We start from the raw sequence: 72,089 nt of genomic DNA, 5'->3' as shown, positions 1-72,089 counted from the left end.
GATGAATAATAAGGGTCCTGCTCTACCTATATGGTGATCAGTCTGTCGGCCGTCCATCTGTCCATTCGAGATCTCTTGTCCGGAGCATATTTTCTGTCCCATTGGCCTAATCTGGCGCATACTTCACCTATGGAGTAACGGCCAAATCGTCTCCTGTGAGACTTTGAGTCTGACATCATCATGATTATTTCGTGCAGTCCGTGATTTTTCTTAGGTAGTTGTAGGTCTCGACCAATCGATAAACGGGGCGTGTAGATTTTAGTCTGGCTGTTTCCAGAGAGCTATGGATTAATTATAAATTTCCGTAAGAAATAAAGGGAATAATATTTGGTAGATGTAAATATTACTTAATAAAAACAACCCGCGTTAGCAGGTTATGTAAATTTTCTCTGTAATGATCGCTACCTTAATTCATAACCCGCATGAATCACCAAAGAAGACATTTTATTGTTTACAGTTACATCTTTCTTTTAAAGAGCATGGTCATGATTTTGGTCAAGTTCTATTTTTCTGTGTTTATTATTTACAATGCTTTAGGAATGCTTTTCTAATAATCAAATAAAATTTGAGAGTTAGTCGTAGAGTTATAAGCAAGATACAGGGCTCACAATTCTTTGTCTCGTGCCTAGTTTTTGTTTTTGTTTACGTAGCGTCAATGTACTAGTAAAAAATCTTTTTTTTGCAAGCTGATTTGTATTCCTTCTTAATCATTTAAGCATAAAGAAACAGTTTCTAACGTTTAACACATTAATTTTATGTCTAAAACTGGAATTTTATCATCAACATTCAAAATGTAAACAAGAGATTTGTTCACATAGCAAAGAATTGTAAGCTCTGTAACTCGCTTAATTATATCTCAGCAAATGGCATTCAAATTTTGATTGCCTGTTGAAAATGCCTTATTGAAGCATTGCAAATATTAAAATCGGAAAAATAATTTTTGACAAAAATCGTGACCATGCCCCTTTAACAAATTAATAGATTGATTGTAAAAATAAATTAAATTAACTGAACTACTGTTAATGTACATCAGTACGTTAGATATAAGAAACAGACAAGTCGTCTCCAATGGGAATTTGAAACTGACACCATCATGATAATTTTGTGCACTCCGTGATTTTTGTAGGTTGCTGTAGGTTTCGACCAATCGATAAAAGGGCGTGTCGGTATCAGTTCTATTAGTTTATATACAGTTATGAATTAAATAAAGTTTCCGTCAGAAATAGAGAGAATCATGCTCGGTAGATTTAAATATATTATCATGATTATGATTCGTGACATTTTTAATTATCTGAATATTGTACAGTTTTTTAACATAAAGTATTTTACATGCTTTTGGTATGCAATCATAATGTTATAAGCATATAATTTATTTGAAATTGACATGTTGTACTACAATTTCAGATTCAAAAGTTATTCTATTGCCGCCGGTGTCTTTTATATTTTGCAATATTACTCAACGATTTTTAAATTTTTATTTTTTTACGTTTAAAATTATTCATTAAAAATAGGTTCGTACATTATAATATTAAGAGAACATTTCAGTAGGGGAGATAAATAATAAGGGAGGAGTCTATAGCAAATTGGGTCTATAGCTAAGTGGTTAAAGTGTCGGACTGGTGATCCGCAGATCATGAGTTCGGATCCGCCTGGGGCCTTTGTCCACATTTACTAAATTAAATTTCTTAAAATGTAATTTTTGTCCAAAATTACACATCTTTTCGCATACTTGACCCATACGCTTTTTTATTCATTTTGCTAGCTATCATAATCAAGTATTAAATTTACTGCTGATTAGAGAAACTATTTCAAGGTGTAGTAAGCCACCTTAATGTAATTTCAGTTTGATTTTGCAAGATCCGCCAACATAAAGTACATGCAAATCTCGCGCGCTTTCGAGATCCGTGCGAGAGCTGGTCCAATATGGCGGCCAGCTGTTGTGGAGTAAAAAAACAAAAACTAAACAATTCAATGCCCTCCTCGATATGTTGTAATGGATCGTCAGTTCATCCGAATGGTTACAAAAATGGGTATTCTGTGGCATGTGTAGACATGTGTATATTTTGTTTCGATGTACTTCACAGTCATCTTCATTGTTATGAACCACCAAAAACCCCGTCTTTCACAAACGAAGCCTTGTAAGTATCTATTCCTGATAACATTATGTAATAATTTTATTGTTAAAAAAGTTATGTTCATTGTGACATCAAAATTTATGTGGGCTTCAAATTTGGATTATGTGAGTTTTTTTAATATGAAAACACATGTGCTTGGAAACAAACAAAGGAAGCGAATGTAAACAAAGGAAATGGATGTTTGTTATGGAGACTGTGGAGGTCCAGTGGATGGACGAGAGGTCATAATTAATAGGGCTTGTGGGCTGTAGTTGATAACCGCAAAGATCAGAGAGAGAGAGAGAGAGAGAGAGAGAGAGAGATTATAGCTGATTCTTCTTATAGAGCTGACTCAATCTGATTCCTTAAAAGTAAAATTAAAAGTTGTCATTTTTACAAGACTTTACATATACTGGTGTATATTTTTGATGATAAAAAGCTGCAGTTGTAAAAAAAAAAAGCACGAAAAAATTCATTAGTTTTTGCATTAGGCATACAAATATTGAATTTACATGATAGTGTAAAAAATCTATTTTAAGGATCATGAACCAACTTTTTGGTCTGAATCACTGATTTTAAAAAAAAAATGAAACTGACAAGTTTCACTCTCGATAGAAATTCAAATTTGCATTTGTTAGTGCAAGGGATGCCAGCATGTAATGTATGAAATTAAATACTCATTGTATGCAGTCACATGAAAAACATATTTAACATTACATGTAAATGCATTAATAAAAGTGTCTGTCAGATTATATGAATCTTACCACTTATCAAAAGTGAGCCATATCTTATTTAAAGTGAATTCAAGTGGGGCAAATTAACTTTATTAAATAAATGAATAGCAACATGATATGACTAACATATTAACTACAGACCAAACTCTTAACATTGTACTCTAAGAGCATTCCCAAAATACTGAGGTGATTCATTCCAGAACTCCTTGGCCTTACTGGCTAATAGAAACCCCACTGTGAAGTGAATTATTATGTTCATATAATATATGACATATAGATTGAATATCATACTTAATATATTAGCTGTATGATGTTTGAAATGTTCATCAAAACTTTTAGTTTAGTATACTTCTGTACACATTTTTAAGATATCAGCTTCAAATTAGCATCAGGTCTGTAGCTCCTGGTCAAAAAGGAAATTTACCGTAGATGGATGACCTGGGAGCTACAGTGCCTCCCATAGTATAAAATTAAACTGCAATTTATGGCGCACAAAAAATTGCAATAGTTTTTGGGAGTTGATTTTAATCAACTCTCCTATGCAGTTACCTGGTAACTAATTTTAAACTTAGTTAATTCTGTGGGAAAAGTTAGTACATGTACCATTGAATTTTTTTGCATTTTACTACTGATACCATCTCTTTACTTGCCTCAGACTTTCTCTGAAACATGCTAATCGACCATGGAAAATGAAGTTTGTTAAATTTATGTTGAGCATTGAGAGTTCCCATTTTGACATGTAAACAAACTGCACCAACTTCACTTAATGGGGCTGGCGATTGTGTTTAAAAGGATATTAGAGACAAGTAAAGTGACAATATCTGTATGAAAAATGTCAAAGGAATTTTTGGGAATTAAGTATTGCACAGAATGTGTTTGAAAATAAGATTAATCAGTCCAAAACTAGCGCAATTTTTTGTGTGCCATTAATTGCAGTTGGGAGGAACTGTAGCTCCCAGTTCGTCCATCCAAATTTTTTTCAGACCGGCAGCTAGCTTCACATATAAACTTACTTTTATGAATATTTATACATTTATTTTATTTTTTTTTGTGTGTGTGCTAAGTGCAGGGTTAATTCTAATATACAAACAGGGATAATCATTCTTATTGTGAATAGATAAAATGGACTGTGGAGAATTTTCTTACTTCAAACAAAGAAGCCCATCGTCTCGTTTCACGATGCATTGATCTTCTTTCATTTTCTATTTTTTTTTTAACAAATGTGGAAAGTAAAAGGTTTATGTAAGCATTATACAAGTAACTTATAAATAAGCTTTTTAAAAAAATGTTCAACACTTTCGAATGTATCCCATTATGACATAATATTATATTTTTAAAATGTGTAACTCAAACTTTCTTCCCCTTTTATAAGTTCCAGGGTTGTTTCTAAAAATTGAAGTAGAAGGAAGAAACAAAAAGTAGAAGGGGGTCTGGAGGTCTAGCGTATATTAGCTAGATTGTGTTTGAAATGCAAAAATAGCTGGGTAATTACGTCACTTTAGGCAGGGGAATTCCCCGCCTCCCGGGTCTTAGAGACAACAGTGCCCTGAGTTCAAACAGTGCAGTCTAGAAAGAGAATGAAATAAGTGGTCAAATCTTGAAAGACTGAAATTTTTACACGAATATGATGCAATGTCTGGCACCAGCAACTGAGGAGAGTTTGGTTGTTGCAGTCTAATTTTATAGAACCTTGAGCTAAAATAATCTCCATCTAGACCCTATACTCCAGTTGCATAATAGGGGCTCGAATATCCTGCACCGACATCTGAAATTCACTGCTCAAAAATTTCTGCATGAAAAAGCTTTTAGCCCTTCATTGACCTATTCAGCAAGAATTTTGAAAGAAGATTACGGTAATAATACCTTGGTATGGTTATTTTTTATGTAGCAGCCTTGATAGTAGATATTTACATGTATTTAAGAAATCATTTTTTTTTTAATCTAGATTGTTTGTGGTAAAGAGCCCCAAGTTATCTATCTATCTGTACTTAATCTTAATTCATCGTAATAGTACCGGTATTTGAAAAAATCATTCATAGCACTATCTTTCAAAGATATCTGGCTGACTTTAAATGTATGTTATGTGTATTTGTTGACATGCATGCTCCACATATATAAATATTCATTTTCAAGAAAGGAAAAAGTACTTTGTAAAGAAATGTTTAAAAAAGTCTTGATTCCAAATAAAGATCAAATAATTATAGATACTATTTGTTGTGTTTATATACAGGATGTGTGTGTGGTTTTTTTTTAATTCTATATAAAATACTGGTAGCTTTAGTTTTCTTAAAATGAATTTTTTTGTTGTATAAGCAGGTTTTTGTTGTGTCCTTGAGACCTAAGTAGCTAAATGTTCATGATAAATCAAGCTGTTTCCTTTTCCTTTATCATGACTTGATAAAAGTAAACAGATACATGTGACATGTATAATGAAATGGATCTTTATTTACCCCCCCCCCCCCCCCCCCACCCAACTTTCCAACACATGGACAACTTGATCCATGTAGTCAAACAACTGCACCTACCCCCTAAAAAAAAATTTACTAGCTAAAATTCGAAGCAGAAAAGCTATTTCTATCTGCTTTACCAACAATATGAATTCTCAGTAATTTCTTGATTGTATCATATGACAAAAACCTTACTTTGTAAAAGTACATAGAATTGATATAAATAACTCCAGCATTGTTAATAGCATGCCACAGGGGGTAAGAGTGAAGTCACCACAGGGGTTATAGACCCCCTGTCTTTGATTGCCAACAAAAAGGACAAGACCAAACCATGCTACATGTATGTGAATACTGAATTGAAGTATGCACGCACTGTACAGTTGTCCTTATGTGTTAGGTATGCCAGAGTTGCAGCCTGTTGTGAAATTATTACATGTGAGATAACTGTTATTACCAGAGAGAGAGAGAGAGAGAGAGAGGGGGGGGGAGAGAGAGAGAGAGCACATTTCATTCAGTAAAATAGAAATAGTATCAATATTAATACCAGCCTCTTTTCAGATTGTAAGCATTTACTGCCCAACAACATTGGAATTGGATTTATGCTGTTTAAACTTGTTTATATTGTTTACCAATTTTTTTTCTTTTTGCAATTAATGTACAAGCTTATCTGAAATCTGAATAATCAGGATGGGGTCTTGTATGGTATTTAGTTAATACACCCATTAGTAGTATTATTTGCGTTTTTGATACTGCACCCCGGACTGCTTTCTGTTTTTCAGTCCTCTGTTCGTGACCTGGAAAATCGGTCACAGCCGTCGTCTGCGAGGTTGCATCGGAACATTCACCTCCACCAATCTCCACAGTGGCCTCAGGGAATACGCAGTCACTAGGTACTGTGTATTATTAATTATTGCATTGCTGAACTTGTATTTGTGTGTGTGTGTATGGACAGCAATTAGTTTGATAGATTCTATTGATAATATCAAACCTGTATGTAGATTATTAATGCAGTCAGTATATTGCCCATTGTATTTACTTGTAACAGGGATATTTTTGATAACACTATTATGGCTACCACTCCTTGTGTGGTTCATATAGTACTCATGTTTGCTTTGTTGTTAAAGATTTTCAGTATTTTGCAATAAGACTTGCCTATAAATTAAACATTGGTAAGATAAAGTACTTGTATTTAAATGGAAACACATTCATGTTTTTTAGCTGCAAGACAAAGTATTTAAATGGATTTTGTTTTTTCTTTATCAGTACTTGAGTACAGTTTATCAACCGATGGATTAGTGAGGTTTATTTTTAAGAATTACGGGGAGAAAAATGCCCGAAATACTTCACATTCAAGTAACTGAATGATTTCCTTGTTATTTCATTGCTTTTAAAGATAGCTTTCACTTGAGTTCCATCACTAAATACTAAAAATTAAGGGAGGAAAAATGTCAAAAGTTATTGAATGCCCATAATTGACTGGTTTCCCTGTGTATTTCAGTGCTATCAAAGATAGCCGCTTCAGTCCCATCACCAAGGATGAGTTCACCAAGCTCCACGTGTCTGTGTCCATTCTGACCAACTTTGAGGACGCCAGAGATTACATGGACTGGGAGGTCAGTGGTATAGCGTCAGGCTGTATTAATTGTGGATACACCAGTTCTGTCCAATATATCTAATAGTGCATGAATGTCTGCTCATTCAAATTTAGTACACATGTACTAATTAGAAAATACTCTGCCCATTTAATCCAGTTTATTAATGTTCATCTACATTCAATTAGCTACAATGATCAATGTGCTCAATTTGTTTAATGTTTCAGTGACTATGCCCTTTCTACATGTATTAATACCATGATAGTCATCCACATTCTTTCCAGTATATAAATGCATGTCTTAATTCATTCTATCAAGCAGATTTTATAAATTATTGAAATGCCCATTTGGCATATCCTTTCTCATAAAAAATTGTCAATCTGATTAAAATCAGATCCTGCATGCTCCCATTTATATGATATATTGCTACAGGAGCATTGAAAATCTGATTTTAATCGGATTGCAAAAACCATAGAATATGTTAATTCTGACCCCAATATTAGTGGTTTAATTTTGTAATTTTTTCAAATTATTTTGAATTAAATTGTAATTAAGACTAACCCTGATGCAGGTGACATCTGATTTGGTTATAACAGTCAAAATTTCAATTTGTAAATTGTACTTTACAGCAATTTGACATTTTCTTGTGTGCATTGAATAATTTCTTAATTGGATTTTGTAGACCTTGGATGAACATGTGTCTATTTTCCACTGCTGTTATACCACATTTGGATTTCAGGAGTAAAGCTGATTAGTGTGATTTTTCTGATATGCTCGTGGGACCATCTATGTGATGCTGCTGGTCTGTTTTTCAGGTTGGGGTTCACGGCATCAGGATAGAATTTCTCAATGAGAAAGGTCATAAGAAGACAGCTACATATCTACCTGAGGTTGCCATAGAGCAAGGTATTGAAGATGGGGTCTATCAGTATTTTTAAAAAAAAATGTATACATGTTTCAAGATGTAAGGGTTATAGCAGCACAATATTACATGTATCTGCTAGTAGCAGCTACATATCATGAATTTACACGTACGTACAAAAATATGCTATAAATTGGCATAATTACCAGCTTTTTCACAATGTCAAAAATTAAAAGGTGTCCTGTAGTGTGATAGCTAGTAAACATCAGAAAAGTTTTTATGTCACATTCATTATATTGTCATTATTTCAGATTACATTGTATAGTTTTAAATGTAAACTGTAAATGTAAAGAAAATAACTTTCCCAAACTGCATGCTGTGTAGATTTAATACCAATGTGATGTCCAAAATGATGGTATTTCTTCACTATTGTTCTCGCCTTTTAGGATGGGACATTATGCAGACAATAGACTCTTTACTACGAAAGGGTGGATTTAAGGGACCAATTGACCACGATGTTAGGAAGTCTCTGAGATTAACTCGTTACCGCAGTGAAAAATTAACCCTAGGATATAACGATTATGTTGCCAATAAGCAAAATGGTCACGCATGATGCCGGTGAATTTTAGGATTCGGGCAGCACCACACCTTGATCACTGCAGAATAAAAGATGCGCAATAGTCGTGTGATTGCAGCATACAAACGGCATACAAGTCAGCATATGGTATTAAAAGAAGATATAAAAAAAAAAATTATACTAGTTTTAAGTCAGTTGTGGATGTACTAGTTGTCTTTCCTTTGTTACAAGATGTAGAGATTTTATGTGCGGTTTGAAAACATGTTTCATGATTTTCACCCAAGAAACTTGGTCTCGCAATGAGACTTTTAATTTAGCACTGTAGTTGTTGTGGAAGTGATATGTATATTTCTGATTTCTTCGTGATTTCTGTGTACATGTACTGATTAATGCTAGCAGGCATACCACGCAACAACTTCTGGGGTACTGCATTATTTAGAATTCTTTTTACGGTAGAATTTGTTGTGAAGTTCGTTTCTCTCAGTATATATTGGAATGTTATATTTAGCAGTGAATGCTTATTTAGGTGACTTGGTGTATGGGTATTTGTGAATTTTTCTCCCACTAGGTCATTTTAATCTTAGAAAACTTAGTTTTATCATACATTTATATCCTAGCCACATGTTAGCTTGTTTGAGATTCAGAATTGTTCGACTAATTTTTCTTCACTTGGTAATGTACATGTACATGCATCACGATTGAAAACTTGTTTGATTTTTTTTATCAGTTTTTTTTTTTTAACTGCTACAATATAGATTGTCTTTTTTACTGAAAACGCCTTTGAAAAAAGATTATTTGTTTACATCAAAAGAACAAAATTTTCCAATATGTAAAACTGGATTTTTATCATTTTATATGTTGGTTTCATTTGAATTGTATCCTGCTCAAAATCCTACTTCCACCTCCTCGTTGGTGAGCAGGGGGCAACAGATATTGAATCTGGTCTAACGGAAGAGGTCATTATTGGAAGGGGGAGTTGTTTATCAAAAATATCATCCTCGAATTTTAGTAATTAAAGAATTTTATTTGACGTGAGCAATTTGATTTATGATTTTTGTTCAGGTCAATAAATCTAAAATGCACAAGCCAATATATAATTGCAATTTTTTAGCAATCTACGATCCTCAGCCATGTTTGATGACTCTAAATTACCGGTATCCAGATATTTTGCCTGCCTTTCATGTAGACAAATTTATTAAGTCTTCTAGTGTTAATATTACGATCAGTTATTCAACGAAATTCTTGGGTTAGTGTTTCAACGGACTTCTACTAGGGTTAGGGGGTTCGAGCCACGAGTTCAACTATACAACATTTTTGTTCAATCTCATTATATCCATCATGGGCAAATTTGCAATAACTTTGTAAAATGCATGGATACCATCAACAAATTTCTTTTTATTTCATTTCATTTATTAAGTTTGAAGGACAAATAACATTTTCATGATGGAAAAAATACTTTCAGGCTGAGGGTCGGAGAACCTTAAAAATAAATGCATGTACTGGTAAACTATTTGATCTTTTGAACAAGATTGAATATTAAAGATTTAATTTTTTTTTTTTTTTGCTTCGTGGAAAATCATAACAATCTTTTGTATTTTTGGTGTTATTGCAAATAATTCATTTTGCAAAACCCGCTTGGTGGTAAAAACAAACAAGGTGGATATAAAGGCCTATCTTTACTTCTCAGGGAGCAGTCATTGTCCAGAGAATTTTTCATTTCAAATTTTAGCCTTAGCTAATTGATATTTTTTAATAAATTAAATGTTACAAATAATGTAATGCAGAGATTTCATTGCCAATTACATATGATTATACCAATATGAAATACTGGGAATTTCAGATATTCTGATGTCAAGAACTTTCAATCACATTCAAAAATAAAGGGAACAGATTTGTTCGTAAAGAAACACTTGATATATGATCAATCAAAGAGAAGTTTGTACTTTATTATATGTCTTTTTCTTTGGAAATTGTAATGTGATTGACATCCATTGTCAAGTATAACAAAATCATAGACAATGTGTGAAGTATGGAGTGTTAAGATATATTTGCATGAAAATGCTTTAATAGGCATAATTTATTCTAAAGTTATATGAAAAACCAAAATTAAGAGTACCGATATGGGCTTGTGTTCGAAATCATACGATTTAGTATTAAAAGCAATACATATTTCTCTCAATTATGCATCTCTGTATTGATGTTAGAACCTTTTGAGTGACTGTAAGAATGTCTGAGCTTGTCTATTTATAAATGATCCAATTTTAACATGTCATTAGTATAAATTGAGAAAGCTGTGCTTGATTGACCAGTAAACTGGACTTTTTGTTTGACAAGATGGGAAATACTATAACCCGATTCCATCCAAAATCAACAGGGGAACATTTCTCCTATGAATTACTTATAAGAACACATGATATTTTGCTGGCTTCAGTATGATGTACTAGCCTAAGGCAAAGCGTACAGAGAGGCCAGCGATTTTATATTTTTAATTGTATTGATTATATGAATATATATATATATATTGTATTGTGTAGTCTTGGTTCAATAAATTCAATAATCAAATTTATTATTGTTTTATACACCCCCTACCAGTGGCTACCAACCCCAATATCACAAATGAGGCTAGCAGTTGTTTTCTAAAGTTGTTAAGTTGTAATCACCATCTTATTATATTATAGAATAATTCAACGAACTTATTAGTCAATGCTTAAATATGTCAGTTAATAAAATTTTTACCCCAAAAAATTTGATTTAAGTGTCAGTAGCAATATGTATATTTTTTCACAGCATTGGTTCATTTATATGGAACATATATATGAATGAATTTCATAGATGATGCAAAAATACATAGTACTAAATTGAAGGAAACGTAGGGATGAAAAAAAATCAGTAATTGCGTTTTAGGTACCTCAATTCTATAGAAATATACGACTAAGTTACATTTAGGTATTGCATGTATTTAAATATCTATTAAATGCAGACATATAAAATGCAAACTTGTAGCTTCGGTTTTTATTTTTGTTTAAAGTGGAGAGTGGGGTGTCAGACCAACCCCAACATCTTTACAAGAAAAATAAAATTAAACGAATTTCAAATTCTCAATTTTTTTTTTTTTTGGGGGGGGGGGGGGGTTGTTGTTGGTGTTGCTTTTGAACATTTACTCTTTGCACCAACTTTCAGTATCATATTTTTTTTTCAATTTTACGAAAAAATAAAAACAGTTTATTTAAAATGGTTATTATCTAATAATAATGTAAATTTAAGTGAAATGTCGGATGACCAAAAAATAAAGGTGACAGCCCCCTGCCCGTTGTTTAGTGCCTTAAATGTAATTATCCATGGGGTACTTCATTCACGTGGAACGTAAATATGTACATGAACGTGCTTTACGCCTGGAGACCCCCTGCAGTGTTTTGTCTATAATTATCATTACATGTAGGATACTGTCGTAATCTCGTGAACTTTGCATCTCAGACTTGTTAATTAATTGCCATGGTTTTCAGACGCTAATAATATTGCATTTTCCCACGTCAACATGCAGTGGCTGATCCGCTCCTCTTCTCACAAACTTTGTCTCTGTAAACAACAATTATAAAAAAAGAATAATTTTTTGTTGCGTTTTTTCTTTATTTTTTTTTTTATGTTAATCTTAATGCAAATCATTTTAAAATAAATTTTTCTTCCCAAATTTAAAAATTTGACACACACGCCAAAACCATCAGAGACGAGTAGATTAATTGCTTGTGATCGAAAAGCCCCCCCTCCTCCCCCCCACCCACCATCATCTTAACCAAGCCACCGTAGAAAAGAGAAAAGGAGTGAACTTTGATCTAAATGAATAATTGTTAATTCATTTTTTAAAGTAAATGCAATTTTTAAAGAATCTTGTTATTGAATTTGAGTACAAAAAATAGTTTTCTGTCTACACTAAATTAGGCAAAAAGTATGAATTTTTTGTTCTTTTTCACTCTGTATTTATTTTTATATATCAATTCATTGAAAATCATTTTTTATTTAAAGAATTGTTAAAAAGTCACCCCTGGCATCTATTTATTTATAATTATATATCTTGTCCTTTTTGTTTGCTTTGAAGAGAATGTAGTGTGAAAGGGAGAGAAAGAGTCTGAAAGTGAGAATGCCAAAAAAATCCTTATGTATTATCTTGTTTATGAAATCATATATGATTGTGAAAATGGGGGGGGGGGGGGGGGGGGGGGGGGGGGTTAAAAAAATCACCCCTGGCATTGACTAACAATAACAGATGGTCGAAATATTTGGGACTTTTCCCTCCATTTATCGAATACTCAAACGTGATCTGTTCTGTCATATTTGACTTTATAAAAAAAACCCATTAATATGACATTACCATAATGATGAAATCAGTATTAATTGTCACATGCAGGCATCTGACGTATATTCTCAAGAAATGTAGCCTTAGATAGGGGTAATTTTTATGAGAAAAATTCATATGCAACGCGGGGTGCTGTAATGTAATCGTATATGGAACGGTTTATATACGTTATACATTACGTGTATATATATATACTGGAAATGTCATCGAAAAGATATAAATGAACCATCAATTGCAACTTCGCAGGCCTTTTTCTGAGCTTGCCGGAAAGGTCCGAGAAGTTGAGATTGAATGAACCATTATTTACACTGGTTACAAACAAATCCTGGTGAAAAAAAATATGTCTTCTTGAAAAATGCGCTGCATGGTGTCTTTGGTCTTGCGAATTTTTTATAGTTGTAGGCTGAAAAATAACAAAAGAGATTTAAACGATAACACAAATTAATTAAAATTTTGAACGATATTATATTTGATGTTATCTGCAATAATATGCATACATTATGTACAAGCATAAAGGTATTGAAATAAAACTTTAAAGAGGTCAGTTCGGTGCCTGTGATTCCAACGAAGAACAATAATGTGTTACTTTGGTATATAAAAATAATTTCATTACAGTCGCGTATCTATAAGGTGTCGGAGGCGGGGGTTCGGACCCCTGGAAAATTGAAATTTATTTTGTAAAAGGCATCGTACCCCTCCCCCTGAAAAACAAAATTATCCCTGGATTTTTTTTTGGATCTGCGCATTAGTTAGCTAATAATTTCAGTGAGATTAGAAATAAAATATATAAAACGTTTACAAAACAAAGTTTTATTCCATGTTTACAAGAATTATATACATGTATAACGTTAGAGATTAAAAAAAGGAAAAGAAAAAAGAATCACAAGGGAATAAAATGCGAACGAATGAACACTGACAATTCTCCTCTCTGAGGTTTAGTCTGCTATAATCTCAGAAAAAAAATCAAGCCACGTTTTCTTATACGCCAAATACTGTGGACACCGCTATGCACCGGATGTTGCGTCAAAACAAAAAGAAAGTGAGCTGAGCTGACTGGGTGACGGCTGAGGAATCGGTGAGCGCTAGATGCAGGGTATGTGTTTTGTTGGGATCTGTACCATGATATGCGTAGACTACACGCACACATTAGATCGACTTCTAGGAACGGGTTTATTTTATGTAAATTTTTTGCTGTTATCTTTGTAAATAATAGCCTCGAGTTGACCCCTTCAGCAGTTTTTTTTTTTCACGGTGCGCTGGCAATGTATAGAGGTGTCATCTAATTAGTGTAATTGGTAATTATTGACTGATTAACACTTTGTTGTGGGTCGATATAGCTTTTATACCCTTTGGTGTCGCCATGTAGAGGGACAATGCTTGTCAAAAAACGGCCGAGAATCGCTTGAGCTTAAAACGAGATAAGACGAGGCAACACGGGTAGGAAATCTATAGCACACATGTATGTGTGTTGTGAATATTGACATGAAAACAGGATTACCACATCACAGGTATTATGGCAATACTAAGGTGTATTTGAGAGAGAGAGAGAGAGAGAGAGGAGAGGAGAGATTTTCTCAAAATTTCTAAATATTACCTCATTATGTTGAATCATTTGTGGACATTTCATACATTGGAAATGTTTGAAAAATAGCTTTACTTCATTTCCTAAACATAACAATTTAGTTTGGAATAACCAATTGAACAGATACAGAGCCTATACTCTGTCCCAAGATATTCTCGATTCACAGTTTGCTTAATTTCTCGATATTTATAAATACCTCAGGGTTTAAAGGATGTTCATACGAAAGATGAAAAATTTCCAAGATGTCTCCAATGAAATTCTCCCTCCAGCTTATCATGTTTTTGTATTGCACCAGACCAGGATGATTATGTTGAAAAATAGTTGTCAGGTATTCTGAGTGGCTTTCGAAAAGAAAAGATGTAAACATTCCCCATTATGAATCTCCATAAGATATCTGTTTTCGTTCCTGTGATTTTTACGAGTGAAAAATGATAATGTGTCAATGAAGATTCAATGTATCTTGGAAATTTTTTCCTTTCACAGATTTCAATTGCACCTCTTTCACGTACATGTATTTTTATTAAAAATTAGACAAATGTGCTGCAAAAATATCTTGGGACAGACTTCAGTAAATTAAGATTTGTCTTTTGTGAATTGATGTTTGCTAAATATGGAGGCATCATTTTCTGTAACTTAACACTATGTTTCAACGAGTTCCTATTGATCACGTAAAATCGTGATATATTCTCATATACTTTAAATTATAGTCCTTCAGAAAAAAAACACCAAATGTTATGGAAATAATGTCTACTGTTACAACTTGCACTCATCCAACCATGTCATAAATAGTGAGTTAATGACATCTTAAAAAAAGCTTATGTTGTTTTAACACTTCTTAATGAAAATCCTGTGTAACTGTATGCTGTAATTTCTAATAATGTTATTTTTTTTTCTAATTTAATAACCTTGTTTTTGCACAACTTTGGCTTGTTCTTATTTTTAATAGGGCTTTTTCTAATACAATGCATTTGATATTTAATTTGTCCATATGATGTATTGACAAAATAAGTATTTCAGAAATACAACATTCATTTTGTGTTTCTGGGTAAATACATGTATATTGATTTTAACAGTTAGTAGATCGTTTCGTGTTCTTGTATTAATTAGTTGTATGCTAAAAAATTATGGTAACTGGGCCCAGAGGCTAGACATACACAATCCACATGTAGAACAATGAGTTCACTGCTGGGGCTTATTTCTGAGTTTCTTCACACAGTGCTCTATCCCCCCCAGTTTGATAGTGATTATATCAGATGATTGACAGGGAGTGAGAAATCCTGTTCACATGTTTCTGATGTAATCTTTTGATTTTGCCTCAAAGTGCTATCATGTTGACATAAACACGGACAAGAATAATATTCACTCTGACTCTAAACACCATATCGGAACATACCAGTAAAAAAAGGTACTGCTCAATCAATTTGAATGCTCAACACATTGGGAGGAGTAGATAAAGAAAAGGAATTTGATGATCAAATAATTCTGTGGAAACTTTAACTATAGGTATATTTGTACTTTCCTAAAATTATTGCTTTCTTTCTATCTAGCATGTTTTTTTTTTTTTTAATTATCCATGCATATATATAGTACACATTCATTCTTGTAATGAAATAAAGAAGGTGAGAATGGAGAATGGATTAAAACTGTGGAAGAACCAAAGGGACTTATTAATTCCCTGTTTTCAATGAGTCATAGGGATTAGATTTGTCCAGCCAAACACAAACCCAGCAAAATATTTGCCGAGTGGAAGGGTGAACAAGCTGTAGGTATTGGAAGTTCTGACTGAATCCACAGGCTTCTGTCATTTTATGTTAATGAGAGGGATATTTCTGCATTTTTATTGCTTCTTGACTAAAACATTAAGTTTTTATAACCGAAATTAAGTCAAAATTAGATCTTTGGCCTTCATATAGTCTTATAGATCTGTTGATAGTGTTAATGCACACAAGAATTTAAAGTCATGTCTTTTAACTCGCTTTTTCTCTCGGTCTCGATTATGTACGTCACAAAATTGTGGGGATTTTAATGCATGGATTAATCTTTTATTTAATGTGATAAGTTTAGTGGTTATTACCTCACTGGAAAATTTTCTTGCTACATGGTCAGGAGTTTGAATCTGCCAGGACCTTTTTCTATAAATATACTATTTGAATACATGCTAAATTTTTTTTTTAATCCAAAAATTTCCTCTAAAATCATTGACTGGTACGGACACCTGTACAGTATTTAACTTGTTTAAAATTTAAACTTTTGAAAAACAGTTTGATGAGCCCATATTTGATTGACAGAGATGTTATTCTGGCACTTTTCCATATTTTTTTTTTTTTGTAAGGGTGGGGTGTACAACATTAAGCATATACAGTAGTGCTATTGTTGACATTGAAAACATGTCATTATGCAGATGCTCTCTCATCAATTCACAAGAATCGTGTAGTGTACTGCCGTTCATTATATGAAGGGAAAAAAATCAATGGCATGACGGTTTATATGGAAAGTGATGTGCATGAAAGAAAGGAATTCAAAGGTTTTATATTTTGTTTATATAGAATTTGTACAAATGATGTCCTTTTAAGCAATATGCCAATAAATAGGACTGCATATGTATAGTTAAACTTTTCTAATAAGTTTTTTAATGTGTGTGTGTTTGTGTGCCATATGTTGAGTAACAAAAGATTAAATATCTCAGTGTGTAGAGTTTGAATGGAAACTAATTACTGAAACGCATTCAACTAATTTTTGAATTTAAAAGGGATTATGCATATATGTATTTGCATAAGAATTTGAAAAGAATTTTTGAAGTGTGTGGGTGAAGAGTTATCAAAACTGCAATAGATTTCTTTGAAAATGTGATAAACAATATTCAAAAAAAGAAAAAAACCCTCTCTGAAGATTGCTTCAAACAAACTATTTTCTTGTGTACAAACTTTTATAGTTGACATATTCAATCAAGTAGGTTGTTTGCTTCTGACATATTTAAATATCTCTAAAGTTGGAGCTTTTGTGAAAGATTGGAAATAAATGACCTTTAATAAGAGGTTAGGCCGGTAATTGTATGTATGTGGACCGGCATTGTTCGGGACTTGGACCCCATCCAGATCTCTCTTCCTGCAGTGCAAATATTGGCGAGGTCTATTTCCTCTGTACATGTTGGAAATATTATTACATTAGTGTTGGAAGAAGCTCTTTTGGGAAATAATGATGATGACTCAACAGTGAAACCTATACAACAGGACATTTCAAACTGTAAGTGTTTACGTGTGGAGAGAGAGAAGAGAGAGAGAGAATAGATGCAAAGGCCTTTTCAATGAGAGAGAGAGAGAGAGAGAGAGAGAGGAGAGAGAGATTTCAAACTTAGCATATTGTGAGGACTGCAGAGAGAAGAACACCTAGTCAAAGTCCTTTTCAAACATGGTGTGTAAGAGAGAGAGATTTTTTGTTTTATTGATAGTTGTATACTAGCACGAAAGTCGATTTATTGCGTTTAATCATTCAAAATCAATAGAGCTTGGGGCAAAGATAAAGTAGGCCAGTTTGATTACCAAGAATTAAAATATTTACTCTCTTCCAATGCCGTGTATTTGAAGATAGGATTTGGCGATCTATAGAATATTGTGTCAGTTCTGATACTCTTTGTAACTAATTTATCAATTGAATTAAAATGGATAATTGTTACCATAGCGGCGTATGTGCTATAAGAGAAATGGTTCCATGTTTACTTTCTTTATAATTAACATCATGAACATGTCACAGAACTGAATTGGTTGGAATTGACTGCTTTTTGTTGGTTTTATGCAGTTAAGGATAAATTGTTTTATACTGCTTCACCATATTTGTACAAAGATTTTTTTTTTTGGGAAGGGGAGGTTACAGGAAGGAAATTTGTCTTGAATGGACTCACCTGTACAATTGTAATCAGAATTTACCCCCCCCCCCCCCCCCCCAAAAAAAAAAAAAAAAAAAAATTATATTTGAGGATTTTGAGGTTTATAAGACTTTAAAGGCTAATTACTTGATTGATAGAAGTATTTAGAATGAAAATTATAAGATCTTCAAAAAGTTTTGAACAGTCCATGTGAAGCTTAGTGTTTATACATAGATGTGGATCCTGCTTATTACATGTTGAAATAATACATGTAATATATTACATTTAAATACATGTATTGATAACTTGATAAGTGTATGCTGGTATGATGACCATCAAAGTAGCTTTCACAGTGCAGTTAAGTTTAATGACAGTACCGGTATGTAAACCAAAACTGAGATGTATGCTGTTGTTGCCAACAAAATGAATTTGGATCAGTTAGTAGATGCATGGCACTTATCATTTAATTCTCACATAAGTACATTTGTGTGTGCAAGGTGACAATTTTATCTACAGGAATTCAGAGTGATTTGTTACATACTGTATGCTTAATATTATTGATTGCCCCGATCAAACCTGAACTTGGCAAGAGTGAATGCGTGTGACATGTTTAGTAAACTTTGCATTCTTTTTGTCGTCTGTATTCGGGTCTCAGTATTTGATAACATTCTTCGTACTGAAATGTTGTCTAGGTCAGATCAAGCTGTAGTGGATTGTATAATCTTTTCACAAGGACATTTGGTATGCAGACCAAATGTGAGTGTGATCATTTGTACAATAATATGTATTGTCAGCTGTTTGTCAAATGTATGAGATTCATATTTGATTCACTGGCTATATAGACTGAATTGTTAGGGTACAGGTTTTATTTGATTTCAAAATTCTGATATTGTTGTTTATAGTTCTTTGAAAAATGTTGATTTCAGTATAAAATTAAAACACAAAGAACATTACCGGTATTTTTAAGTATGTGGTTAATATATATAAACTGGTGATTTATTTCTTTTTACTGCTTTTCTAATACACTCTCATACTGGTTAGTCCCTAGAATCTAGACCCCCCCCTAAAAAAAATCACAAAAAATAAATTTCACTTTATTCTGATGGACCAATCCTATCGGTGGCGGATAGTGTGCTTGTGAAAAGTTTGCATTGATTATCTATTAGTGTAAACTTGATAGCTTTATTCCAAATTATTTTTTTTCTGTCGGGCTAATCCTGGAATGTCAGGGTCATTTATGATATAAGAACTTGCCCTATCATACAATATGTAGCCGTGTATTAAGGAAGAAGAGTCACAAAAAAACAAAAAAAACCCTCCATATATCTCTTAGAAATGCTTTACTGCTATCATTAATAACGTCAGTGTATTTGCTAAACTGTGAACCATATTTACAGAGATCTTAGAACATCAATATTTTGAAACAATCACTCTCCACCGCTCTGTCACCAGGCAGGCATGAATAAATGTTTTTTTTAACTACACAACTAGCCTCAGCCGATCACCCACTTTATCTTGATATTCAAACTTTTTTTTTTCTTCTTGTTTTTTTTGTTTAATACTCAAGGTTGAATTTGATCTCCCAAAACAAAGAAATCAATGACATTTTATATTCAAAACAGAATCTCTTTGCAGCTGTCTTTGTTTTTTGAATGATCATACATTACTCTGGAGGAAAAAGGTTATTTTTTATCTTTTTTTTTTTTTGGCTTTAGTTAATCTTAGTAATTTTTGTTATGATGTAATGGGTTTAAGACTTGATAGAAAACAACCCTTCTTGTGTAGCTGTGGGGTATATTGTCTCTATGAATTAAGTGTTATTTTCACAAGTGCTCCACAGTACGTGATCTGATAAATGTCAGTACCTGTAGGGGGGTGACTTGATTGTTGACACTGCCAGATAGTGGTATTTAAGCCATGTTTGTAACTGTAAAATGAAATCTATTAAAAGTACATTCGTCGAAGGAGGAAATTTATATGAGTAAAATATAGATATTAGAAAAATTGGACCCGCAAGATCGTAGAATGTAAGTCAGAAAGTGTGCTCTGATCGTGACATAATTTTATTTTAAATCAATAATCTTTTATAAAGTAAAAAAGAAGTTTGTGTAATTCTCTTAATCTGTTGTAAGTGCTTGAAGGGGTCTTTGTTAATACTTAGCAGACTAAACGACCTTGTGTATTGCATTAAATGACCACTTTGGCTCTGCGATGTGTGCAAATACAATGTGTTTAGCATGGCAAATGTTGTCTTTTGTGACCACGTTTGTAAGCCCTGGCACATTGCCCTGCGTGAATCCTTCGTGCTGGGAAGTGAAGAGGTCCCCACAACCATGTTTGTGTGTGTAGTGCTTTAAAATATCTCCTTTACATTGAAAGGTGTTGAACTGAAAAGTCAAGCAACAGCTCATTTGATTAAGTGAATAAGGAGTGATATATATATATATATATATAAAATTGTCTATAGATTGATGGCCTTTTATTGGTTATTGAAGTCGGTTCTGACAACGACAAAAACACCTCAGCAAAGGCTCAAAAGCTTATAGTGTGGTTTGGGAATTTTTATGGTGGAGAATTTTGTGCATATTTGGCTGGAGGCTGTCAATGTTGATTCAACACATGGAAATCAATGAAGTATGTTAGATTGAGGGAGAATTTTCTCCGGACGCCGTCATTTTTAACGGCATATCAGGTACCTCTTAGCAGTAATGCAAACAGATTGGAGTTTTCTGAGTGTGTAGTTTACATCATTGTACTAAAGAAAAAAACCCCAGTAATCTGATCTTAGCAATAAAGCAGTCAGGGCACATTGATTTTTTTTTTTCATATCCCTCTCCTAGTTGCTGAGGCCAGGAAATATTTTTGTACTGGAGCTGAGGGACATTGGAAAAGTAGACCCGCGGAACTAATAATAGAGCGCTAACTGCATCATCCCATGCAGTGTTACTGAACATGATTGTTTTATTGTTTTAGGTGTGATTGTGGCCAAATTCAAGACCTATAAGTATGAATTATGGAGGACCATTTTCCAGCTGCCATCTTTAGTGTGGTAGAGTTCCGCGGTTACCTGTCCTGACGCCTAGATCCACAATGACTTGGTTTGTTCCCAAGTGTGTCTGTGATAATCACTGATTTTTTCATTCTTTTTCCTCTCGGAGCGATGTCGTCGTTTGTGGCCCGTGAATTGTTCCCCAAGCCAGTGGAAGGGGGGTCAGTTCTGGCCATGGACATCCTGGCCAAGAAGTTCCGTGAGCAGTCTCTGGAGGAATCGGCCAATCAAAATGCATCTCAAATTAAATTTGTAAGTATAGCTCGCAAAATTGTGACGGATTAAGTTTTGAGTGAATTGAACAAATTTTATCAATTTTCCAGTCATCAACGCTTTAAATCTGAGTTCAGATATCAATTTTGTATTTTGGAGGAATCGGGTGGAGTAGCTGTGGGTAAAATGGTGGGTGGATGGGTGTAAAAAGGACCGAATTTTAATTTTCTGGCTACTTGAAAACACACAATAAATCATTTCTCCTTCTGACGTTATCCACATGTCACTTTCTAAAAATTTGGAGTGTTATAGCAATGGCTTGGGCGTATGTACCAAGTGAACCAAAAAACTCGCTCGAGGAGCATATTTGCTCAGCATATGAGCTGTGACCCACAAATTGGAGATCTTGGGATCTCGGTTGTTTTGTATATTTAAAGAGATCTGTCCATATTATGAAGACACAAAGAAGCTTTAGACTAGAACAGACCTTTGGGGTCCCTTTGAAAGAACTTCCAACAGTGGGAAGATAATCATTTGGTGTCTTACTCATGTTCCCTGCTCCTTATTCTAATAAATTCAATACAGCTATCTCAGTTTACAATCATTTATGCATTAATGAATGTCATCTGACGTACATCGAGGGTATTGAAGATCTGGTTCTATGACGACTTACACTTGTCAGTCGCTATTAGGTATATTGTTTTGTTTTAATCTTTTATGGAAAAAGACCGCTGGGTGTGAGAAAAAAAATCTTGCGTTATTATAATAGTAAACCTCAAGAACCTTATACTTTGGTCAGTGCTGATCTCTGTACATTATTATAGCAAATTATGAGATCTAGAGAAAAAAGGTATTAATGTCATAAAAGAGCGTTTATATCAGATTTAATTATCTCTAAGTAGAGGAAAAGAATGGTCATATATCAGAGTTTAGAAATCTCTTTAACATCTTTTATCTGTGTAGCTGTACATTAACTTTATTTCATCCACATAATGTTCACATGCACTTGTAACATTTTTCCAATGTTCAATTTTTATATGATTTGTCTAACTAAAGGTAATTTTTTGGCGGACGTTTTGATATATTTGGTCTTGCACAAACATGGATTCCCTAGACCTAAATATAGGGATAAACTAAGATTTTAATTACTATCTCAGTGACTGGTATCGTATCTTATCATAGAATATGATGCTGCAGGAATCAGGCTTTAAAAAAAATTGACATTGTTTATTTCTGTCGCAACATCTGGAGTTTCCAGAGATAAATTTTCGACCTAAGGCCACACCAATTTAATTTCTTGTTGATCAGACATCTGATGAAAAAGGTACAAGCTATATCGATTTAAAATAGAGTGCAAATAGAACAGAGCATAGAAAGGAATTTCCTGGATGCAGGAAATTTAAAATAATATTATTTGTATAGGTTTATTTAAATACGAGAGTGTGGGTCCGACGAGCAGGAAATTAAATTGATGTGGCCTAATTTGTAAAATGTCTTAAAATACCAGTATATCTTTAACTGTTTTCCATCCAAAATATTTCATATTGAGGTCTAAGAGCATCCCAAATAAACCCTAGATATAAACCCACAATTTACGGTAACAGAGATTGGAATAAGGAGAGAGATTTAGAATTTTTAGTGCAAAGCTTTATTTCATTTTTTCGTGCAGAAAAATGTCAAGTAAATTTCTATCAAATGGAAAAAATCTATTTCAACATAAGTTGACATGTTCGTTGTGCAGACATTATAAATTTAATGATGACCCCCATGTATTGATATTATTCCAAATTTCTGTATTGGTGTTTTGAAGGACATGTACATAAAACCTTTGAAGGGACAATAAAAATTAATCCAACTGGCACCACTTGGTACTAAAATCACTGATTCGCATCAGTTCCAAATTTATAATATGAACATTAATATATACCTTTTTGGTGTCAGTTTGTATAGAGATTATTGATTTTCTTGTAAAAATTTCAACCACTCTGACAAAAGCCAATTAACCTTGACTCTTTCACCTGAAAAAGGAAATGCAGTGTTCCATATGATTGAATTACCTGAGGTTGTAAGAATTATGTAGGGCTGGGGGAATAAAATAAATTTGATCATTTTAACTTTTCTAAAATAGTTTGTTTATCATCAAGAGTTTTAAAAGGGCCCGATCGAGAGCTATAGCTTTTTGTCAGTTTAAAGGAAGGAAAACTTCAGAGGTGTTTATGATACTTTGAATATCTGATTTTCCTTGTCTAATCTGTTCAAAATTGAAACCTTGCTAAAAAAAAACTGTGTGATGGATAAAAAAGATATTAAATTGCAACAAGCTACACCAGATTTTATATATTTTTGAAATTTAATTTTATTGATATACCGTATATGATATTTAATATTTGTATAATGTATATATTTTTAATTTTTAGATCCGTCCAGGAGATGGTTTTAAATTAAGTCGCAATGCTGAGGCCAAGTTGGCAGGGGCAGGTAATTCCAAGGATTTTCAAACTTGTTCACAAATCAATATAATCTTGAGAGCTAATCTTTAAAAAGAGAAAAAATAACCAGACACCTGATTTCAGGTGGCATTCTGCACGGACATTGCCCTCAGGAAAGTCAGATTAAATATTGTCATTATCATTCTATAAATGTATCCTGCTTGAATTGCAAAGCTTAAAAAAAGAAGAAGATAATACATCAAGTATGAAAAAAGATGATGCGAGAATCAAGAATGAATATTGAACCAATATAAAATCTGAGCACGGACTGGTTGACATTAGAAGTTGCTTGTATTAAAAATTCATACTTTTAAATTAGTTCCTGAGGTAGCTATTTAATGTGTGTATGAGAGATTGTACAAACCATAAAGCATTATTTTGTCAATGTATATTACAAATAATGCTTTTAAAAAAGTCAATTGTCAAAGCTTTTTTATGATAAGTGAAATACCTGGTACTGCTCAGTGCATTGTATTTTGAAATGATCTATATCTTTTGTTTTCAAAGAAAATTGGCTTTTTAAGCCTGTTAGGTTCACGTTGTATATTTATAGATTTAAAGAATGAATTATAACAATAATCATATAATACTTTAAAATAGCTTAAAACAACAAAATTCTATACTGGCACTTAAGGTTTGGAAGGTTTGAAGATCTCGTAAGAAGATTTAAAAAATGTTGGCAGTTGCTTTATATTCAAGATTGTGACTGGCAACAAATTTAAAGAACCACAAAGTGTTTCTAAAAGCCTATCTAGATCACTTTGGAAGAATTTTTCTGTCCGTGCTTAAAATTCCCTGACACCATCAATTATCTGCGAAAATTTGCATTTCCTGTACAAGTAGCTATCCTGTCTGAGCCAAACGAGAGCTTGTTCAAACTGTATGGAAAAAAAAATACCACAATGCATACAAATGAAACCTACCGACGGTAATTATTTAAACAAATACACTAGAAATGGCTTTTTTTCTGCTACTAAATAGGACACATTTTATTGGCAAAATAGAGGACATTGAATTTTTAGGAGATGAGATTCCACTTTCTGTGAATAGCATAATCAGTCTTTAGTTAGACTGTGGCATAATAAGGTATAAGGAACAGAAGAGCTTTATAACACCCCCCCCCCCCCCCCCCCCCCCCACTCCCTGTTACTTTTTCGATCTTGTCAGACTTTGAAAGCTAAATTTAGCTCTGACCTTCTCTCTCTCTAATTTTTAAAAAGTAGAGTCTTTGGATATTGGATAGATCTGTGCTATATTTGGATATGACTACTAATGCGTAGGTGATATGGCTACTAATGCATAGGTAATGTGACTAGCAGATGAAAGCTATGTGACCTAGAAGTTGCATCTTTAAGGTATCTGAGAAGAAAAATCAATAAACAGCATATCCTATTACGGTACCACATACTGTATCATGGCTTACACAATTCAAGATTACGTCTTGGCTTTTTGGTCATAATAAGGTGTATGTTGATTAAACTCAAGATGAGATTTCATTACTGTATGGGTATTAATTACTGAAATCCTACTGGTAGATGTACTGTTCTTTGAATATATGGTCATGAAAGTATAAATATAGCCATTTAAAAGAAAAATAACTGTAAAAAGTAATGCATTAGTTGCACCAATTAGATTAAATTTAAAGATATAAATGTGTGTGAATATTTTTTTCCTCAGAAGATTGAAATTGCTTTTTTAGAACTGAGAAAGACATCTTAATTTTTTAAAATTAGATTTAAATACCCATTTTACTAGTAAATAATTTTAAATGTTGATTTGTAAACCTTTGTTGGTTTTGTTCCAGACAAAAAAGTGTACACACTGCAGTTGAACCCTGATGAAACCAACAAAGTCCTAGGCGGATTTCCTCAGGGGGACTACCCAGATAATCTCAGGGAGCAGTCATTATGTGACAAGAATTTCAACAGTCAGGTGGACCCCCCATCCAAGAGGCACTGTCGCTCCCTGTCTGTCCCCCCAGACAAAATGTGTCCCCAGAGGTGGCAGCCTCAGGAAACGCGAGTTTGGCGGCCAATAGCTGTGATATCTAATGAAAAAGAACTGTCGTCCTCGAATCCCTGTCACATAAACTCTTCAGAGTCACAACACACAGACAATGCACATTGTCAACAGACTTCAAACTTTATTAGTATAGTTCCCCGAAATTTTCATTATGAGCCTGGAGGATGTAGCAGTCACGGGTTTCACATACCACCGGATATATTCACGCCACCCGAATCACCAGTGCCACGCCCATCGTCCGCCTCGACCTGCTCTGGTCGACAGGATGCTTCATCATACCAAAAATTTCATGCTTTTGATAACCGTAGTCTTTCATATGAGGACCAAATCTCATCTAGTTCGTCGGCGGGCTCCACGCCCAGTGTTCCTCTGTTTATTGGGTCAGTTCAGTCCTCACCCCACCGACACAGAATACCTCGGTGTCGGTCACAGCCGTCCGTTCTTCACGACAGGAAATACGGGGTCAAACGACGAAGGGACCATGATCAAAGACCGTCCCTGAATTTCTTAAAGATGACAGAGGTGAGTTGTTTATGATTTCAGTAGTTAAATTTCAGTTTAAGTTTTAAATAAATGAAAATTTGTATCAGGTGCAAGGGTTTAAATTTTTTTTTTAAAGATAGTTTCATGGGTAAGAATGTTAATGATGATGAAATCCAAAACAAGTCATAAATATTCAATTAGAAAATTTTTCCCAATTTATAGGCACTCAGAACAAAATTTTTTTGTTGGCTTTGAATGTTCAAATGTAATGCAAGTTTTGAGGATTTCTAAAATGATTTACTATCACAATGGTTTGAACAAATAATTTTTTGTTTTCCAGAAGCGGGTATCACGTTTTCATGAAGAATTGGAGTCGGTCATGAGTCTCATGCCGATAGCCAGCTCTCCCCTGGACAATGATGTTCCACTGAGTCGAGCCATGGAGTCCACGACGAGTCCCATCTCTGAGATGGAGCAGGGACGAACCAGCAGCGTCGAGTTTTTGGACCACGACCCCAATGACCTCGAAGAAGAGGAAGATGGACCAGTCAAGCTTCTCGGAGACCATGGGGAGGTGGAAGAAATATTTCCGCTTCAAGAAGATTTGGATTTAGAACAAATTGAGACAAACTAAAGTTTTTGGTTGTTTTTGAATTTTTTTTTTTTCAACTAAACACTCTCACGCTTTTCAATTTTGAAATCAGAAATTGTTCAGTACATTTTTTTCTCTTGTTATATACTGCATGTACAAATATGAAGAGAGCTTTTTTCTTTCAATTTTACAAACAGAGGAGAACAAAAATTACACTTTTTTTGTGCGTACAAAACCTTTCCGTCCAGAAAATGTTTTGACTATTGGTCCTATCACTGTAACATTGCAGTTTCCATTAACCAAGTATTTCATAGTAGTCTTTTTCGTTATTTGAATTTTTGACATGAAGTATTTCATGTGTAAATGTAGTTCATTTGATTGATATTAATATAAGAGAGTAAAAGGTTTTTTGTATAATTACTTATACCTCAGCAAAGTCATTAAAAGTGACATGCTGTATTACAGTTTTAAGGAATTCCCAATGACATTGAAGTAGGGTCCACTGCTAAGAAAATATGGATTTTTTGCTTCATAAGTTTAGTGTTTTTTTAGCTCACCTGAGCTGAAAGCTCAAGTGAGCTATTCTGATCACTTTTTGTCCGTCGTCCGTCTGTCCGTCCGTCCATCCGTCTGTCCGTCCGTCTGTCTGTCCGTCTGTAAACTTTTTAGCTCACCTGAGCTGAAAGCTCAAGTGAGCTATTCTGATCACATTTTGTCCGTCGTCCGTCTGTCCGTCTGTCCGTCTGTAAACTTTTTACATTTTGCACTTCTTCTCTAAAACTGCTTATCCAATTTCAACCAAATTTGGCACAAAGCATCCTTATGGGAGGGCGAATATAAATTGCAAAAATTAAAGTCCGATCTGTATTCAAAGCGGAGAAAACCTTGAAACTGTAGAAAAAGGGGGGTGCATTTTTAAAAATCTTCTTCTCAAGAACTACCGAGGCAAATTCAACGTAGTTTAGCATAAATTATCCTTATGGGAAGGAAAATATAAATTGCAAAAATTAAGTGGTAATTTTGTTTCAAATTGAAGTTATTACGAAAATAATAATAAAGGAAAGGCGTATTTCAATCGGGCTCGGCATCCGGTAAAATGGGTAGGCAAGACTTGGCCTAGGCAAAACAAAAGATTGGCAGTTATTAATCTGCCAATCTCATTAAAATTTCAGGATATTTGATGGACTAGTATATTTGTATTCGCTGTAGATATTGCTGCAAAATAATGCGTATTTGGAATTGACAATTGCCGATCTGCCCTGGCATTTATTTTGCCACGGCCCGGGTTTGCATTACCCATTTTACCAAGACTCGTATTCCATACTTCTAAAACGAGGTTCTTTGTTTAAAGCAGCCATGACATTATACGAAAAAGGGTCGATCTGACTATGATGAATTTGCTTGTTGTGCAACAGTTCGCGTATGAAGGCATGAAAAATATATTGGTGCCGATTTTGTGAAGTAAATTGAGGCTAAATATTTCAATGCGTTGACAGTTTTCACACATGACGTTGGTGTTAGCTTGTTCTGATTTTCGTTTCGTTTTCATTATTTATGCTTTGTAACCTGGAAACTATCGTCTGTATTTCGTGATTTTTCGTATCAAATCAATCAGAGACTTCGGTAAATCAAACAGTTACGTTAACTGTTTACCTGCGCATATTAAGCAAAGTCTGATGTAGGGGTACTGAAATACAATTCATTCTATCGGTAATTCGGCATTATCTTTTGCGTAATGGTAGATTAATGCTATAGGTTTTGTTGAGATGCTCGGCATTTTCTCTAGTTTATTCAGTTTAAATAGAGTTTAATATCGCTTACGGAAATATGTAGGTATATCCATGTATATATATATGATTCATTTCGAAAAAATAAATTGTTTTCTTTATTTGTTATACATGTAGTGCATGTTGTTTACAATTTCTATTTACTAACCATATTTGAGTGTTAAGCTTCGAATTATAAGCAAGATACAGAGATTTGCTCACAATTCTATGTTTGTACACAGATCTTAAAAGCTAAAGATTAAAAAAGTATAAAAAATAGTCAATATTTATTACGGAAATTTTCAAAATCTGTTCTTCCAGAAACCCACTTATTGAATTGTAAACTTAACCTTTTTAGCTCACCTGAGGATGGGACCACAATGGGGGGTCGAAGTTTAACATGAATATATAGAGTAACTCTTAAGAAATCTTCTTCTCAGAAACTAATCGGCCAGGAAAGCTGAAACTTGTGTGGAAGCATCTTCAGGTAGTGTAGATTCAAAGATGTGAAAATCATGACCCCTGGGGGTAGGGTGGGGCCACAATGGAGGGTCGAAGTTTAACATATGAATATAAAAAGTAAATCTTTAAAAATCTTCTTCTCAGAAACTAATCAGCCAGGAAAGCTGACACTTGTGTGGATGCATCCTTAGGTAGTGAAGATTCAAATTTGTGAAAATCATGACCCCCGAGGGTAGGGAGGGGCCACAATAGGGGATCGACGTTTTACATAGGAATATATACAGTAAATCTTTAAAAATCTTCTTCTCAGAAACTAATCAGCCAGGAAAGCTGACACTTGTGTGGATGCATCCTCAGGTTGTGTAAATTTTAAAGTTGTGAAAATCATGACCCCCGGGTGTAGGGTGGGGCCACAATGGGGGATCAAAGTTTAACATAGGAATATATACAGTAAATCTTTAAACATCTTCTTCTCAGAAACTAATTCGCAGGCAAAGCTGGAACTTGTGTGGAAGCATCCTCAGGTAGTGTAGATTCAAAGTTGTGAAAATCATGACCCCTGGGGGTAGGTTGGGGCCACAATGGGGGATCGAAGTTTAACATATGATTATATACAGTAAATCTTCTTCTCAGAAACTAATTAGCCAGGAAAGCTAAAACTTGTGTGGAAGCATACTCAGGTAGTGTAGATTCAAATTTGTGAAAATCATGACCCCTGGGGGTAGGTTTGGGCCACAATGGGAGGTCGATGTTTTACATATGAATAAACAGAGTTATTCTTTAAAAATCTTCTTCTCAGAAACTAATCAGCCAGGAAAGCTGAAACTTGTGTGAAAGCATCCTCAGGTAGTGTAGATTCAAAGTTGTGAAAATAATGATCCCCAGGGGTAGGGTGGGGCCACAATGGGGGGTCAAAGTTTAACAAAGGAATATATAGGGTAAATCTTTAAAAATCTTCTCAAAAACTAATCAGCCAGATGATTCTTTATAATTGTGAAGACTTTGGCCCCAGGACAATTCTTTGGCCTCACGAGAAGGTTCAGAGTTTGATGTACGTTTATATCCCATATATAAACTATTGTTAGGGATCTTTTTTAGATCTGCAATACTCAACATATGATATGACTATAAAATCATCCTGTTAGAAAAGGGACTAATGATTATAAACATAAGAATATCCAGGGGAAAATGGATTTTATTTATACAGGATTTACATGAATTATTGTACATTGTCCAGATAGTTTGTATTATGACTCCATTGAGCTGATTTTATCATACCTCTTGTTCCTCAGGTGAGCGATGTGGCCCATGGGCCTCTTGTTACATTTTGAACTTCTTCTCTAAAACCGCTTATCCAATTTCAACCAAATTTGGCACAAAGCATCCTTATGGGAGGGCGAATATAAATTGCAGAAATAAAAGTCCGATCTGTATTCAAAGCGGAGAAAACCTTGAAACTGTAGAAAAAGGGGGGTGCATTTAAAAAAATCTTCTTCTCAAGAACTACTGATTCCAATTCAACGTAGTTTAGCATAAATTATCCTTATGGGAAGGAAAATATAAATTGCAAAAATTAAGGTCTAATTCTGTTTCAAATCTGAGTTATTACGAAAAAAAATAACAAAGGAAAAGCGTGTTTTTAATAGCTTCGGATTCGGCATCCGGTAAAATGGGTAGACAAGACTTGGCCTGGGCAAAACAAAAGATTGGCAGTTATTAATCTGCCAATCTCATTAAAATTTCAGGATATTTGATGGACCAGTATATTTGTATTTGCTGTAAATATTGCTGCAAAATAATGCGTATTTGGAATTGACGATTGCCGATCTGCCCCGGCTTTTATTTTGCCACGGCCCGGGTTTGCGTACCCATTTTACCAAGACTCGTATTCCATACATCTAAAACGAGGTTCTTTGTTTAAAGCAGCCATGACATTATACGAAAAAGGGTCGATCTGACTATGATGAATTTGCTTGTTGTGCAACAGTTCGCGAATGAAGGGAAATTTTTGAAACATGCAAAATATATTGGTGCCGATTTTGTGAAGTAAATTGAGGCGAAATATTTCAATGCGTTGACAGTTTTCACACATGACGTTGGTGTTAGCTTGTTCTGATTTTCGTTTCGTTTTCAATATTTATGCTTTGTAACCTGGGAACTATCGTCTGTAATTCGTGATTTTTACGTATCAAATCAAACAGAGACTTCGGTAAATCAAACAGTTAACTGTTTACCTGCGCAAATTAAGCAAAATCTGATGTATCAAAAAAGTACTGAAATACAATTCATTCTATCGGTAATTCGGCATTATATTTTGCGTAATGGTAGATTAATGCAATAGGTTTTGTTGAGATGCTCGGCATTTTCTCGAGTTTATTCAGTTTAAATAGAGTTTGATATCGCTGTCGGAAATATGTAGGTATATACATGTACATGTATATATATGATTCATTTCGAAAAAATAAATTGTGTTCTTTATTTGTTATAGTGCATGTTTCTTGTGTTTTAATTGTTTACAATTTCTATTTACTAACCATATTTGAGTGTTAAGCTTCGAATTATAAGCAAGATACAGAGATTTGCTCACAATTCTATGTTTGTACACAGATCTTAAAAACTAAAGATTAAAAAAGGAAAAAAATTATCAATATTTATTAAGAAAATTTTCAAAGTCTCTTCTTCCAGACACCAAGTTTAACAACTTATTGTATTGTAAACATAACCTTTTTAGCTCACCTGAGCCAAAGTCTTCTTCTCAAAAACTATTAGGCCAGGAAAGCTCAAATTTGAGTGGAAGCATCCTCAGATAGTGTAGATTCAAGTTTGTTCTAATCATGGTCCCCGGGGGTAGGGGCCACAATAGGGGGATCATGTTTTACATAAGAGAAAATCTTTAAAAATCTTCTCAAAAACTATTAGGCCAGAAAAGCTCAAATTGAAATGAAAGCATCTTTTAAAAATCTTCTTCTCAAAAATATTTGGCCAAGAAATCTCAAATTGGCATGTAACCATCCTTAGGAAGTGTAGATTCAAGTTTGTTCAAATCATGGTTCAAATCATGGTCCCTGGGGGTAGGGCGGGGTCACAATGGGGGATGAATTTTTATAGATAGAGAAAATCTTTAAAAGTCTTCTTCTCAAAACTATTAGGCCAGGAAAGCCCAAATTTGAGTGGAAGCATCCCCAGATCATATAGATTCAAGTTTGTTTAAATAATAGTCCAGGGGTAGGGTGAGGCCACAATGGGGTGTGAATTTTTACTTAGGAATATATAGAGAAAATCTTTAAAAATCTTCTTTTTAAAGAATTTTTGGCCAGAAAGGGTTTAAACTTGTGTAGAGGCATCCTCGGGTAGTGTAAATTCAAGTTTGCAAAATCACAGTCCCTAGTGGAAGGGCGGGACCGTGATGGCGGTTTGAATTTTTACATAGGAATATAAAGAGAAAATCTTTAAAACTATTCTGGGAAAGTGTTCGGTTCAAAACTCAGTTCTTAGTGTGAAAGCAAAGGTTATGCAGATTTAAGTCTGATGAAACCATGATTCCCTAGAGAAAAATGGGGCCATGAAATGGGGGGGGGGGGGTATATAGGAATAGAGAAAAATCTTCTTACAGGTACAACAACAAAAGGGGCTTGGTATTTACCAAAAAATAAGAGGTTGATAAAAATTGGCAGATTTTCAATTTTTTTAGCAAGATCTACTGTACTCAGTTGTCAAGATATTTTGATACTGTAATGCTAATTTGATCAGAATTAAGGTAATTGTTGCTCAGGTGAGCGATGTGGCCCCTGGGCCTCTTGTTTATAGTATAAACTGGCAATGAGCTTAATACAATGTAAACATTGTAATGTAATAATACCATATTGGTAGGAAGCTGTAGAAGCTATAAAAACAAGGTGACCCTCCATGAAGAATTTTATCATATAAACCATTGGGAATTCAACAGTTTATTAACAAATAGTCTTAAAAGTTGAATACGGGTATAGATGTATTTTTAAAAAAAAAATCTTGGAACATTACATTCATGCAAAGACTTAAAAGATAATACACTGCATATTTTTTATAAGGATCAAATATATAGATCCACACTTATTTCGATACAAGAACAAACCATACAGATTGTGATGTCATGATATTGTGATGTCATAGAAATAGGATATCATTAAAAAAAATATTGTGATGTCACCCAGCATAGGACTCATTAAATCATGAAAGAGGATTTAATACATTCCAGTCATTAAAACCCCACCTCTTTTTTCACTATGGACTACTTAAAACATTTACATTTGGAAAAATAGAGCTTGAATTAAGTACTATGTACTGTATTCATCATTGTATAAAAAAATACGGGCCAGTTTGAATTCATAAGCAGCATTGCGGAAAAATGTTTTAAAATTCCTCAAAAAATTGATTTTTTTTAAAAGAGAAACTACATGTAGGATTTAGCAAAGCAGGTATTGAAAAAAATTGTATTATTTGTGCACGATCAATTGTCTCAAATTTATTATGTTCTGAAAATGTCATGTGTCCCATTGCTTATTTATATTAATATCTTCTTTCTTGTGTGTTTTGATTATATAATGACATTCAATGTCAAAATTTAAATCCTTTTAATATTCTTTTTTTTTTTTACTTACTTTTACCAGACTGATGGAATTGTGGAAATCCATATAAAATATTTATTATAATTATACTTTTGGTGCAATGACACAATGCAACAATATGTTCTCTTAACAATCGGGCTTGCAACATTTTCGTAATTTATTCAAAAGCCCAGAGATCTAAATAGAAAATCTTTATGAATGTTTAATTGAATACCAGTTTATCAAAATGCATTCTGTTTTATGTGATAACTATAAAATGCTGTATGGTAGACTAAATTTACCTGTAGTAGCTTTGTTTATTGCATCAGACAACTCCTCCAACAACTCATTGTAGATTTAATGGTAGTTGTAAAATTTGAATATTTTATCTCTAGATTTATTGTGGTTATAAACTGTGGTTATAAACTGTTTAACTGAATGGCATATCACCATTATGAATATCATAATTGTCATTATTTTATTTGAATATCTCTGATTATTTCACAAAATGGCAAATATTTGTTTTCATATCAACATACAGTGCTCGTGTTGGTGACTGAGGAAAATGACGATTCAGACAATCTTAGATACTGTAAACCAACTTTTATTTGTGACCGAGAAATTTTCATGAGGTTCGCGAGAGCCTGGTCATCGCGAATTCATATTTCTTGCTGCAGATCAGTTCTCAAATGTGTCTGCTATATTATTTTCAAGACAATCTAAATCTTGATCATAAAATTAGTCGCCGCAAACCCATTTTATCTCCTGCAAATCGCGAAATAAAGTTGTTGCGAAATAGTTGGTTTACAGTAAGCGTCTGTAGTGTGTGACATGTCTTTTTACATTTTTATTCAAATGTTCTGTCTCAGTTAAAGCTACAAAACTTGTCCGTGTCTTACTAAGTCTTTCCTGTAAACTTTGAAAAAAATAAATATAATGAAAGGGGGATGTTATAAAGAAATGTCATAATAATATATAGCAAATAAAAGTGATGTAATTTTATATTTGCTGAAATAACTCCATTCATAATATTGTAATTTGTCCAAAGATAAATTAAGCATGTAGAAAAATCAAGAGGCAGATTATTGATCCTTTGAATTATAGATACATTCAACCAAAGTGGTATTAAATTCATTTGCCTTGGGGATGTTTGTTTTTTCAAATGCATACACAGAAATTTATTTTTCATTGTGGGTAAATACAGAACAAAGCAGGGTGTTGATTGACTGATGTGGTCGTAGAGATGCTGATGTACCGTAGGGTTACATAATTACGTGTTGTAATTCATTAGTTATTGATTCAAATCATGGCATTGTTGAAATTATGTGGTTAATAAATGAAAATTGTTCCTAGCATTGTGTTTGTGATTCTCTCCTTCCTCTATCTCTCCTCTCTCTCTCTCCTCCCTATCTCTCCTCTTTCTCTCTCTATTCATTAGTTCTTCTGTGAGGTCTGCAAATTAGACCTAGCTGCTTTGAGAATTGTTTCCTAATTTAAAAAATCAATCAACCAAGGTGTATACGGTATAATTCCTTTATCACATGAACCGTGCTGTGAAAAAATAAACTACATTTGAGATAGTTTAAAGAACTTTGGAACGGTTAATCTTGGACGATAAAGCTATCATGTCAACAGAAATAGACCAATGACGTCACTTAGATACTGGTAATAGTGGAGAATGGTGTAATATGATAATACTTAGTGAATGGTTATGTCATCTTCTAGATGATAATGATGCCGTAAAGATAGAACCATTTTAACAGGAGCTTGGACTTCAGGAAGTTGTGTCAAACAGCAATGTGACGTAGGCCTGTCTATTTCATTGCTGGCCACTCAGACATAGCTCTATGAAATCAACAAGAATTGTCTGGCATTTGAGCTAAGACTACATATCTAATATGTATGTTTCACTTGAAACAAGTATCATTTCTAACTTGTTTTGATGCAAGAAAAAGTTAGTTACATCCTACCGAAAATCCAAGGCCTTGTCAAAATGGTTCTATTATAGTCTGTCCTAGGTTTTAATTTTCATCACTTTTCGACAATTTTGAGCCACAATGAACAAACCTGTCAAAGAGGCGCAATTGAAATAAATAAAAGGGGGAAAAGCCATGATTTTCTCATTAACATCTCTCTTTTCCCCCCAAAAGAATTAACAAGAACGAAAAAAGATATTACACAGAGATTTGTAATGGGAAAATCATACATCTTTTTTCCAGTTGGAAATTCTCTGGACTCCTCGCACAATTTTCAACATTTATCATCTGGGTCACCATCATCATGTTGTTAGGAATGCAAAATCACCTTCAACCTAACAAGCTAGAAGGGGTGTTTCAAAAAATGAATCTTTGAATAAATATCAAATTATTAAAAAAAATGTGCTGCAAGGATTATATATCTTGGGAGAACAGAGTATAAGAGATCAGCAACAGTTACTATAAGTGGAATTCTTTGTTTAGAAACAACAAATAATATAGCAATGTTTATATATAATATTAAATGTTATATTATAATCATTTGGTTTATTCCTTCCTTCTTCTTGGATAAGCCATTCAACTTCTAGTCTATTTGAAAGGGGGTCATGTGTCCGCAGTATTGTTGTCAGTCAAGGGACATATCATCCAATGGCATCGCAAGAATCCTCCCAAGTCGTCAAGCAAAAGCAACTGTGCCCATGCAATTGTAAGCCCAGGATGATTTTAAAAACGTTGAAGTACATGTTATAATATAGCCTATGATAATATAATAATTACCTCAGGAAGGGATTTATTAAAATTCATCTTTATCTGCCATTTATATCAGTATTGAGATTTAAATGGAGGCTGTGAGGTAACTTGGTACTCGCTACATGTACCGATACACATACTTTTCTTATAGACTACCGACAATGCTAATCATTTCGGCTTAACTTTGTGTCAGACAACATTAACACGTACTACTATCATGTCTCGTATATTGACCTATGAATGCAAACTTGGTACAGTAGTACTTTTGACTTTCCATTTGATCAAACGTCCAATATTCAATTGACTCTCTGTTGAAATTGTAATGTCACAATGGCTTTTCCTTGTACAATTATAATAAAATTATTGTATAGGTTTTCTTACTTAAAAATCGATTCTAAAATCATTTCATGTGACCTGCTCGACAATCGACTCCAATCGACTTCCGTGAGAAAGTCAATTGAAAATTGGATGCAAAATTGCATCGTGTGACTGCACCTGTAGACTTTGTTTGATCACATGCAAAGTCAAAAGTACAACCAAGTTGCAGGCAGATGGACAGACCAACTAAAGCAGTTTCCAAGTTACCTTTTTTGAAAGGGGCCCTAACTATTTAAAAAACAAACCACATAAAACATTTCTAATTAGTGTATTTTTTTATTTTTAAAACTGTTCTTTTCTTGACCTAAACTCTATGCAATGTTTAAATTACATGGTTTTGAACAGTAAAAAGCAAATTAATGGTCGCAAAACGCAATGAAATCTTTGCAATACATGTAACTGGTTTAGATTCCATATTCTTTGTCTCTGTTACAATGCGTCCAGAGGCAATTTCAAATCTGACAACTAAACTATAAAAGAGTAACTTAAATATAGCAAAGCACATTTATTACATAATTTGTTTGGTTTTCTTTTTTGATAATAAATTAATAAATAGTTGTTTGATTTCAGTCTTGATTACAAAAAAGAAAGAAAATCAAAGAAGTAAGAAATGAATGAAAAAAATATCATCTTTGACTTGTTTTGGAAACAGTGAACACAAAAACAAAGACTATTTGAAATCCCAGAGAGATACAAAAGCAACAACTAAAACAAGTATTTGTGAAGTTCTGGCATATCATCATTTAAGGTATAAATGTAATGTGTTATCCCAAATAGTGACCACTATTCTGCTTAATATATAAAAGCCAATATAACAAAGAAAAAAAAATCAAACAATTTGTGTAATAAAAGCCAGCATAAATATTGGGAGTACATAACAAGAATTTTTCTATCAAATTAGAATTACAATGGTTTCTAGTTTTAATGGTGTTACACATTCATAATCTCATCATGGATATTTACAATCTTACCCACACAAATTTTACACTAATTGTGAAAAAAAGAGAAACACTGCATAGTTTTTAGTACAAATGGACAGAAATTTTACATCACAAAGACTAGTTCATAACATGACAAATATGAATAAGGGGAGGGGGAGGGGCTTTGTGAGGGGAAAACTCCACATCAGAGATGGATTTTTGTATAAGACGTTGAGACGCTATAAGACGTATGTCTTTTGCAATAAAGAAATTGAAATTATATAGTGATGGAGACAAATTTCCAGTATTATTACTGTACATGTATTAGTATTTCCGGTATATATAGTACACTTACATGCATACTTACTTGCAGTATCAAGCATGAGAAGAGAAAACAATTGCTTTATATAACTATCATGATCATCATATCACATACAAACACAAAGTTATTGCACATCAACTGATAAAATTAAAACAACTGTTTTAACTTGGCAGTCATTTTTTTCTGTACATGTATAAAATGATACTGAATGCTGATGATAAAAAATTCTAAATATAGTCAACAAAACCCTTGAATCCTAATACTTTTCCTTCAATGAAAACATTTATGTCTTAAAGAAATAGTTGCTTCAATAATACAACTTGTATTAAAAAGGTGTTTTTAAAAAAAAAAATTGAGACCTATTCTGTGAGCACAAAGAATACTTAGAGTAGATATTTTTTTATTTTTTCTATATATGGTACAATTTTTTTTTCATCATCTCTATAAAATTATATTGATATCTGCTTAATGCTTAATGTAATCAGTGATTTTTTTCAAAAATAAATGTGAACAGTTTTTGAAATGCATCAAAAACATGCAGGTTGACAATTTTGATTACATTATCACTCTTTGAATTTGGAAAAAATGAGTTATCTCCCTTAACAGATCAATTTCAAATACAGTGTATAGGTGTTGGGACTACAGAGTAACCGCTGTAAGTGTTACAAGGAGGATATTTTGGACTGGTCAGCTACCGCCTTCAAGTCAAGATATGGCACAGGATAAAAACCATGGTCAAAATTTCACAACTGATCTAAAACATTAATGCTCAGTTCAACCTCTCCTTCATGAATTTGTGAAGCCGAAGCGACATGTGAGTAAATACAACAACAGGTGAAAGATTAAAGTTATTTGATTTGGTAGTTGCATTTTTCAAATTTTATACAATGAGGTTTTTTTTTGTGTGTCCTCCAGTTGCAATTTACCAAAAAAAAAAAGTATACGTTAAAAAACATAGATAGCACTAGTGTTGAGGCATTTACAACACTTGGAAGAATACGAATGGAAATTGAAGACATATACATCTGCAAAAGCAAAGCTAGTGTACATATCCTTGTATATCATTAGATAGTATTCTAATCATCATCAATATTCTAGTTTGAGATAAGGCAGAGCTTGGTGCTTTTTTAGTAAACTGGTCCAGTTTAATACAGAACCATTCATGAATGCATGAAATGAGCATTAAAAAAGACGAAGCAATGACAGAAATGACATGTGACTTATTATATCAAAATATAAGATATAGCACCTCAGCATACTTCATGTAAAATCATGGAACTACTGCATGTAAAATCTTTAAATCAGTCTTGTATTTTGTCTTTCATCTAGCTTTTCCCCCCAATTACTAATTTGCAGGCAATACGAGTTTGAACAAATAGCTCTTTGATATCAGTTTCTATATATATGTACATGTATATATACATAAATACCCACCAAGTCTATAATAGGTACTAAATCATCTTGAAGGATGCACTTGACCTTGACCTACATCTACAGTAATTAAGTACACTAGTGATACACATTTTGATACAGTGAACTTGAGTATTATCACAGTCTGTAACCCTGGTACGCACCGACTACAGAAATCCCGGATATAAATAGAAACAAATATATACCTGACCCAAAAACATTTTCCTTCAACTTCCAAGGGGAAAATATTCTTTTTTTAAAAATCTGAAATTATGCAAACAGCAATACTTTTAATAACCTGGACACAACTTGGTTGCTCCGTAGAGGAAATGTTCAATTTTGAGAGTTTCTTCTCTAGATATGTTCCATTTCTTTGGGTATGATGACAATTGTGATATCAGATCTTGTCTACGTAAGCATTACCGAGAGATTATGGATCCTTTGATGAAAATTCCTTTCGGTATTTGATCCCTGAAGAAAATTCATCTTGGTATGGAAGCTAGCAAAACACTGACCCTGTCCTCCATTGGTTACAGGCAAGAAACGTGAGAGCTAACTTCGACGAGAAATTTTTTGTAAGTTTTGGGACCTTGGGATTCTGACTATACAGCTGACGACTTGGGATTGGTTGACACGGCAACTAAGGCTGCTACTGTTATAGATACACGGATAATCCCATTCTCATCCAGAATGTCTTGCGAACTACAAATCTGCTCCTGAGAAAAGAAATGAGAACTTATTTTTAGCATAAATGATAACCTTCATTGATAAATGTTGAGACTCAATATATCTTTTTTAGTTGTTTTCATATTTCTCATGTGCCCATTGTTTTAACATAGTTTACTATTCATCCTTTATCTATTTTTCATTTTAAAGATATTCATTTTTTCTGAATGACAAAGATTTTTTTTTTATTGCTTAACGAAAGAGTAATACATGTACATGTAATTGACAATAGTAAATGTATCCTGAGCTCAATGATACTTTGAACAGAAGTTCATTCTATACTTTGTTACAAGTTAGCAAACCAAACCAGTTTTTGTCTTGAAAAACAGATTATTGTCCATTTATTACAGAATTTCAACTAATTAAACAAAACAATTGCTTAAAATGCTTGATATTGCACAATAACTGAACCTTTTCTTAACATACATAGTAAGCATACATAAAATCATCAAAATCTCATTTCATTTGTCAGTCTCTGCTAGTCTTTCTGACACAGTTAGAACATAACGATTCATCACAAGAACAGATCACAAATTGCCATTGGAGAAAAATTATTGCAAGTATCAATACATGTATCACAATTGAGTGCGCAATGTAATTGCTGTTCAATGAACAAAATCACAAAAAACTAAACAATTTTATTTTTCAATTTCTGCTACATGTGTTTACAAGTGTCCAAATTGCAGCAAGATTTGTCCCAATTTCATCAACATTAATTTTGTAGAAGCACTCTCTCTCTCTCTCTCTCTCTCTCTCCACACACATATCTATGTACATATGAAATGAATTTTCACTGTGAATCACTTGATGATGATGAATAATTATCAACTTTTTCTAAATACATGTATATTCAACATCTGTTCATAGCCCATACAATAATTGGCACTGCTAGCAGAAACAAATCACAAGATTTTAGGCTGGTATAGCATCATATGTAATCAGTACATGTAGCATTAATACAGCATTACAATGGTAGCATTATTTTATTATTACTTTGCCAAAAATCAAAGGCAAACTTGAAAAACACACAGCAGTATCATTAAAGTGATGTAAAATCAAATCACAGCAGTAATGTTAATTTAAAAGTGATGTATAAAAGCTTGGTGTGATTTCATAACAAATGCACACAAAAAAAGTTCAAGTTCTTGGAGAAAGAACTATTAGCACTTTGGGAAGGTTACATGCTCATTCAATTTTTACTATCAAAAATGATTAATATTAATTTCTAATAAATATTAGAGCTCTGAGCCACTAAATTCAAGCATGTCGAAACAATCATGTCCATATCAAATGCTAAATTATCACAAAGCACTAACTATATCACAATATGAGGAGAGATTTTTAATCATAACCCTTTCATCTATTCTTTATTCTTTGGGACTGAACACATACACATTCATTTTACTAGGTAAATATGCGTTACCCTTCATGTTTGGTCCTGATGGGTTTCGGAATGGTGCAAGTTATTGCTACTTAAATGAATGAAGGTCAGATGGACATGTCATTTATAAAGACGAAGGCTATATGGTAAACTTGGAGGTGGTAAGGAACTGAAAACCAACTTTTATTTGTGATTACTTTATATATTATTTCTTTATTTGCTAACGTGAAAATGGCTGGAAATATGGACAAATCTTTGCAACTGAGGTTTATGACACATAATATGATTTCAATAATTCATTTCTTCAAAAAGCCTTCATTACTGCAAATACTAATAATAATATATAAGAGGTAATCAGGAACATTGTGCAAATATTTCTAACACAACACACCAATAAAAGTTGGTTGACAATATTCAACCTAGCCTTCTCAAAATTGGTTTAGACACAGAAAACGTGTGTTTTTTGTATAAAAAGGAAAAAAACAAGCTCTAAGTATTAGTATATATCTAGTTTTAGTAACATCACATGTATCCCCAAAGCACAGCCAGACAGGTGGACACAAAGACAACGAGACAGAGTTTGGCGATGGCAAAGTCTCGCGGGGTTAGTCGTGGACACAGATCTAAGTGTTGCACAGTGAGCGAGACGCGAGCCGGTCTCAGTGCTTCTGTTACATCGTCACATGCACACAGGAATTCCTGTAACGAGTTACAGAAACACACAAGTAGTCATCGCTCTCAACAAGAGGATTCCAAAAGTCATGTCATTTACAATATTTCACTTAAAATAAACACAGTATATATATAGAAATGATCTACAGATAGAACAGAGCACCTCTTACATTCATGCTTGACTATTACCAGTAAATCTTTTTCACTCAATACATTAAAATACTGGTATATATTTCTGTAAGTTATATCAATGTTTCAATGTATTACTGGTAAATGAAGATATAATTGACTGCTTATATTCATTCCAACAAATAACCAGCTGCATGCTATGGAAACTAAAACAACTCAAGACAGCATGCTCTGGAACAAAATCTAGCATCGTACTGTGCAACACTCTTTCTGTTCACAATTCCCCAATCATATACCGGTGCCTGTACTGGTCATGGTAAAATTTTGATTCTAGCAACAATATAATTTGGTTTTTTTTGACAATCTGGCATATAATCCAATACCTTAAACTCACTGATATTATTACATGTATTCACATCAAATCCCTACAATCATCGAGTCACTAATGCACCACAATTTATAGCTACTGGTAGTGCATTCTCATTCTGATTTTTAAGCTTGTGCATTCTTATTATATACTACAGATTGTGCAATCTCATTCTATCTAGCTGTTTTTTTTTTTGTTTTTCTTTTTTTATACAAAGAAACAATGATATCATCAGCAATATACTCATTCAACATTGGCGAAAATTATCAGTTCATATTAACAAAAGTTACAGAAGTTAGGTGAATAATCAAATTTGTTAATCTGACGATGTTATACATGCATGTCCACCTTAATCAATTGTTTAAGTGCATATAGTTGAATATTACAAGTATTAATATTAGCCTGAATAAAATAAAGGCTGTTATCATTCATACCAAGATTTGATGTTAATAATGAGCTACATGACTATGCAAGATAGAACAATCAGAAGCTATTACGTTATACAGAAACCCCATACCATGAGCTGCTGACAGAAGCTGTGCATTTACAGGGGATAATGGTGGATACCTGACCTACCATCTACCCTAGGAGAGGTTACAGAATGGGGGATGAGATACAAGTACACGTATGATATATGTCTAGTGACGATCCTTGCCTGGTTACACATTTGTTGTTAAACTAAACTCCTCCATCTCGACTCCTGTCCTGATTACAGAGTTCCCTGGGGGGTAAGGTTATAGACCCCTCTCTCTCTCTTTCTCTGAGTACCGAGTTCACTGAATAATCAACTGTACTGACACCACTGATATATACACTTTTATATTAACAATGAAATAAAGAAAAAAGAGATGGGTTTACATTAACCAAAATATTTTTGCAGTAAAAGCAAGGGTAGATTCAGCTCAAGACTCTCTGTATTGCCTAGGACTAGACTGACGCAATTGCATTGGATAAAACATGTCACATGATTGCTCTCTATATTTCTATAGACAGAAAGTGGCCAATTATAGACGGCAACAAAGTGGCCTAACATCTTTTTTATTGTATTTCATTCTTCAATTTATCAACAAACAAAAACTTTTAGCAAAACAAAACACTTAATAGGTTTGATGCTGACTGTCTATAGAAAGATGCTGGGTTGTTAGAGTCCATATAAGGCTCAGCTTCGTCTCCACATATTGCCATAAACAATCAGAAACAACCAAATGAGTACAATGTTTCTGTTTGTTATTTTTACCAGTAAATGCAAAATTTGATATTTACAGTACAAAGATTTAAAATCTATTTAAGCTGAATCTACAAATACAGTTTTGCTTGAAGATTTGAAAGCAACATGTCAAAAATATATTTAAAATTACAAATACAAAAAGAAATCTAAGTGTTAAAAAACCAAATTTTTAAGCCTGAAAATACCAAACAATTACATGTGTTGACTCAAATACAGGTAAATTAAATTGATTACAATGCTAACTTGTAACAAAATATAGAATACAGATTCTGAATACACATGGTTAAATTCTAAATAAACTGCAGTCTGAATAGACAAAAAATGAAAACAGTAGATGAATACCAGGTTATATTGCTACTTTACCTTCCCTACTCCAATTTTCCGACAAGCATCTAGGAAATTTTCTACATTTTTCCGGCATTTAGCCATTGTAAGTTTTGGCTGTAATAAAATAAAACGAAACATGCAGTCACAAATATTAAATAATCAGTTACTTATGTCAAACCAGTAGACATATCATGAATTTTTTTTGATAGTTTTGCATACTTGTTAAAAGCATAATGTATCTAAAATAAGTTTTGGAAACATATATATGACTCCTATGTGGCATCATTGAAAAGTGTTAACTTTTCAACTTAAAAAAGAGTTATCTCTCTTATCTTTATTAGGGCGCATTCAATGAAACAAAGTAACAAAAACTCCTGTTTACCACAGCTGGGGAGGGGACGTGGATGCTGAGCACAGAGCGCGGTCGTATGTTGTTGGCGAACTGACACAGCAACACTCCGTCCCGTAGAGATTCCGGCAAATTGTCCGGTAATGTCACCTTTAATCTCTTCTCTATTGTCTATAAATAGTAACAAATACATGAAGAATATATTGTAGCTCAGTTGTGCATAAATGCACAAAATTCAACACCCAAATATGCTATATATCCCTATCATACCATTCGGAGTCGATTCAACTGTTCGGCTTCCTCCTTCATTCGTTCCTCTTGTCGGCGTAGTGTGAAAGAATTAGTTTCAGCATCCTTGTAACTGTCTATCACTCTCATTGCACTTCCTGACCCTGGGAAGTCAAGTATCAAATCAAATTACATAAACTTCACTACTAGAGCATCTTGTCTTAGCTGTATTAAGCGAATTATTTATTATATAACTTTCATAATCTTTAGATAATGGGTGAAGAATGAAATTACAACAATTTTGCTGGTGATCAGAAGTGCCGCAGCCTCCTGGGGCCCTATCTATATTTAAGATGGTTAGAAATTACAAATAAAAATTAATTTATTTACAGATATAAACTGAAATTTAATCCCAAATTTTGGGAGGGGATGGGTAGATTTCAACAAACCGGCTGATCGGCGAGCTCCCCCTGCACCGTAGTTGGTTCTGTGGGGTGGATGAGGAGGGTTTTTCTTGTCATCTCTCTATGGACGAGAAAAAACATTCGATAAATACATCTATAAACACTATACATGTTAATGATTATGTAGGAAGAACCAATATTGTACATATATAGAGCTTTGGGAAGTACACTGCACTAGTACATGTATTTCATATACCATGATAGATGTAAATTTATGATTAATGACATTGTCATATTTATTAGAGTTCACAATGTGGGAAAAACCAGATAATTTCCTTCATGCTGAGGATGACTAACTTTGGCTATCAGACTGTTAACAGCGTTCTTCTGTCCCTGTCTCTTATCGTCTGCTGGAGTGGAGCGGCCAGATCGACTCTGCTTATTATCATCCTAGGGTTCACATATCATGAAAATTGAATCTTCAAACCAACAATTTTTTCTCAAACTTTTAAGTTATTCAAATATTTTAATGCAGAAACTTACATGTGAGGAGCCTGTTGATGGCCTGCTTGAACTGGTTCTGGCTGGTGTGGGAGGAGGGACGTTCCCCCTGTCTCCTCCCCCCGCGGCCCGCCCGGAGGTGGGTGTGGTCGCCGATGGTTTGGTTCTCCGTGTGACGGCTGTCCCCTTCTCTCCAACCTTGTGCAGCGACGAGGTGGAAGAACTCGGGCTGTTTGTTCCTGTTGATCCCAGGGAAGACCTCGGGCTGGGACTCGGGGAAATCCCTGGACTGTTCCCACCATTCACAGAGCTGAAAAACCAAGGCCAATACAGTCCACAAATCACATGACACAAAAGATCAGATGTTATCCACACATGTAGATATAGGTATAAATGGCTGAAAGTGTTTAATACCAGCTTTTCATTTATTAATCTTTAATTTTTAAAAAAAAATTGAAACAAAGAATTTTGATCAATTAACTTTTATCATATAAAGCCCTAGAAATCATACTGGTCTTCATTAAATCTTTATTGTTTTAACACTTGTGTTTTTTATCACTAATTATTAATAGTTTTACAAAATATATGAGTTATCAATTTCCCTTAAACCATAGTTCTGCAGCATAAATTACTCATTTTAGGCACAGTAGTATTAAATTGTATTTAGTTTTAGTCCATGTGAGGTGTATGTCTTTAAATCTCTGCAAGATTGAAGTGTATACTACCCCGGTATAATTCACCATCAGATTAGAAACTACACTCTATATTACAAAAAAAAAGTAGAGAGTATTTAGAAAATTCTAATAAAGAAAATATCGATCGATACACGATTAAATATACACACAGTATTATATGTGTCATGCTCTAAACAGACAGAGTTTTCATTAAGAACACTGTGCAATAGGAATTTTTCTGATTACATAAAAAAAAAACAATTTTCACGAAGAACTGAGAGAGAACCACAAACGACAATTAACACTGTAATACCTGAAATTAATATCAATATATGTATAGGTGTACAAAAATAGAGATTATGCAATATAATACTTGAGTATATATATTTAACTTATGCATGTAGATAAAGAAAATAGAATTTTTGTTGTTAGAACTCAATTTGATTTGCTACGAGAACTATATCTTATACAAGTACATTGTGTATAATCTTTTTTTTACCTATGTCACAATAACTTACGGTACTATAGGCAAAAAAATGTATCAATTTTCACATATCATTGCATTCAAATTCTGCTAGCAATTTCTGTACCAGCGTACTACAATAACCTGTGTACTGTATGTAGAGATATTGTCAATATAGAGGTGTAGTTCTTCGCAAGTAACTTGAGTGTTTAGAATTTGGGAGTATTTGAAGAAATCAGGTGTACATCAGTTGTAATAATCTGCAGATGTTCATGTTATAACTGAATGTAGAAATAATCTTGTATGAAGTGATGTAGTCAATAGGTATGCTGACATTTACAGACCAATACACTTACTTTATACAAGTACCACTTCTCTAATCCAAATCACAGGAAAAATATTTACTAAAAACCGCAAGCTTCCTCAATGCCCTGCATTTAATGTCATTAATAAAAAGCTGTTTCTTATCGGAGAAATTAGTACAGGGGGACACATTTTTCAGATGGAAAACTCAACATGACACAATTATTTTTGTTGTACTTTACATACATGTGATTCTCGTTACTAAATAAATATATTTTTTTAATTGGACAATGATGTACTGAAAGCATGAGTTACGTCAGTTTTGAGCATTAATTGTGGTTTTTACGAGGGGATCACCAGCAGTGCTGTAAAGCGTGTTATTTTGTCCTAGCTCTTTATTGATGACATGTGTTTTGTCTGCATGATGCATGACAAGTCAATTAATTTTTCTTTGAAAACAAAAATGTGGGTAATTTTCATGAATCATCATGTTTTCTGCTTTAGTAATTAAAACTGCTTCTCAGGTTGTTAATTATCTCCAGGATTTACTCTGCAAATTCAAACCCATTTTACAGTTAAACACATCCTTTTCCTTTAAAAAAAAAAAACATGTACAAGACACCGAAAAATAATGAAGTGAATAATAAAATTTATAATGATAGATGTCGGGTGGTACATGGACTTCGGAGATTGAAGTAGATATATACACATGTATAAAGATAGCTTGGATGAATACATGATAATGGCATGGTAAATGATGATTACAAGAAGCGCCCTGCCTTAATATGATCATACAGTCCGATATTATGGCCTTAACAGTCCAATATTACCTGCCCAGTTTGTGCTGCAACACGGGAATGCCTCTGCTAGTGGGTCTGGAAAATGTCAAATCACCAACAGAATAATGAGCAGACGCAGACACACAGTCTAAGACTTGCCCTACTGGAATCCACTCCCACACATGCAGTATCATATAGAACAAGTCTTAATTTGATAAACTGGGGAGCCAATCTTATTAATTTAACAATATGCACATAGATATATATAAGGATATATATACAAAGAGGAATATATTATAAACTGTTACATATAATTCTCATTTCAGTATGCTTTCTTTAAATTTGATAAACAGATCCAAGGCAAAAAAGGTCATAGTAAAAATTCTTTTGGTGTTAAATTATCAAGTGAATGTTAATATTGTGCTATTCTTCATGCACTGATGGTGGTACTTGAAAATTTTATCTATGGTAATCAATAAATATCACACATCCTAAATTTTCCAGTAGCAAGATGCAAAGTCACTTGATTTTTCTGTCAATTTTGCACATAGAATGATGTACATTTGTATATTCTTTTATCTGAGAAAAAAATTTCAGTCTAAATTAACGTCATTGCTATCAAGCCACATTTCCTTTTGTCTGCTCACTTTTGTCTACATTAATTTTTCAATTTCATACTCAGTCAATCTTTTGTGCAAATTTTTAACAGCTTGCAGCCAAGAACATCTTTCTATCGCAGTGTGAAACATTCTCTCTCTCTCTCATCTAAATAACATGCAAGTCAGTTACTTGTAAGAAAATTGGTGAATTATGGGCCTGGCAAAAATAAAGAAGCTTCTATCACAAGCTAGATAGGGGTAATACCCATTCACCAAAAGATGCGAAAGGTAGTAGAGGAAATATTTACGTTTTGATTCGCGACGTGGAGCCAGGGGCCCCTGTTTTGGCCCCCACTGACTTGCCAGACGACGGAGGAGGAGGATTCGACGCAGGGTTCGACTGCCGCGAGTCTGAACCCTGTCGCCGTAACGGAACATTCGATGGCTTCTGCTCCTCTTTGTTTGTACTGTTGGTAGTAGTAGTAGTAGCAGGAGTTTGAGTCGGGTTTCTGCAATAACATTGGCACCTGGTTACATCTTAGAGTTAGAACTGTGTTTATATCCTTGGTATATATGATATTATATCAGCTAGCAGCTACACAACCATTTACTCTGTACCTTCACCACACATCCGAATACATTCATTCCTAAGCCAGATCACGATTATTCTCAACTTTACATATAAGCACTAGTATAATGTTATCAAGTATTTCACTATAAGCCCCTTCCTGTTAGTTAACATAATACTTGAGTAAGTGGAATTTGTAACAGGACACAAATTTGTTACCCAAAAAAAAGATTTACTGATTTCATGAAATATTTCAAAGTCATAATTTTGGATGCTTCATGAATAAGTGACATGTTTTCAAAGTGATCTCAACACTCCTGCTTAAGTTATTACATGTATATATGGAAAGTGGTAATCACAACTTAAGATTAAGTTCCAATTTTCTATCCATCTACAGAATCTTTTAAAAATATTTTATGGATTGAAGGATTATGATACACATTTTGAAGATATTGAGGTTTGATGATGACATACTAAACAATTCTGTATAAGCTAAATGTTATTTTTTTTCTTCGTTTAAATGTAGGCAAATAAAACACGGTACAGTAAAAGCAAATTACTCAAATACAGTTCCTCCACTTCTAGAACACTTTAAGAACATGTATTTTGAATTCAAATTAGAAAAATCAATCATTTCGACAATAAAAAATATTGAATATATTGTACCTGTTTACATAAAATCCTTTGCAAAACAGGACCATAATTTGTACAGACAAAATGTTTGTCATGTTAAAATGGAATGTGTATGAATTTATCCTTAATCTGAAGCAAGCGTAGAACGATGAAAAAACACTCAAAGGAGTTCAAGACATGATGCAATGATTCAAGATGCAAAATGAACTGAACAACAACAAAGAAGTTTCTTGCTGTGCTTTTCATAGAAGTTAAACTGTTATGATACAGCAAAGACTAATTAAAGAAAGATATCAATTAAAATATATACAGACGTGCACACAAAGGAAAAAAAAAAAGATTTTGATAGTGTTTCCACATCACACAAGTGCAGAAGTTATTGATACAGTACCTATAATTCATGCTATAGGTATCCATTGCAGCATTTCTGCTGTTCCGCTGCAAGGGAGCAGCATAGTGAGGCATAGACGTCTTTGCGGAATGCGAAGGAACGTTGGGAGGGGAGTGATAGGAGGAGCTGCCATATCCCATGCTAGCGTCTTGCACATATCCAGAATAATGCTGAGAGTCAAGAGCTAGAGTCCGCGGCGGGGTCCCATTGGCCCTGGGGGCATACGTGGGTCTGTTTGGGGACATTCCTGAGGGGGATACCCCGTGAGGAGATAGAGCCTGAGGGCTGTGATATTCACTCCCCCTCGGAGAACGAACCGTTTGTCCGTGGGAGTAGCCTGGAGGAGATCCAGGGGAGACTGGGGAGTAAGGGGACTTAGGTCCATGGTTATACTGGGGTTTGTAACCGTAGGGGGTGGGGCTGTTGAAATCCGCCGGGTGTCGGCTTTGGTAAGCCTTGTAACTGTAAACGAAACATTAATCTTTCTCTTATACAACACATCAATCAAACAAGACATACTTCTATACAAGTCTTTGCCATGGTCTTGAATTCCTAAAGAAATATACTGCTCAGAAAAGTTCATATTATTTTTTTGATTTAATTTCCATTTAATTAATTGAGATTAAAAATGGAATGGTGTATATTTTTTAAACTTCGGTTTTTTGGAAAGGGGCAGGGAAAGAAAAAGAAATGGGCATGAATTTGTTGTGTTACAAATATCAACATGTTTTGGTTTTTTTTTATTCTGGAATGATCTTATGTCTGACTTACACTATTTAGGATTTTCACCAGAAAACTTATAAAAAATCTACTTCAAATCATTGCTTCCATTGCCATAAAATCAAGCTAACTAAGATTTAAAATTTCAAGAATAATATTGAGAGAAGGTCAGCTGCCCCATCATTTAAACAAACTCAGCACAGAGTTATAAAATGGCAGTGGTCTTTCACAATTGTAATCAGCAATCTGCAGGTTAATTTTGGAACTCAAAGTTATAAAAAATTCAGTATGGAGTTATTCTGCATGCCAAAAGCACATGCACGTACATAATGTTTGTAACAGGCTAGCTTTATTTAATATGATGTTATTTATTAACACATGATAGGCATAAAAATGAGGGAAGAATGCAATGCTATATACTATAAGAAGGAGAAAGACTTGAAATATTTATCATATTTATAATTGTGTTGACTTGAAGAATCTCCGAAGAGTCCATCTGAAAAACACATGACAATGGACAAGATATTACTTCAGGATATGTGTGTAGCTTCTATGATCTAGCTATCGATACACCTTTTTGTTTAATCTTTTAAATAAGTTAGGTATGCATTAAAAAAAATTAAAGTACCAACCCCTGAAGTTCCCAAATCCCATTAACTAACTTAGTAAATTCGAAGCATAAAAGAGAAAATACTTTGGAGTAAATATTTGAATACTAAGACTATTCAATGTTAAATAATTTAAGATAAAAAACGGATTATATAGAGAAGCCTTTGGTCGGTAGGGTAAGTAAACATTATTTATTACCCCTAAGGATGACTGGACGACAAATTGCTGACCTCCTCTCAATTTGCTCTACACCCCGACCCCACACTAAACATTTCTTCCTTTTTATAGTAAAAACCTATTTTTAACGACACAGCAATATTTGAAAGACATTACATTGCATGGTTTTGTACCACACAGCGGAAATAGTATTTTACCGTTTGGGATTTTATTGTTCAATTTTAGACCTATACATGCAAGAAATATTATGGGAAATCAAGTAAAAAGCCTAGATTTGTGGAGTAATTCAGTCTGTAATTATTTTTTAAAAATGCAGAAAACAGAAGCCAGGAGTTTGATTAACAACAATTATAACATAATAAGTAACAAGTTTGCAATGCATATAAGGGTTGTCACACAAATATTAGTAGATTTTGATTTTGTTGAACAAGAACTAAATTTTTCAGTAGAGACCCCTTTCAATTAAATTTAGTACCAGTAAATTTACTTTTTATAATAGGAATTAGATTTTGTAAATTACTAGTGGTTTTGTTTGAGAAGTTGATTCTACATGATAATGAGCTAGAGCGATGCATTAACATAGAGTCTTGTACAAAAACATTGCATCAAATCACCACGGATAAACATGAAACTCTATAAAACACAAAAAACAAACCATGCAAATCACGATTCTTTGGAGTTCAAATTCAGAAATATCATTCTATACTTAGTATTAATAATTCATAAATGTCAAATTGTTATCTTATTCAAAAGCAAAGTATGCAATTCAATTAATTAAAGTAATATGCTCAAGAAAAGAGAAAAGTGATTTCAATATTAATTGTAAGAGCAATAATGAAGAAAAAAAAATATAACATAAAGCTGATTTGGATGAGGAACATACTTGTTTTGCACAGATCTTCGGGCCTCATCTTCCCCTCGATTGGCCTCGGGGTCAGCTCGCGGGACCTCAGGCCTGGGCTCGTCCTGTTTCTTGTCCAGCCCCCGGCTTTCTTCTGCACGGGCAGCATCGTTAGCCCTACAAAAGAAATATTTTGCTTAGATTGACTTCATTTAATAATACTGACCTATGCTTTTTAAATCTAGAGCCACCTTTAAAGGACCAAATATCTCCCTACAGGGCCTTTTCCAAACAAGGAGTATTCCATGATGGTGTAATATTGAAAAAAAAAAATTTAAGTCCACTGACCACATATTTTAAGCAAGCAACTAAGTGCCTTTTTATTCAAGTATATTGCTTACTTGCTTGACTTTAACTTTAATTTTCTTTTATCGGTAATCTTATAATAAGTTAATTGTAATCAAATTCCTATTTTGTATATTTAAACAATTAAAACCTCAAATCCCAATACCAAAAGCTTACATTGATTGAATGACAAAGAAATCTAGGCATGTTGACCTCCAATATGACAGCTATTGCAAATTAACTCTATAAAAGTCTCTTGCTTAATTTATGTCTATCGTAAAATCATCTTTGATGCTTTGCCGATTTTTTAATTATGCATGGGCTGTCCTTACTGTGATTCCTGCCACTGCCTCTCCAGCATGGCTTTCTGCTCTTCCTGAATCCGCTGTGCCGCCTTCCGCCTCTGCTCTTTCTCCTCTTCCTCTTGCTGTATCCGCAGTTGCTCGGCAGTCTTCTTCCTCCGCTCATACTCCACCTTCTGTCGATTCAGTTCCTAAGAACCAAGACCCAGTATGTTATAGAATAAAAAAAATAGTAGTAATATATTCAACAACCTTCTCCTCTTTAAATTAACTATCTGAATACATGACCACAAACTATGGGTATTAGTCAATTTAATCCAAAATAAACTTTATCAGTTTATTACATAAAAGATTATTTTAATTTTATTATTATATTTTCAAACAAATATTGTTGTAAGCGTGTCAATCACTTGAAACCATTTAAACTATGGTATATATTGTATATTCCAACAACTTGGAAATACTGGTAGTTGTTTTCCACTGATTTAAGAATTTATATATAGCTTCAACTCTAAGAGAAATTTGATATTGCCCTTCACAGCATCATATTTCATACATATATCATTAACACTCTTAAGTCATGTGACAACCTTTTCATATTTCGTAGATCAATAAAGCAATGAATTCATGCATGCAACAACAATCATAGTTACATTCTTATACCTATATAGTACTAGAAACACAGTTAAAAGAAAGAGAAAAAATGCATACTGGTATATTTGACAAGGGAAAATCAATATTGAATACATGATTGTACTACTGAAAAACATTCAGTACACTATCAAACAAGAATTTCAAAAACAATTCTACATTTATTCAGAGGAATAGCATTGTAACACATAAAGCCATAGACTTACCAGTTTTGAGACAGCTCTCATATTTTTATTTACTATCATCGAATCAAACTTTCATAAAAAAAAAATTAAAAATAAACTAACCCTTGTAATATCATTTTCTGAAAATGCTGAATCACTGTTGCTTATTGGAATTCTGGGAGTTACAGGGGTCAGAGGTGACTGAGGTGAGCTGTTTCCTGGGGGTGGGGACAGTTCTGTCGGCAGATACCCTGGGGTGGGGGTCTTGGGTGAGAACTGATTGGTATTTGGTCCACTGTAAGCTGTGTTTATAGGAGGAGGGCGAGCGTCATAGCCTCGCCGCGCTACATGGAGGTCTGATTCTGGACCGTTAGCCATGACACTTTTAAATGCTGACGATTCGCCATGCTGACGCTGACTTAACGCCTAGGTAAGGCCAGAAACATGCTGTTAGATGTATGCACCCTACACAACACACGCCAAAAAATGATTTGTCTACAGCTATTGCAAGACTTCTGTCAATATTTCACCTTCCTCATTTGATGAATGAACCATTTTTAATTCATTATTCGCTGCTCATTTTTAAATTTTTTTTTTGGTAGGGGGAGGGGGTAAGTCAAACTAAATAGCAAAATGTTAGAAAATGTGAAGGACGCTTCTTGAAAAGTTACATGTGAAAGTGATCTTCTTCTATAAATAACTCTAATTCACATATTTCATCTATTGTACCTGTTCTGACATACTTGTAGATTATTCATTCCAGATTTCAACTTGAAATCTTTTAAAATGAGCCCTTTCTAACTATACCTTAAACCCTGAAAATGTTAACAGCTATACCGGTGCCCTATTATTTCCAATTCATAACAACTTGAATGAACTAGCAGACATGTTATTTTTTTTTTATGCATGGAAAAAATTTCTTTGATTTCTTTGATAAGTTTTTATTGCATCACTAATATAAGAATGATTTCAAAAGATACATCGTTCATGTACTGGTATACAGTATATATAAATAATAAATACTCTGAAAATTACACTCTTCTGATAGGTGTTCTTAACGTGAGACTAAAGAGTCCATCCCTGAATTCCTGATAATAAGGCCCCCCCCCCCCATAAATGAGGAGATAGTGCCTGAGGGCAGTGATATTCAATCCCTCTCAGAGAATGAATCCATTTGTCCATGAGAGTATCTTGGAGTTTTCTTGTTTCTAGGGTTCTAAAATTGATCTTTGTGTGTGTGCTTTCACAAAGAAAAATAGAAATTTTAAGTTACCATAAAATTATTCTTTTGCTTTGCTATCTTCTTTTTTTTGGGGGGGGGGGGGGCAATCTATAAAGTGTATGAATCAAAATATGCTTATTTTCAAATATAGCTTTTATCAAAGTTAAAGTAAAGGAACTTGTTATAAAGTGGCTGATTAAGAGTGCCTATTGCCTTACTTTCTAGATTTTTCAGGTATGAGTTTTTATGACTTAAGCAAACAAAAAGTATCCATCTCTCTCGGTTGGAAGATATATAAATATACCAAAGTATAAATATATACGTAGAAGAGGATCCACAGACAATACAGTGTAGTGTAGTTTTGTGACTATATTGAAGAAAACAAAGAGGACAGAAATCTTGCAATATCTGCATACCAAACCATGCATTTATGTAATTACACTCAATAAATAAAGCAGAAAGATCTAGTACAAACCATTTTGAAGTTTACTGACCACAAAAATGACTTCATTTTTTTTAAGAATATTTAGAATTTATAAAATTTCTAATGAAATCTTTATAAAAGCTCAAACGTTTTTCCTTCCAGATTTACTTTAATTTTTCATTTGTGGTCAGAAACACTATTGAAATGAAAAAAATATATATCTCTAGAATTCTATGAAAAATAATACATGTAGCATAACAACATGAGTTTACGATTGAGAGGTACATGTAAAGAAATAAGTCTTCCTAATAATGTGATTTCTTTAAGTATAAACTGAAAAAGTATCAAGAACCAAACAAAAAATGACTGACTTCCACAAATCTGCACAGACTCTTATAACACAGAAGCACAGTACAAACAAGGAGTGAGGGCCTACCTCGGATACATTGGGGGACCAGCCAATCTTCTCCAGGCTGTCGGTGGTACTGTAGCCCGAGTCGTTACTTAACACAGTGTGCCTCTTCCACTTATCCTGTGATGGGTCCGTCATAAACTCTTCCGACGTTCTGAAATCATACACGAAATACATTCATACATAAAACAATGAAAAATAAACAATGAATGAAACACTACATACAAAATTGCACACCATTTTTCTGGTGCTTGCACAAAAAACATAACTTAAAAGGAAAATGATATACTGTATACATGGTTATTTTCGCCCCATGTAATTTTCGCCTTTCTACACTTGAAAGCAGTTTCGCCCTGTCTTAAATTTGCCCAGACACAGCTGTGTTTAAAGAAAGATAATATGAGAGATTGGCATTCGCTCAGTCCTAAACCGGCCCGCTGGCAACTGCCGGGCGAAAGGGGCAAAAATATAACAGGGGCGAATATTTTCCTGTATACAGTTATACTCGTACCCATAAAATATACCAAGGAGTATAGTGTATTTTTACCTAAAAGTGGTATTCTGTATTGCTGAGAAACTTTAATTCAAGCTTGCAAGGACAACACTTGTTTAATAATGACTTCTTCAATGTCTTACAAAATTTTATGTGAATCATATGAAACTTCAGATTCAAAATCAGTTCTAAAGTTCACATTTATCCATAACATAATTGTTCCTACTGAAAATGGATGCTATCATAGTATCACAATTTATTTTGAAGTTTACTGCTACATGTACTTCTGTACCCTTATCAATTTAAAATTATTGTGAAACAGTTAATGGCAAATACACAATGATGATATTTTAAAAAATATTTCAAACTGTTCATATTTGTGTAAATATTTCAAATTAATATTCATATAATGTCAAATTTTGGAAAGCTACTAAATAACAAAGAAGCATATCATCCACCCAACACTTGACAAACAGCGTCTGCGCACGTACATTGCATTTTGAATCGGCATGGATTTGCGGACAAGCTTCTTCATCTCTGCTTCGCTGTCTCTCTTTTGTTCCTCTCTGATGGCCTCCATTTGAAGAAATTTCATGATGTGACGTTTCCCTTTGATACAAACCTACAAATATATCAACAAAACAATATTGATAGGGAATCTTATAAGTGTACGAAACCCCCCCTAAAGGTCATTCAAACGATGATAATATTAATAATAATAGTAGTTTAACAAAGTTTGGATAAAAAAGAAGCTTGCACACAAACCAATAAATGGCATTGTGTTATAGATATTGCCTGGTCTTTTAGCAAGAAATAGAATGATAAGTGTCAAATTCTTGCTGATGAAATCCTATCAACCATACTCTGTCTGTATAATTGACATGTTGGATAACTTACGTGAGCCGGGGGCATAGTCAGTGGATTGTGGTCCAAAACAATATCCTCTAATGTTTCTATTTTACGAAATGCTGTGGGTATAACGGAGATTTTGTTGCCCGAGAAATCTAACCTTCGTAAATGTAATTTACTCAACTCTAAAAATGAAAAGAAAAAATTAACAATGAAAAATAACGAATCAAAATATTGAATCAGTGTAGATCACAGATTTTATCTCTGTTAGATAAATAAGATAAACAATGAAGATGGACTGTAACAGAAATTTCTATTGTATTACATGTTATAGCTTTGCTGTTCCTAAAAAGATAGCCTAGAATTAAAGCAAATAAATATAATACTGATCTTTAAATTGGGTATTTCAATTTATATGAAAGAATACAAAACATTACTTCATAGTAAAAATTTCTTCATTCAAAATACTGTCTCCCAAAAAAAAATAAAAATATCTTATTTCAATGTGTAGCCCAATAGCCCCTAACCATTCACATACAGCTGTCCACCAGTTCCGATGTGTGGGAGAAAATAAGCATGCAGTCATTCCTTCCTGGGTGTTTAATTTTAAACCAAATGATAAGTAGTCTAAACTCTGACCTTAAATTGACATGGAAACTTTGTTTCCTACACTAGTCATTTCTGTGCACTTACCAACAGGTAATTCTATTAGCAAATTTCGTCTCACATTAAGACACTGCATAGATTTCAGATCGCCTATTTGTGATGGCAAGTAGGATATTTCATTACAGCTTACATCCTACAGTAAACAAAATAAAAATGTGGGGTAATAATTCTCATGCCAAGGTAAAATCTCACACAGGGAAGAAAACTAGATTAACTTGGTCAATCATTTTTTCTTTAAAAAATTTAAATTTCCTCAAATTACCTTGCCACAATCAATTATATTTCATCAAAAATCTTTAAAATAAAAAACATGCAATATATCAAGTCTGATATTTTGGCACATATCAGAGTTAACTCACAATCTCCATCAGCCGTTTCAGCTCCCCGATTTCCTCTGGCAAGGAAACCAGTTTGTTGTGACTGGCCAGAAATACTTCTAAGGCTTGAAGACATTTTATAAACGGTGGTATGACTGTCAGCTGATTTCGACTGAAATTAAATTACGGTAAACATAATTCTTTTATAATTTAAAAAATACTACTCCTCTCCTTAACAAATGACAGACATCATTAACATACCAGTGGTATATTCAGGTAATCGATAAACCAGGTTGAAAGAACTTGTGTTTTTGGCCTTTAAATTAAAATCAAAGTTCTATGCCAAACCCTTATTTCTGGACCCATTAAAATTCAATGCATGTTCTATAAAGTGTGATGCAAATTAGATGCAACAAGTTGGCGTACCTTATATTAGATTAAAAATCAGTAAACAGTTTGACTGGTAGCCAATTTACACGAACCTGAATTTCTTATATAAAACATGCATATTCTAAAGTTTGATATCAAGTACCAAATATAAACGCAAAATCATAACAGCTTGAATAATTCCATTTACTATACAATAAAATGTCCAAAAAGTAAATCTCCTTCATGCCACCACATGTACATAGAATATTGAAATATTTCAATTTTACATTTTAGTGTTGTCACTTCAATTATCAACATTTCTAATTTTAGTATATCATTCATATCAGTTTTGACAGTTCCTTATACCCTTTCAATCATTATACTGTACATGTATTGCTGAGAAAAAAGGGGCTGAACAAACCTGAGACACAGATGGGTGAGATTCTGCAGCTGGAGCAGTGCTTCAGGGACAAACTTAATGGCATTGTAGTAACAGTTCAAACATTCTGCTGAGCGATACTCAAATATTTCTGGTGGAATTTCAGTGAATCTGTTTTTAGAAAGATCTGCAAGGAAAAAAAATATAAATTATCTGGCCAGTATCCTCATTTTTCCCCCGTTAAAGACGTAATATTTTCTGAAGAAAATATACAAAGCTACTAAAGGAATATCATGAATGTATTAGTTGTTGATAGAATCAGTGGATTAAACTTTGTTACTGAGTCAGTGAAATGTCAGTATTAAATACTGACATTTCACTATAGACTTTCAATTGGTTTATTTTTTGTATACACACTAAAGTTGTTTCAATGTAAACCAACTCTCCAGTTTCAAATCTTTGATATATATCTTTGAAAAAATTTCACAGTGTTAACATGGAAATGGTAGACATGTTCCATGAATTATAGATTTGAATGTACTTGCCTAAATGGTACAATGTAAATATAAAATAAACTTTGGTTATTCATGCAGTCAGAGGGAAAATTCAATGAGTGTACAATAACATATATTCAACCACTTAAGACTATAGAGTCTAATGAAATATAGTCAGTGTTTATCTATTTGTCATCATTAATTGCTGTTAACATTTCAAGTAGTCATAACAAACATGTAATGATTGTGTTATGAGCTAATTCTGTGCTGCACGAGATCAAATTTCTATTCGCATAATTTTCATATACTGCATTGTTTTCAGTATTAAAGGCAAATAAAAGAAAAGTTTGCATTGGTCCATAAACAACCAGCTTTGTTTATTTCTTATGATATCAAATACTTCTTTTTAGATTATATCTTACCTGAACAAAAGAGTATTTACAACATTAACTTACTCATGCATGAGCAAAATTACATTGTACATAACCCTTCTTAGTCACCCTTAATTCATTACAGAATAGCTCTTTGTAAACATTTTAACTTTCGATATAGTTTACATCAAGAAAACCTTCATTTTGTGTTCATCAAATAAACATTAAACTATTAATCTTTATGTGTTTCTGGTGTTAAAACCAACCAAGTCCTCTTAGAATTGACACTTGCCTATGGAAACGGTGTCCACAAGATCATATTTTCCTGCTATTTTTGGATACTCCTTTAATTTACGGCCACAGAGAATAACCTCCCCGGTGTGTTGAGCGTCATCAAATATTCGATCAAGAGGTCTAGAGACTGACACTGTTGATCCTCCGGTGAAAGTATTCGCCATTATATACTTCCTAAACTGGTACCATGATGAATCTCAACTGGGTTCCATTTTTTCTGTTATCAATTGCCCATGCGCAGTGGAGGTGATGATGGATGCTTAGTTAGTTTGTCCATTATATTATTCGAAACCTCAACTATTCCTTTTAATGAAGCTTTAAATAAGTAAATATGTTAAATAAAAAAATGGAATACTGTTAGAAAATCCTTGATAAATGATGCAGCATTTATTAGATTACGTGCAAATCAATAATTTATTCATCGAATAATTACACGAACAATCTTTCAGTCATCTGTGACCCGAATGTTGCACGAGGTTTAGGGGTAAGCAAGAAATGTATTTTTTTCTTTACTATTTGTATTATTTATACTTAACTGCAGTAGCAGAAAGGTATGGGTACATCTTTCCTTAAGATTTGATAATATTTGATCTCAATGCAAATCGGAACCAGATAATTAAACACCTATGCACCTTTGCCCATGCCCATGTAGATGTGACGTTTGGTTTCAACAGAGACATAAATAACATGTTATTAATTTATGTCCCTGGTTTCAATGAATTTATCATATTTAGAGCTAACACACTTTTAATGAATCATCTCTTCCAATGTAATTTAGCCTATGTGTTAGATATATTGGACTAGGTTTATAAATGTCAAGGTGGTAGGTGGTAAGCATTGTGAATCTGAGTTTATAGTCTGTTTCAGTTAAACGTTTGTTCAAATTAATGGGTTGGTGGTACTGTAATCTTGCAATTATTTTGAGAATTCTTTCATACCTTAGGTAGTAATCTAGGTAGAGATTCACTGGGATGTGGAATGACGCCTTCACCATATTTCTGTGACGTCACACTTTTTTGTAAAACTTTGAATTCTTTAAAAATTGTGCAAGATAGTTTTATTTATTTTATGTGAATATAATCACATGGATGTAATTAGAATTATTGGTAGGTTAAAGATATTTTTGCACTTAATTTTATACTAAATTTCCAAATTTTTATATATTTTATCTATGCAAAGGGGAAATAACTCTTTTCTGACTTTTCTCTCAGTTGTATGTCTAAATGCTATAGTTTTTCTTATTCCAACGATTAATTTTAAAATATTTTTGTAATTTTAGTTTTCTGATAAAGTTGACATTAAAATTAAACAAGAAAAACAAATTTCTGCCTACAAGATTTTACTTTTCTAATGCTAAAATATGCTTTAGTTTATGTTTATCTGACATCTCAAAAAGTGTGATGACATGTATATTTTTTCTAACAATTGATGACATTTAAGTCTATTAAATCGAAATCAGTTCGGTTTTTCAACTTTCCTCAGAGAATTTTACGAGTATGGAGCTACCTTAAACCACCTTCTTATAAATTAGTTAATTAAAAATTTTTATCCATACATTATGATTCTTCAACAATTGATACAGCTGGTATATTTGTTTTGATTCTGTGTTTATTTTGGCTCACCATCCTTGGGAAGCATTTTATATACTGGTGTGCAATAATGCACATCGAAGTTAAGCTTTCAAGAACTAAAGGAACCTGTAAGATTTATAGGTACAAAAAGGGTGTCTTAAATCATAACAATTTCTTCAAGATTCAGTGAAATTGTCAGTTGAAGTACTCAGCCAAGCCAAATCTCTACCAAGATCATGAAGATAAAGCATGTAGATGAACTAAGAACATCGTTTAAAATAAGTTGTACCAAATGTCGTAGTTAATACATGTAATCACTATTTTAATTATGCTGAGAGTGTAGAAAAAATCTCTAGAAATTGGTAACATCCATGTGAAATATAAGTGAGATAAACTTTTTAAGACTTTACACACACCAAACTCTTAGTGAAACCACATCAAATTTCCAAATATGTATAACTTAGATAAGTCGATTATTCAATTGAATTTGGATGGCATTTTTGTGAAGTATCGATCAGAGTGAGATGCAACAATATCCAGGACACAATAAAGGTGTACATGTTTACATACAGGCTTGTATCAAAATTCATACTTTCAAAGCAATTTAATATTAATTCATTTAATTAATACAGTTGATCCTGTTGAATGGTTGACTTTATTCCTTGAAATTTTGATTGTTTTTTAAAGTAAATTTAGCTTACTTATGATTTCTGTGTTTGCATGTTTACAGTTCTTGAATGCATAATCATAATTCATTTACAGTTCTGACTAGCTACAGATCTGTATGTGGTAATTTGGGTTGACAATAGAGCTACAGTGCCTCATGTACAAAAAACTTGCATAGATAATCAGGTTAATCAGTTCAAATCAAGTAAAAGTTTTTGTGCAAGTTTTTTGTATGTGAGCTAGGCACTGAAGCTCTACAGCCAGTGAACCCAAATTTTTCTTAGAGCTACAGACATCTGGCTTAGTTTTGAGTTAATAAAACTGTGCATTTTTTTGGTTGTCAAAAAATAGTTTAGATTTTTTTAAAAGTATAAGTAATTAACTTCCAAACAATTAGAATGTGTTTATATATTCAATTTTAATTATAGTCTGTCCCAAGATACTTATGCAGCACATTTGGATGATTTTTAATAAAAAAAAACACATACCTGTGAAAGAGGTAGGGCTGGGATGATACTGTACTTAGCCGATTCGGTACATATCACGATACATGAGATGTGATACGGTACATATCACGATACATTGCAACTAAATGAAAACATGAATAAGGGTTTAAAATTTATTGAATCTGTCAATGTATTACCGCATGTCCAAAGTTATTTTATTATATTTAAAATGAGCATTGCACAATTTACAAATACTTTAGTCTCGTATGTATACACTACTTTTTCATAAACAAGAAATACAAAAGTTTTCCACACTCCAGATTTAGCTTCGTAACAGTTTTGACAACTTTATGAGTTTTTCCGCCACCTTTGTACTTGCATATTAGTCGTGCGGACTAAAAATAGCCGATATATGAAGCTCGGATATTTTTGGAAAATAAAAAAAAGTTCGCTTAGGTATCGTTGTATTAATGGTAAATGTATCGATCCAAATATCGTCAAAATAAATACCGTGATGCACCGGTGGATCGTCCCATCCCTAGAAAGAAGTGCAATTGAAATAGTTGTAAGGGATATTTTCCAAGATAATTTCATTGACACATTATCATCTTTCACTCGGAAAAATTCACAGGAACGAAAACAGATTTCTTACGGATATTTATAATGGGGAATGTTTACGTCTTTTCTCCATTCGGAATACCCGGGTACATCACACAATTTTTCAACGTTATCATCCAGGCTTGCTGCAATACAAAATCCCCATAGACATCACATTTTTTAGCACTGTATTGAAACCTGATAAGCTAACAGGGGCGTTTCGAATGAGAAATCTTGGAAATTTTTTATACTTTTGAATGAACATCGTTTGAACCCTGAGGTATTTATAAATATCAAGCAATTAAGCCAAATGCGAATCCAGGATATCTTTGGACGGACTTTAGAGAAAATATTAGCACAGTTTTACAGACTTATATGCTTGGCATAGTCATACTAAAGGACATTGTATTGGAAAGGTCATTGAATTGGTAAAGTTTTCAGATGTACCAATGTACCATTGAGTTTACCACATTTACTAACAGCATGCACATTTGAAAAGTAATATTTTCCTCTGATTGGTCAGACAGTTCTGAAATCTGACCTCATTCTCTTTTGGATGTTTGTCATTTGTTTGGTTTACCAGTTTGGAAGTCAGGTGGTTGTATCAGTACAGAGTTATAATTATATACCTACAATCATCTGGTGAACTTTTTAAATGAGATCATATTTTCATTATCTCAAAACATTATCTTGGTTTTTACTTCAGTAAACATGAAATCATATATTTGCACATTGATAGCATGTAGGTGAATTTTTAATACATGTACTAATTGAATGATTTATTTATTTGAAGATGGAGTCGATAGGCTTTCAAGGAGAGCACACTGGGTCTGTTTTGTGTGTAGATGTCTCTGAAGAAGTCATAGTCTCTGGCGGTGAAAATGGAGATTTGTGCTTATGGAACTTGGAAGGGAAACTTCTCAACAAGTACAGAGAGGAAGGCACAGACTGCACCTCGGTGCTTCTCTCACTGGTGAAAAAGGACGTAGTGTATGCCGCATTCAATGACGTACTCAAGGTATTCAATCGAGGGGACATGTCGACTCCGACGGATACTTTTACCTACAATTCTGACGAGATTAATCAGATTGCGGTGGACGAGAAAGAGAAATACCTGGCTGCCAGCGATGATGCTGGGGAAATACGAGTGATCGATCTGACGGAAAAGAAACTGTTTAAAACTCTGAAGAACAAACACACGAACATTTGTTCTTCAGTCTGTTTTCGTCCTCTAAAGCCATGGGAACTCTTCACAGGAGGTCTGGATTCTAAAGTGATTCACTGGGATTTTTCTCGTCATAAGTGTCTAAACATGTTCGACATGAATGAATTAAACAATCCGTTTGAAACGCCAGATTCTTACATGGTGAGTCCCCCCTTTGTCCATCACTTGGCTGCTAGTCCTAATGGGAAATACTTGGTGGCTGCCCTTGAGAATGGACTGATTGCAGTTTTTGATTCAACAAGGAAACATCTAAGAGAACTATTTAGTCTGCACACTCATACGCAAGGTGTGTCTCAGGTTCACTTTCTATCAGACGACAAATTCGTTTCAGGAGGAAATGACTGTTGCATTGCATTGTGGGACTTGTCAAAATCCCAGGATCATCCTGATTTGGTTTTACCTGCAAATGCTCACGCTGCCAATGGAACTTCCAATGGAATTAGCAGTGCTCCAGATCCTTTGGAAACCAAAAATCAAACAATGACTGATGTATGTCTCATTACCAAAATTGAGCATACGGGCAAAATTAATTGGATGAAGCCTTTTCATCAGGAGCAATGGAAGATTATCATTGCAGATGAATCGAACAAACTGTCAATTAAGGCAATAGATGTCTGATATTCCTGTATGGCCTCAGTGAGGACAAGCAGTATTAATTTTATTGATGAATTCTTGTGATATTGTTGAAATAAAGAAATGTCAACTTCATTGCAATGGTCTTCAACATACTTCGCTAGTGTCTACAGCTTTTATGAAATGGTGTTTGAAGTGAATATCAGCTTGATATTTATCAATTTAGCTGCACTTGATTTGAGAAATGTATTTTCAGAAAATTTAACCCACAAAGTTGGAATGCATTGGGAACCTACAATCAAAAATGGTTTTATTCCAATTCAAGGGTTGATTTTAGCCAGTGGCAGCGTGGATCTGTTTACGGTTTCTCCACCCTTGCTGTTTTTAACCGGGTTTTCCAACGGAAAAATCCAATTATTTTTTTGGCAATATATTACATATAGGGTACCCTCATTGTACGGATAACTCCTCCTACAGTTCTCAAGATAGGAAGTTGTTCTTTTGCAGATCAATTGTACGTATATCAGAGGTGTGCATGTTGCTAGGATTTTGATTTCCGTTAATTTATGAAAAAAATACCAGCTTTTGAACTTAGTAATTTTTGGGCAAAATATTGCATATAGGGTACCCTCATTGCACGGATAACTCCTCCTACAGTTTTCAAAATAGGAAATTGTTCTTTTGCAGATCAATTGTACATATATCAGAGGTGTGCATTTTGCTAGAAAAAAAAATACCAGCTTTTGAACTTGGTCATTTTTTGGCAAAATATTGCATATAGGGTACCCTCATTGTACGGATAACTCCTCCTTCAGTTTTTCAAGATAAGATGTTGTTCTTTTGCAAATCAATTGTACTTGTATAAGAGGTGTGCATATTGCTAGGATTTTGATTTCCAATAATTTGTGAAAAAAAAACCCAGCTTTTTAACTTCGTCATTTTTTGGCAAAATATTGCATATAGGGTACTCCATTTCACTGGATACGGGTTGATATGGATTATGGATACAGTTCACATAAATGAAAACCCGGTTTCCTGTCACATTGACAGCTTTTCACTTGTTATGGTTATAAATCCGTGTAATATTTGTTTAAATTTGAAGACTAATATCTAAACATTCAAATTGAATTTAAATATTGGTATGTTGCAAATACTGTACATTGGCAAATAATCATGATGGTTTTAATTTCACTATGTTCACAATTTATTGTTTTTCCGCTAAAATAAACCCATCGTAAATATAAAATAAGTTTTTTTTAAAACGTGTTAATGCTTATACTTTGATCAACTGGTTTTCTTGGAGCGTGAAATTAAAACTATCGTGATTGGTACTTTTTGAGAATTCGTGAAATTTTAACACAGTGGAATTAAAATGACTTAAAATATGTTAAACACAAGTGAAATCAAGAAATATTTGCAAAACCATGCTCATATAACACTAATAATATAACTGATAACAGTAAAATATTCCGGAATGCTCACAATGACATCATGCGACAATTGAAAGACCTTAACAGCCATCATAGGCTACTTTCATAGCAACAAATTTTTTGTTCTTGAATACAGTACAAACATTTTGTATAGTGATTTATATAATGCTATTTTTAAAAAGTGTTAAAACTATAGAATTGATACGGAACATTGCGCAAGTATTCCTGATCGAGTGCTGTTTAGATGAAAGGCTTTATCTGATTTCAAAGGGAGAAAATAGTATAAATCAGGTAAAATCTTATGGAAAGTTTATATAGGGTCCATCTTTTGTGTAAATTGTCCAGATGTGTTTCTTTTCTGGACCTTCACCCAGAGGCTCGGACTGTAGATCTAGAGATGCAGAAAGTGTCTCGAGGCTGGTGTTGCATGGACTGTGCTCCCATCTCAGCACAGGCTAGTGCTAGTACATGATGGAGACTAGCACAGGCCTTGAACCAAGACGGGTGCAGACAGTGGAAGTTCCTGAGCTTGTGCTGCAGTGGAGCGGGAAGTGAGAGTGTGCTGAACTACTGAAGGAGAGCCTCTTTTAAAGGGTTTGAGTGTTGCTGTCATCTGTTGAACTGTGATGATAAGACAGAAGCATTGAGTGCGATGACACTGAGAATGAACAACAGTTATGTAATGACTTAATGAGTAGGTCCAAGCTAATACACCTGAGCGGTACTTATAGCAATGTGACAGGAGAGGCAATACACAGTCCCAGCCCATTAAGGGTAATTAGCCTCAAATGGTTGTGTACCGGTCCCATGATATTAGCATTCATTATTACTGTACTTTGTTAATTGTAATTAAAATAGGATCTGCCAATAATTTTGGGAGGAAATAACTTGTTACCTTTATGACTGTTTGTTGCAGGGAGGACAGGATTTCCCAGCACGGGCTAGTGCTTATGATTTTGACCCATGAGCACGTAGCAGGTACCAGGAAGCCCAAGTTCCTCCAGAGAGTGACGGTAAGGCTCCTTAATGACTGTGATCTGTTTGATGAATAGGTGACTCCTCTCCCAGCACAGGCTAGTGCTAGTGACCAGGTGCACACCAGCACATAGCAAGTACAGGGGAAGGACTGTAGATCTAGAGATGCAGAAAGTGTCTCGAGGCTGGTGTTGCATGGACTGTGCTCCCATCTCAGCACAGGCTAGTGCTAGTGCATGATGAAGACTAGCACAGGCCTTGAACCAAGACGGGTGCAGACAGTAGAAGTTCCTGAGCTTGTGCTGCAGTGGAGCGGGAGGTGAGAGTGTGTTGTACTGCTTAACGAGAGCCCCTTTTAAAGGGTTTGGGTGTTGCTGTCATCTGTTGAACTGTGATGATAAGACAGAAGCATTGAGTGCGATGACACTGAGAATGAACAACAGTTATGTAATGACTTAATGAGTAGGTCCAAGCTAATACACCTGAGCGGTACTTATAGCAATGTGACAGGAGAGGCAATACACAGTCCCAGCCCATTAAGGGTAATTAGCCTCAAATGGTTGTGTACCGGTACCATGATATTAGCATTCATTATTACTGTACTTTGTTAATTGTAATTAAAATAGGATCTGCCAATAATTTTGGGAGGAAATAACTTGTTACCTTTATGACTGTTTGTTGCAGGGAGGACAGGATTTCCCAGCACGGGCTAGTGCTTATGATTTTGACCCATGAGCACGTAGCAGGTACCAGGAAGCCCAAGTTCCACCAGAGAGTGACGGTAAGGCTCCTTAATGACTGTGATCTGTTTGATGAATAGGTGACTCCTCTCCCAGCACAGGCTAGTGCTAGTGACCAGGTGCACACCAGCACATAGCAAGTACAGGGGAAGGACTGTAGATCTAGAGATGCAGAAAGTGTCTCGAGGCTGGTGTTGCATGGACTGTGCTCCCATCTCAGCACAGGCTAGTGCTAGTGCATGATGGAGACTAGCACAGGCCTTGAACCAAGACAGGTGAAGACAGTAGAAGTTCCTGAGCTTGTGCTGCAGTGGAGCGGGAGGTGAGAGTGTGTTGTACTGCTTAACGAGAGCCCCTTTTAAAGGGTTTGGGTGTTGCTGTCATCTGTTGAACTGTGATGATAAGACAGAAGCATTGAGTGCGATGACACTGAGAATGAACAACAGTTATGTAATGACTTAATGAGTAGGTCCAAGCTAATACACCTGAGCGGTACTTATAGCAATGTGACAGAAGAAGCAATGCACAGTCCCAGCCCATTAAGGGTAATTAGCCTCAAATGGTTGTGTACCGGTACCATGATATTAGCATTCATTATTACTGTACTTTGTTAATTGTAATTAAAATAGGATCTGCCAATAATTTTGGGAGGAAATAACTTGTTACCTTTATGACTGTTTGTTGCAGGGAGGACAGGATTTCCCAGCACGGGCTAGTGCTTATGATTTTGACCCATGAGCACGTAGCAGGTACCAGGAAGCCCAAGTTCCTCCAGAGAGTGACGGTAAGGCTCCTTAATGACTGTGATCTGTTTGATGAATAGGTGACTCCTCTCCCAGCACAGGCTAGTGCTAGTGACCAGGTGCACACCAGCACATAGCAAGTACAGGGGAAGGACTGTAGATCTAGAGATGCAGAAAGTGTCTCGAGGCTGGTGTTGCATGGACTGTGCTCCCATCTCAGCACAGGCTAGTGCTAGTGCATGATGGAGACTAGCACAGGCCTTGAACCAAGACGGGTGCAGACAGTAGAAGTTCCTGAGCTTGTGCTGCACTGGAGCGGGAGGTGAGAGTGTGTTGTACTGCTTAACGAGAGCCCCTTTTAAAGGGTTCGGGTGTTGCTGTCATCTGTTGAACTGTGATGATAAGACAGAAGCATTGAGTGCGATGACACTGAGAATGAACAACAGTTATGTAATGACTTAATGAGTAGGTCCAAGCTAATACACCTGAGCGGTACTTATAGCAATGTGACAGAAGAAGCAATGCACAGTCCCAGCCCATTAAGGGTAATTAGCCTCAAATGGTTGTGTGCCGGTACCATGATATTAGCATTCATTATTACTGTACTTTGTTAATTGTATTTAAAATAGGATCTGCCAATAGTTTTGGGAGGAAATAACTTGTTACCTTTATGACTGTTTGTTGCAGGGAGGACAGGATTTCCCAGCACGGGCTAGTGCTTATGATTTGGACCCATGAGCACGTAGCAGGTACCAGGAAGTCCAAGTTCCTCCAGAGAGTGACGGTATGGCCCCTTAGTGACTGTGATCTGTTTGATGAATAGGTGACTCCTCTCCCAGCACAGGCTAGTGCTAGTGACCAGGTGCACACCAGCACATAGCAAGTACAGGGGAAGGACTGTAGATCTAGAGATGCAGAAAGTGTCTCGAGGCTGGTGTTGCATGGACTGTGCTCCCATCTCAGCACAGGCTAGTGCTAGTGCATGATGGAGACTAGCACAGGCCTTGAACCAAGACGGGTGCAGACAGTAGAAGTTCCTGAGCTTGTGCTGCAGTGGAGCGGGAGGTGAGAGTGTGCTGTACTGCTGAACGAGAGCCCCTTTTAAAGGGTTTGGGTGTTGCTGTCATCTGTTGAACTGTGATGATAAGACAGAAGCATTGAGTGCGATGACACTGAGAATGAACAACAGTTATGTAATGACTTAATGAGTAGGTCCAAGCTAATACACCTGAGCGGTACTTATAGCAATGTGACAGGAGAGGCAATACACAGTCCCAGCCCATTAAGGGTAATTAGCCTCAAATGGTTGTGTACCGGTCCCATGATATTAGCATTCATTATTACTGTACTTTGTTAATTGTAATTAAAATAGGATCTGCCAATAATTTTGGGAGGAAATAACTTGTTACCTTCATGACTGTTTGTTGCAGGGAGGACAGGATTTCCCAGCACGGGCTAGTGCTTATGATTTTGACCCATGAGCACGTAGCAGGTACCAGGAAGTCCAAGTTCCTCCAGAGAGTGACGGTAAAGCTCCTTAATGACTGTGATCTGTTTGATGAATAGGTGACTCCTCTCCCAGCACAGGCTAGTGCTAGTGACCAGGTGCACACCAGCACATAGCAAGTACAGGGGAAGGACTGTAGATCTAGAGATGCAGAAAGTGTCTCGAGGCTGGTGTTGCATGGACTGTGCTCCCATCTCAGCACAGGCTAGTGCTAGTGCATGATGGAGACTAGCACAGGCCTTGAACCAAGACGGGTGCAGACAGTAGAAGTTCCTGAGCTTGTGCTGCAGTGGAGCGGGAGGTGAGAGTGTGCTGTACTGCTGAACGAGAGCCCCTTTTAAAGGGTTTGGGTGTTGCTGTCATCTGTTGAACTGTGATGATAAGACAGAAGCATTGAGTGCGATGACACTGAGAATGAACAACAGTTATGTAATGACTTAATGAGGAGGTCCAAGCTAATACACCTGAGCGGTACTTATAGCAATGTGACAGGAGAGGCAATACACAGTCCCAGCCCATTAAGGGTAATTAGCCTCAAATGGTTGTGTACCGGTCCCATGATATTAGCATTCATTATTACTGTACTTTGTTAATTGTAATTAAAATAGGATCTGCCAATAATTTTGGGAGGAAATAACTTGTTACCTTTATGACTGTTTGTTGCAGGGAGGACAGGATTTCCCAGCACGGGCTAGTGCTTATGATTTTGACCCATGAGCACGTAGCAGGTACCAGGAAGTCCAAGTTCCTCCAGAGAGTGACGGTAAAGCTCCTTAATGACTGTGATCTGTTTGATGAATAGGTGACTCCTCTCCCAGCACAGGCTAGTGCTAGTGACCAGGTGCACACCAGCACATAGCAAGTACAGGGGAAGGACTGTAGATCTAGAGATGCAGAAAGTGTCTCGAGGCTGGTGTTGCATGGACTGTGCTCCCATCTCAGCACAGGCTAGTGCTAGTGCATGATGGAGACTAGCACAGGCCTTGAACCAAGACGGGTGCAGACAGTAGAAGTTCCTGAGCTTGTGCTGCAGTGGAGCGGGAGGTGAGAGTGTGCTGTACTGCTGAACGAGAGCCCCTTTTAAAGGGTTTGGGTGTTGCTGTCATCTGTTGAACTGTGATGATAAGACAGAAGCATTGAGTGCGATGACACTGAGAATGAACAACAGTTATGTAATGACTTAATGAGTAGGTCCAAGCTAATACACCTGAGCGGTACTTATAGCAATGTGACAGGAGAGGCAATACACAGTCCCAGCC

At 34.4% G+C, this 72,089-nt stretch overlaps 4 protein-coding genes across 20 annotated transcripts; 3 read left to right on the top strand and 1 right to left on the bottom strand.

Annotated features, from left to right (window-relative positions):
• Nucleotides 1–1,891: 1,891 nt before the first annotated feature.
• Nucleotides 1,892–8,774, top strand: LOC105322996 (nuclear protein AMMECR1). Its single transcript, XM_011421912.4, has 5 exons — nt 1,892–2,138; nt 6,075–6,185; nt 6,794–6,908; nt 7,703–7,793; nt 8,196–8,774. Exons 1-5 carry the CDS (start codon nt 1,924–1,926, stop codon nt 8,360–8,362), a joined length of 699 nt encoding a protein of 232 aa, XP_011420214.1. The 5' UTR covers nt 1,892–1,923; the 3' UTR covers nt 8,363–8,774.
• Nucleotides 8,775–13,617: 4,843 nt separating this feature from the next.
• LOC105322997 (protein FAM53A) lies at nt 13,618–27,157 on the top strand. 8 transcript variants are annotated; one of them, XM_011421913.4, is made up of 5 exons: nt 13,618–13,770; nt 21,095–21,422; nt 23,801–23,861; nt 25,677–26,416; nt 26,718–27,157. In XM_011421913.4, the coding sequence occupies exons 2-5, from the start codon at nt 21,282–21,284 to the stop codon at nt 27,009–27,011; spliced, it is 1,236 nt and encodes a 411-aa protein (XP_011420215.3). In that variant the 5' UTR covers nt 13,618–13,770; nt 21,095–21,281; the 3' UTR covers nt 27,012–27,157. The 8 variants fall into 8 exon arrangements, with proteins under 8 accessions (XP_011420215.3, XP_065924251.1, XP_011420219.3 ...); XM_066068179.1 differs by having other exon boundaries at nt 13,735–13,752; XM_011421917.4 differs by lacking the exon at nt 13,618–13,770 and adding an exon at nt 13,958–14,185.
• Nucleotides 27,158–37,140: 9,983 nt separating this feature from the next.
• LOC105322998 (leucine-rich repeat and calponin homology domain-containing protein 1) lies at nt 37,141–60,607 on the bottom strand. Of its 9 annotated transcripts, none has more exons than XM_011421926.4 (20): nt 60,356–60,606; nt 59,241–59,385; nt 58,493–58,622; nt 58,161–58,266; nt 57,516–57,652; nt 57,110–57,240; nt 56,150–56,279; nt 54,191–54,493; nt 53,283–53,443; nt 52,648–52,782; nt 50,259–50,720; nt 48,975–49,175; nt 48,119–48,163; nt 45,891–46,158; nt 45,705–45,797; nt 45,393–45,468; nt 44,986–45,107; nt 44,749–44,886; nt 44,403–44,480; nt 37,141–40,252 (listed from the first exon to the last, which is right to left on the bottom strand). In XM_011421926.4, the coding sequence occupies exons 1-20, from the start codon at nt 60,519–60,521 to the stop codon at nt 40,139–40,141; spliced, it is 3,141 nt and encodes a 1,046-aa protein (XP_011420228.3). In that variant the 5' UTR covers nt 60,522–60,606; the 3' UTR covers nt 37,141–40,138. The 9 variants fall into 9 exon arrangements, with proteins under 9 accessions (XP_011420228.3, XP_011420229.3, XP_011420226.3 ...); XM_011421924.4 differs by lacking the exon at nt 37,141–40,252 and adding an exon at nt 41,937–42,342; XM_011421927.4 differs by lacking the exons at nt 37,141–40,252; nt 45,705–45,797 and adding an exon at nt 41,936–42,342 and having other exon boundaries at nt 60,356–60,607.
• A 160-nt stretch (nt 60,608–60,767) lies between these two features.
• Nucleotides 60,768–65,571, top strand: LOC105323000 (WD repeat-containing protein 53). Of its 2 annotated transcripts, XM_020065139.3 has the most exons (3): nt 60,798–60,841; nt 62,437–62,480; nt 64,431–65,571. In XM_020065139.3, the coding sequence occupies exon 3, from the start codon at nt 64,431–64,433 to the stop codon at nt 65,478–65,480; it is 1,050 nt and encodes a 349-aa protein (XP_019920698.3). In that variant the 5' UTR covers nt 60,798–60,841; nt 62,437–62,480; the 3' UTR covers nt 65,481–65,571. The 2 variants fall into 2 exon arrangements, with proteins under 2 accessions (XP_019920697.3, XP_019920698.3); XM_020065138.3 differs by lacking the exon at nt 62,437–62,480 and having other exon boundaries at nt 60,768–60,841.
• The last annotated feature ends 6,518 nt before the right edge of the window (nt 65,572–72,089 follow it).

Source organism: Magallana gigas, chromosome 8 (assembly GCF_963853765.1).
Source record: "Magallana gigas chromosome 8, xbMagGiga1.1, whole genome shotgun sequence".
Lineage (NCBI taxonomy): Eukaryota > Metazoa > Mollusca > Bivalvia > Ostreida > Ostreidae > Magallana > Magallana gigas.
The sequence above is the reverse complement of the archived record's forward strand: the minus strand, read 5'-3'. Positions and strand labels throughout refer to the sequence as shown.

Coding starts and splice junctions, on each gene's coding strand:
- LOC105322996 (XM_011421912.4), top strand. CDS start 1,924: ATGGCGGCCAGCTGTTGTGGAGTAAAAAAACAAAAACTAAACAATTCA. Junction 2,139..6,074: donor TCTTTCACAAACGAAGCCTT/GTAAGTATCTAT, acceptor TCTGTTTTTCAG/TCCTCTGTTCGTGACCTGGA. Junction 7,794..8,195: donor TGAGGTTGCCATAGAGCAAG/GTATTGAAGATG, acceptor CTCGCCTTTTAG/GATGGGACATTATGCAGACA.
- LOC105322997 (XM_011421913.4), top strand. CDS start 21,282: ATGTCGTCGTTTGTGGCCCGTGAATTGTTCCCCAAGCCAGTGGAAGGG. Junction 23,862..25,676: donor GGCCAAGTTGGCAGGGGCAG/GTAATTCCAAGG, acceptor GTTTTGTTCCAG/ACAAAAAAGTGTACACACTG. Junction 26,417..26,717: donor ATTTCTTAAAGATGACAGAG/GTGAGTTGTTTA, acceptor TTTGTTTTCCAG/AAGCGGGTATCACGTTTTCA.
- LOC105322998 (XM_011421924.4), bottom strand. CDS start 60,521: ATGGCGAATACTTTCACCGGAGGATCAACAGTGTCAGTCTCTAGACCT. Junction 57,653..58,160: donor GCTAATAGAATTACCTGTTG/GTAAGTGCACAG, acceptor TTTCATTTTTAG/AGTTGAGTAAATTACATTTA. Junction 44,481..44,748: donor ACGTCCCCTCCCCAGCTGTG/GTAAACAGGAGT, acceptor ATTTTATTACAG/CCAAAACTTACAATGGCTAA.
- LOC105323000 (XM_020065138.3), top strand. CDS start 64,431: ATGGAGTCGATAGGCTTTCAAGGAGAGCACACTGGGTCTGTTTTGTGT.